At 35.3% G+C, this 72,089-nt stretch overlaps 3 protein-coding genes and 1 pseudogene across 3 annotated transcripts; 2 read left to right on the top strand and 2 right to left on the bottom strand.

Annotated features, from left to right (window-relative positions):
* Positions 1 to 12,850: 12,850 nt before the first annotated feature.
* Positions 12,851 to 15,751, bottom strand: LOC123659373 (annotated as a pseudogene).
* Positions 15,752 to 37,885: 22,134 nt separating this feature from the next.
* LOC123659372 (craniofacial development protein 2-like) lies at positions 37,886 to 38,335 on the top strand. The gene has a single exon (XM_045594589.1). It carries the CDS (start codon positions 37,886 to 37,888, stop codon positions 38,333 to 38,335), a length of 450 nt encoding a protein of 149 aa, XP_045450545.1.
* A 6,912-nt stretch (positions 38,336 to 45,247) lies between these two features.
* LOC123660025 (RNA exonuclease 1) lies at positions 45,248 to 47,800 on the bottom strand. Its single transcript, XM_045595169.1, has 2 exons — positions 47,503 to 47,800; positions 45,248 to 47,424 (listed from the first exon to the last, which is right to left on the bottom strand). Exons 1-2 carry the CDS (start codon positions 47,579 to 47,581, stop codon positions 45,740 to 45,742), a joined length of 1,764 nt encoding a protein of 587 aa, XP_045451125.1. The 5' UTR covers positions 47,582 to 47,800; the 3' UTR covers positions 45,248 to 45,739.
* A 3,628-nt stretch (positions 47,801 to 51,428) lies between these two features.
* LOC123660026 (UBA-like domain-containing protein 2) lies at positions 51,429 to 61,478 on the top strand. The gene is made up of 4 exons (XM_045595170.1): positions 51,429 to 51,684; positions 53,719 to 53,796; positions 53,868 to 54,110; positions 60,883 to 61,478. Exons 1-4 carry the CDS (start codon positions 51,577 to 51,579, stop codon positions 60,907 to 60,909), a joined length of 456 nt encoding a protein of 151 aa, XP_045451126.1. The 5' UTR covers positions 51,429 to 51,576; the 3' UTR covers positions 60,910 to 61,478.
* The last annotated feature ends 10,611 nt before the right edge of the window (positions 61,479 to 72,089 follow it).

The following is a 72,089-nucleotide window of genomic DNA, read 5'->3' as shown; positions in this document are numbered from 1 at the left end:
TCGAAGTTGTTTATTATTTATAGCAGTACTTGAAATTATTTTGCAAAAACTAGACTTGTAAAAACAGGGGAGCCTACATAAAATGATCCTATTTGAACTATTTGAGGTTCGCTGATGATATTTTTATAATTGCTAAAACTACTAAAGTTAAAGTTAAGTTGCTGTTAGAGTTAATGGAGATTTTCACAGTGAACAATATGGTTTCACTAGAGGTCGCTCTACGACAGATGCTGGTGTGGCACTTCTCAAACATATATATGACGCTTGGGAGAGATCACAAAATGCTATTGGTGTATTCTGTGACTTATCAAAGGCATTTGATTGCGTGGACCATGGGATTTTATTAAGAAAACTTGAGTATTACGGCGTTGATGGTAAAGCTCTTAATCTAATTGCTTCATATCTATTTAATAGAGCTCAACACGTATCAATAAACGGAACGAAATCTTCTGGATCTGTGCTAAAAATAGGCGTTCCACAGGGGTCGATTCTAGATTCGTTCCCTTTTAAATATATATAAATGATCTGCCATTTTATGTTAAGTATATTTGTGATATAGTGCTATTAGCAGATGACACATCTCTTATATTTAAAGTTGATAGTCAAAAAGTAAATTATGATGACGTGAACACTTCTTTGTTTCGAATTCAAGATTGGTTTAAAATAAACAACTTGGTTTTGAACGCCAAAAAAACCAAGTGCGTTGTGTTTTCGTTACCTAATGTTAGGCATCCAAATTATAATTTTATAATAAATAACAAGAGGCTTATCGTCGATGATACTACAGTTTCCTTATGAATACATTTGGACTCAAAATTTCAGTGGAATTCCCATTTTCTTGAATGGTAGACTCAGCTCCGCAGCATTCGCAGTTAGAAAAGTACCACAACTGACCGACGTTGTAACTGCACGCTTAATATATTTTAGCAATTTCCATAATGCTATGTCTTACGGCATGTTACTGTGGGGTAATACTATAGATATTGACACTGTATTTAGCTTGCAAAAAGGGCAATTCGTGGCATTTACGATCTTGGAGCTTAAGTCTCCCTACGGGATGTTTTTCAAAAGATAGACATATTAACAATTGTATCACAGTATATTTATAGCAATATTATGTATATTCATCAGAATATTCATTGTTTCGAAATAAATAGTAATAATCGCATTGTAAACACGAGAAGGAATAACAAAATTGTAACTCCAAGTTTCCGACAGCGCAAAGTAAACGTCTCCTTTATGGTATTCGCATGTATAATAAAATCCCACAAACAATTTTGGAATTGTCTCAACATAAGTTAAAAGTTTTTATTAAAAAAAATAATAATAGATAAAGCTTATTATTCGGTGCAGGATTACATAGTTGATAAAGATGTGTGGACTTAGTGACGCTGTATTTTATGCAACATGTTCCTAATTTTGTATTAAAACACAGTTTATATATTATTTTTCAAAAGAGTAACTGCGGAGTTTCTTGTCTATTCTTCGCTGCGGAGTCTACGTTCCGAATCGGTGGTAACTTAATTATTACAAAAATATATTTTTTAAAGTTTTAATTTGTAAAATGACAATTCAAAAGTGCTCTTGGAGCCTATTTGAATAAAGCTGTTTTTAATTTTGAATTTGCAAAAGACTTAGAGTAATGATGAGATCCTGGACTGCGAAAACTCCAAAATCGGCCTAGAAATACGAGTAAATCTAATAAAAACTAAGATATTAACCAACAGTTGCGAACGCCCGATAGTGATAAAGGATAACAATAATACATCTACTTGGAGAAGAAAATCTCATTTAAAACGTCAAGTAACGAAGAAGAAGTAACAAGAAGAATCTGCGTAGATTAGACTTGGAAGAAATTCTGGGCACTAAGAGAAATCGTTAAAGGGAACTACAGCTTACAGATGAAAAGGATAATATTTGATACATGCCTATCACCCTGCCTGTTGTATGGTTGCCAAAACTAGATATTTATATGTATAAAATAACAAAAAAAAAAAATCAAATGCAGACAAACAGCAATGCAAGGGAGCATGTTGAAAATTAGAAGAATACAGAATATTAAAACTCACCGATCCTTCCATGGCTTAAGTGGAGATGGGCCGAACACCTCTCACGATACTTAGACAAAGGATGGACCATTGAAGCCACGCGATGGAAAGAACCAATGGGAAAAGAAATGTTGGCCGACAATTAAGACGGTGGGCTGATGATATAACACACGTCACAGGAAACGACTGGGTAAATTCAGGCAAGGGCAGGAAGTTATGGAAAGGAATGGAGGAGGCCTTTACCCAAACAGGGGTCCTTATCCTATAAATAATACTAAAATTTATTATAAGTAACCTTTCTTTAACCAAAGCAACAGCATACTAACACAAATTATAAAATTTTGAAAGTGTGATTTGAAATAAATAGCTTTAAGTATTATTATTATTATTCATCAATTTTGTTTCAGAAATTTGTAGTTAGGAAAAGTCAACTCTCAACAATTCGAATTTGAAGGAAACTTTTAACTAATGATAAAAGTTCGTAGTAAGAGTAACGATAAAGTTACGTACTTATGTACTCATATAAGAAAGTATACTTCGTTGGCTAACTAACTTCACATTGCTAACTTCTTCTGTGTTGCCTAGCTAACTTCAGGTTGTCGATTTTTTTTTGTAACGGCGTGCGCGCGCATCGGTAAAATTTACTCCCATCATTTTTCCCTAACGCGCCAAAAGAAATGTCACTTCAAAGATCCGAATTACTACAAGTACCTAGTAGGTATTTATTGAAATGTTAAAATGTAACATTTATTGACTTACATTTACATATTTCTCCAAAGTTTCGGTTACTCTATTGTTCCCCCAAATCGACATCGATGCATACTAATTGCGAAACTACAAATCGCATGGGCGTAGATAGAGATTTGTGTGTACTGTAATTTGTGTCGTTGTAACAAGATTGAGCATATCCATATTATTTCGATTTGTCGAATTGTTGGGTAAAAATTTTCGAATTACTGCGGAAGCTAGTATAGTGTGCTCTATAATTTTATTTATATATTTTTAAGTTAATTGGGGGGGGGGTGTAAAAATCACAAAATATCACAACGTACGTAAACATGGAGAATAAGTAAAGAAATACATAAATGGCATTATAGCGTGAACAAATTAGCATGTTACATGTTAGCGATGTACAAATAGTTTACCTTATCAGCATGAGTTATACAAGCATGCTTTATGTGACGACTTAAGATTATCTAGAGTGGAGGCTCCCAAACTTTTTATTCGTTTCTTTTTTGCTTTACAATTTATAAAAATTAAGTAGGAAAAAAATATGATAATTATAGAAACATAAACGAGTACAATAAACAAAAGCATAGGTAAAACACAAAAAAAAAATAGCTAAAAGAAAGAAAAGGCCAACTAACCGCTTTTTATTAAATGCATATGCATGTATATACGGTACATACACCACAAAAGTATATTGTACAATTTTTGTCCGTCTATCTGTCTGTCTGTTTGTTCCAGCTAATCTGTGAAACGGCTGGACCGATTTTGACGAGATTTTCACAGGATAGATGATATAGTAAGGAGTAATTTAGGCTACTTTTATTTTAGAAATTTTTTATTTTATAACTCTGCGAAGTGAATAATAACTTTTTTGTCACAATATAAATAAATATAAGTTAGCACCTTCTTTGACTCAATATAAATAAATATAAGTTAGCACCTTCGAAACGTAGAAAAACGTTATTTGATTTTAATTTATATATTCCCGATAAGTTGTTAAGAACATGTCCGCAATTTAATAGACTTACAGGCAAATGCCACAAAGACTGGTCCTAAAGATGGCGAACTAAACTGTTCTCAGATGAATGATGCGGAATAAAATTTTCGTCGTGGCAGTTCTTAATTATTGTAGTATATCGCTAATTTTGAGTCATCACTGAAAAACTTGGAACTAAAAAAATCCAATTTGTGTCATTGTCTTTAGTTTGACTACAATTTGAAAGAAATTCTGCTTTTTGTCACAAGTTTCAAGATAATTGTGTTCTCAGGCAAACGAAGAAAAACCGACTTCAATTATATCGACAAGTAATACAACGTAGTTTTTTGTGATTTATGCAGTTAAGAAAATAAAAAGTTCATATGCGTTTATTTGCACGCTTGTGCAATGAAGACGATGAAGACTTCCAACGACTGCTTTTACACACTGAAGTAAGCTGGGTGGGATATTCAGATATACGTTCAACATTTAATTGCCTTGCATACACTTCAGGGCCTCTTTTCCCATGTAGAAGGATCAGAGCTTAATCCACTACGATGCTCCAATATGGGTTGGCGGATATATTCCCTACTATGAGAAACTTAAAAGCTTAAACTTGAAGGTTTATCTGTTTTATGAAAGGCTGAACTCAAACAAATTGCCCTGCATTTGATGGTGACTTCAAAATTAGAGCTTTCGGCCGCTTTAATTGGAGGGTCCCGGATCTTCAGGTAACAGGATCCCTCCAGCGACAGGCTGGCCTCGGTGAAAAGGAAAGATTTCTCCTCCATGGGGACTGTCCAGCTCACCTCTGAACAATCCCGACGACGCCCTGTCTAGCAGGACCGGGTTGCCATCCCAGCCCGACACGGGCACAGGGGCTTTACTGGAGACGCATTAAGTAGCGCCTCCTACGCAACCCCGTTCGTCGTCTGGGGACGGAGGTCTCACCGGCGGCCTCCACTCTTATCCGCTCATTATTCTCCATCTGGGACATTACTGTCTCGCAGAAGGAGACCATCGCCTTCCAGGACTTCGAGCATCGCGGTAATGACGATCGGCAGTGACAAGTTCCCTCCGAGGACTGTCGACAGATCGCGACGCAGCGCCGCCCATCTCGGGCACACTTCGAGGGTATGCTGGGTCGAGTCCACCGCCGCGCCACAGTCGTGATATCAGTCGTCGGCTCCCTTTGGGCCGTCCGACACAAGTATTCACCAAAGTAGCCGTGCCCGGTGAGAACCTACGTCAGACGGAAGGTAAGGGGCTTGCGCTTACGGCGCATCCACCGCTCAAGGACCGGGCGCAAGGCAGACGTTACGCGTGTGCCATACGACTGCTCCGCCAGGTTCTCCCCCCACCTCCGCATTAGTGCTTCTTGCCCCATCCGGCGCACCCTTAGGATCCCGTCCAACGTGGGGTTCTCACCGAGAGCCCTCCTACCCGAGACGTAGGAGTAGGTCTCAGCAAGGACCTCCGCCACGAGCTCCCACGGGGGGTCACTGGCTAGAGTAGTAGCTGCAACCCACAATACCGTACGGTACCCCCGGATCACCCTCACCCGGTGCAACAAAACCAGCGCTGCGGTAACCAACCCACCTACCCAGGGCAATGGGCAAAACACAGAACTTGTGGAGGCCTATGTCCAGCAGTGGACTGCGATAGACTGATGTGTGTGTGTGTGCGTGTTTGTATGTAATCGATAGTTTAATAATTACATATTTTAATAAATCCAACAAAAGAAAATGTACCTACTATTTTTTGGAACGAAGTTCCTTACGGCAGGCTTGACATTTGGCTGGGCGAACGAACTGAAAAAAATGTGATACTAAAACCGTAAGAAAAATATATAACGGAAGTGACGTAATAACTTAACTTTTTTTAAGTTATTTGAATGTAATTTTATACTGTCGACAAAAATAAATAAAGCCATATGTTTTTTATTTCACTTAATAGTTTGAATTATTATTATTATTATTATTTTGTTTGATTATATTTGATATTTGATTATATTTGATTGAATATTTGATTTGATATGATATTATTATTATTATTTTGTTTGATTTATTGTATTTTACGGTATTTGTTATTTTTTAAAATAGGGGAGCGAGGGGCTTGTTGTAACATTTTTCATGAAAACTAATATATCTTGAAATCTATTGATTATATTGCTACTAAATAAAGATGGATGGATGCTGTAACTCTTCCTTTACCCAATAAAGTAAAAATAATACCATAACTATTAGTCATTATTTTACAATCAATTATTTTCTAGAAGAAGTGCGGTGTTACAACTTACCTCGTGCTTGGGGCGAGTTGTAACATCTACCGGGGCAAGTAGTAACAACAAAAAAAACGACACTATTACCTGTAATCATTTATTCTTTATTTTTAACAAAATTGACACCTTTTTAAAGTAGGTATTATGTAATTCTTATCAAAAATCAACTCCAATAGACTTTTAAGTAATCAACGCTTAAAAATTAAATAATTAACTGTTTTATGTACTTAAACACTACTTATAATCATCATTGCACTTTTATATCACAGTAAGTAATTAAATTATTTATATGTAAGGTATGCTTCGTAATTATCTCTTTTTAATATCTATCTAATAAAGTATTGTACTTATATAAGAATCAACATTTGGTAGGTTTCATTATAATTAAATTTAGTCTTCATCTGAGCAACAATTAATACAAATAAAATAAATAGTGTCTCCTGTAACACATCCTACATGTGCCCACATCTTACATATGATACACTCTACCCAATCTTCTTTATTTGAATCTGTGTAAGCTTCACCACATACCAGACAATATGTATCTATAAAGAGAGACGTGACATAATCCGAAAGTCTGACTAGCTTTCCGAATACTGCATTTTTTTCTAAAACTTCAGCTGCCGCTAACTCGTACACTTCTTGGCTTTGTGTTGCCCGCTCTGACTTTCTTTTATACACCCTCACACGTACGTGTAACACGTTACATCAAACCTGGAATTTTGTTACAACTAGCCCCGGGTTTTTGTTACAACTAACCCCATGGTATGATTTTTAACATTTATCAACATAACTATTTAAATAATTTAGCAACCTTAAAAACTGTTACACATTATCAAAGATAGATAAATTTGTATGTAAATAAGATATAGAAAGTTGGTACACCTGTCCCTGTGTCCGATACCCTCGACCTCCTAGGCATAGAGTTGAATTCTAACCTCAACTTTGGCAATTACATTGAGTCCAAAGCGCAAACTGCGGCCAGAAAGCTTGGCATCTTAAATAAGGTTAAGTGATATTTCACGCCTGAACAGCTTCTTACGCTGTACAAAGCTCAAGTCCGATCGTGCATGGAATATTGCAGTCACTTGTGGGATGGCTCAGCTAAATATCAACTCGCCACACTGGACTCAGTGGAACGCAGAGTCAAGCGGCTAATCGGTAATGCCAGTTTGGTGAAATCTCTTCACACTCTGGCTCACCGAAGAAAGGTTGCCAGTCTAACGGTCTTTTACAGGTTGTACTTTGGGGAGTGTGCCCTGGAGCTGCACGAGCTCATACCCCCATCTCCTTTCTTCCATCGGACTTACAGACGTAATGCGGGCTTTCATCCCTACCTGATTGATATACCTTTCATACGTACAAAGCGCTTCGAATCATCTTTTTTAATGCGCACAGCCAAGGAATGGAATTCCCTGCCGGCGTCTGTATTTCCGAGTTCATACAACCCGAACATGTTTAAAGCACGAGTGAGCAGGCTTCTTCTGGGCGAACTCGCTCCATCTTCGACCTCGTCTGTGCTCTAGAGCTAGACTGAGGTCAAAGGTAAGCCCATAACATAATAAAAAAAAAAAAAAAATAATTAGTCGATATTAATAATGCAAACCAAAATTTTACGACAGTACAATTTCATATTACCTGGCAAAAATGATGCGCATGCACAATTTCGCTCAATGCGTCGGCTGGCGGGACACTGGCTATGGTAACATGATGCAGCGCGGTTTATAGGTTAAATCGAGTCAAAGAAATGCGTTGATAAAGTTTAAGATCCTAGTGAAAAGAGCCTGTTACTACTTACCCCTCTTACAACAAGCACCTCGCTCCCCTACTCAATTTCCTAAATACTTATATGTACAATTAAAAACCAATCAACAAAATAAAAAAAAAAGAACTAGAAAATATGTATAAAATTCAACATTTTTTTTCAAATTGTGTTGCTTCTATACTATCCGAAGGAACTTCGTTCCTACCTGGTGTCCCATGACACCACATAATCTTTTTCTTTTTACCACTCCGAATGGGGAGTTTTCTAAATAAGTGATAATTAATTGGTTTCTTGTCCTGTGAGTAGATGTCAAAAAAGTAAAGTTGGATGGAATTACTTTTTTAATTGGCCAACTTTACTTTTTTGACATCCACTCACAGAACGATTAATTAATTAATTTACCAACCAATTCTCACTTTTTTTTTCGAAAACTGTTAATTCGTTGTTGTGACTCAGCCGCAACGCCCGTAGTTAGATATAATCTTATTATTAGTAATTTTTTATCGAATTTTGGGAATATGAAACAAATTTTAAAAGTAGTCTATAAGAAAAATAACTTTGGGAACATGTAGCAATTAAAAAGTACTTAAGAGCGAATATTTTTTTAGAGTATGTATAAAATTATCTAACTGTACTAAATAACATTATTAAATAGCATTTTACGTTCTTATTCAATTGATTGTAATGTTATATAAGATATATATCTATATGTATACCTATAATATTGTTTCAGAAAATTGTCATGATACTAAAAACTTAGAAACATCTCACGAAACTAAAAAAGAAGAACTAAAAAATAACGACCGTGATGATAAGAAAAATGAAATTGTGCTTCCTATATGTGATAATTTAGATCAAAATATACAACTATCTAGAAATAATTCTTCCTTAAACGTTCCCAATCAACAAGTGGAAAACGGTATGTAATCAAAGCAATCCAAAATTGTTTGTAGTTGTGTGTTTTATTTCTTATTTTGTTATGAATGGAATGTACCCATTGCAATTTATAGCTTAAATTGTTAAAGGTGTTACACAAGTTAGCCACAGTTTATGCATACTAAGCCTTCAGTGTTTGCACGATATTCGTCAGTGTATTTCTGTGTTATTTATTTTAAGTATTTCAAAATAACATTTAATGCACTAAACTGTATTATTAATTTAAAATAAAGAATAAGTAGTGTGTAAGTATGCGTGAAGGTATGTCAAAGTTTAAAAATCCTAAAGTAGGTTGATATTTAAATTTCTACATATGTAAATATGCAAGTAACCGTCGTCATTACCATTGTGCTTTTATAAATATCCTTCATGTTGCCGTGGGACCACTTATGTCTTTTAAAGCAACGTGTTTATTGCAATATTAACGGTGTCTCGAAATTTTACTCCAAAAGTATTTTTCGTTGAATCAGAATTTCAGGATAAAAAGTAGACGAAGCTTGTTCTCTTCAGCTATTTATCACCGAATTCCATCGCTCTAGTAATTTTTTTAAATGAATGATTTTACAACTAGGAAACTATCAATTTTATGAAACTTTCACATTTATAATACTCGTGTACCAGGTATTTCTGGTATTTATATTTTATTTATCTATGGGTATGACTAAAGTTTTTTAAGTTTATACTTATTTTAAGAGAATATGAAATGGGAATATGAAAATTAGACATTATTTTTTCTTTACTAGTATCTTAGGGTATCCGATTAAAAAAAAATTATATATACGTCGAAGTAGTGTTTCTTTTTTAACCGACTTCCAAAAAAGGAGGTGGTTCTCAATTCGACTGTATGTTTTTTTTTTATGTATGTTACATCAGAACTTTTGACCGGGTAGACCGATTTCGACAAATTTTGTTTTAATCGAAAGGTGGTATGTGCCAATTGGTTCCATTTAAATTTATTTGAGATCTAACAACTACTTTTCGAGTTATATCTAATAATGCGTTTTTACTTGACGCTTTTTTCGTCGACCTACGTTGTATTATACCGCATAACTTTCTACTGGATGTACCGATTTTGCTAATTCTTTTTTGTTCGAAAGGGGATATCCCTAGTTTAGTACCATGATAAGGAAACCAGGATCTGATGATGGGATCCCAGAGAAATCGAGAGAAACTCTCGAAAATCCGCAATAACTTTTTACTGGGTATACCGATTTTGATAATTTTTAATTTAATCGAAAGCTGATGTTTATCATGTGGTCACATATAAATCTTATCGAGATTTGATGACTACTTTTTGAGTAATCTTTGATAACGCGTAGTTACTTGACTATGTTTTCGTCGATCTACGTTGTATTACTTGTCGATGTAATTGAAGTCGGTTTTTTTTCGTTTGCGAGCAAACACAATTATTTTCCTTGTATGTTTAGTTAAATGGCCTAACTAATCTTAGTTAAGTAAGCGATTATTTAGTAAATTTTCATTTTTGATGTTTTTAACACAAGTTACTTCGCTTTATATTATTTTAATTAAGTACTAGCTGTGCAAGCGACTTCGGCCGCGTGGAACTTAACAAAATAACTATCGTGTGGTTCGCAGAGTTATAAAAAAAACTAACATAAAAGTAGCCTAAGCTACTCCTTATTATATCAGCTATCTGCCAGTGAAAGTCCCGTCAAAATCGGTCCAGCCGTTTCAGAGATTAGCCGGAATAAACAGAAAGGTAGATAGACAGACAGACAAAAATTATAAAAAAATGATACGTTGGTATATGTAGCGTGTATACATACATACATATGAATTTAGTTAAAAGCGGTTATTTTAATATTACAAACAGACACTCCAGTTTTATTTATTTGTATAGATCTTTTAATAGTTACAAACAATCATCTAGTATATGTTAAATTTTTCACCAAGTTTTTTTTTCTTAATTTAATACGTTACTAAAATTTGGCTGTCAGTTAAGCTGTGTGTAATGAAAATATAGTCTTCGATATTTTCTTCATTTTGTTAAATAATAGAAAACAATAATAATAACAATAATCTATATACTTTTGGTTTCGGAGCGTTTGGAAACAATTTATATTAACTTACTATTAACTAACTTAATTTAAATAAAATAAAATGAAAGACATGTAACCGATTTGGAGGCTTTAATGTCTCTGTCTTAACTACTACAGTCTTGGGCCCAGCGGATGTCAGGGGGGGCTGACCAGACGCTGAGTTTGCGTCTCATGCTTATTCTATGAATTATTTTATATATCTTATTCTATGTACCTTAATCTATGTATCTTAGTCAATGTATAATATATAAGGCGAATGGACGAGTCGTAATTATAACTTCTCCATCCCTAAGAGGAAAATTATCGGAAGGATCGATTTGAAATTTATTCCGATAATTTTACTTAAATAATAAACATTTTGACAATTTTAGCCACATTACATAAAATATAAAAAAGAAAAGACTTATAATTACTAGAACTAATGTTACGTATTACTATCGTAAAATTTTACTGAAGTTATCGTCTTTCTTATCATTAGAACACTTTTAATCACTGCACTATGTTTAAACGAAAAGGCCACATATTTCACTCCATCTAAACTTATTCCTTTCATGTTGAGTACACTTGCACTAGATGGAGTCATATCCGTTTTTAATTGGAATCTTCTTAGCGACATTTGATTCTATTAGAGCTCGGTGGTGGAAGTGAACTTCGTGAATTTCTAGGTCACAGGGTTCATCGATAGTCATCAGGTAAGTACGAAATACAAATTGTTTACTGACCTCAGGACCACATTGCTTGGTCAACGTTGTCTGAATTGCATAGGAATTGGTCGCTGATCGACAATGAAGAGCACGGTTTTACAAGTGGTAAGTACTTTATTCCTTTCGCCAAAAGGTAAGGATATTTGGGAATTATGGCTAGTTTTGTTTTCTGATTCATGAAAAATCGGTAATGAATATATCTTAAGAAAATTATAAATATTGAATTAACAGGGTTATTAAAGTGGATCATGTAACAATGTCCTCTCGTTCAGATAAAAGCGCAGCTGCATCATCTCTTAGTCTACTCGTAAGCATTAAAAACGTAAAGATTTTGTTCCTCGTTACCTATACCGCTCAATCACGTAATGACATTTTCGTAAATAAAGATTTAACCGTCTTTTATCACCACTATATAGCGGAATTAGATCTATAATTTATTTTGGTATTAGTGATACGGTTGTGGTTGTCATGATTATAGAGTAATGAAATTATCAGAGGATGCAACTGGCTTACATATTAAATACTTTCACACGAGAAAAAAATCACACATAATAAAAAAACACACAAAATAAAATGATAATATAAATCAAATTAAAAAATGTAAACAAAGATTGTAAAATATAATTTGTAAATTTATAAAATGATATATTGTAAAATCGTCTTAGAATTTATTAGCATTTAAACTTTTAATATCAATTGAAACTTATTATATGTTTAATTATATAATAATTTAATATTATTTATTTTTTAATTCAATTGAAAATTTAATTTTATTAAATTATGTATCATAATAAACACTTACATATTATAACAATTTTTTAATTTAATTAATTATTTTTTTATTATTTTCTTAAATAAAATATCATGATACCTTAATATTATACCTAACAATTTATTAATTAAATTCATTCAATTCAATTTTAATTTCATTTTCTTAAATAAAATATCATAACACTTTAATATTATAACAATTTATTAATTTAATTTATTCAATTCAATTTTAATTTTATTTTCTTAAATAAAATATCATAACACTTTAATATTATAACAATTTAATACAATTTAATTTCTTTAAACAATTTGAAATTTAATTTCTTAAATAAAATGTCATAACACTTTAATATTATAACAATTTAATACAATTTAATTTCTTTAAACAATTTGAAATTTATTTTCTTAAATAAAATGTCATAACACTTTAATATTATAACAATTTTTATGAATTTAATTTATTTCATTCAATTTCAATTTTATTTTCTTAAAAAAATATCATAACACTAATGTTATAACAATTTATTAATTAATTTTTATTTAATTCAATTCAAAATTTAATTTTATAAAATGAAATATGTCACCCAGTCACACGTTTGACGATCCGTCTCCATTCCTCCCTGACAGCTGCTTTTTGGGAGCACACATGCAATGGAACGTCCACTGCAGCCCTCACTTGGTCCATCCATCTCATAGGTGATCTGCCGCGAGGTCTGGTTCCCTCTACTTTTCCTTGGACGACTTGACGTTCAATGAAGACATTGTCACGTCTACTCACGTGACCTAAGAAAGTGAGAATTCGAGCCTGTACGATGCAAGATAGACGCTGCTTGATACCGAGTTCTTCTAGAATGGACTTGTTGGTCAGGAATTGATTCCAGGACACTCTCAACATTTTCTCCAGCACCACATCTCGAGAACATCTATTTTCTTCTTCTCACTTTCTCGCAGGGTCCACGTCTCCGAAGCGTAGAGGAATATGGAGAATACTAGCGCTCTAACTAGCCGAGTCTTAGTGGTCTTGGTGATGTTACGATTCCTCCATATTTTTTGCAGCTTATCATAGCTGATCTTGATATCGTCATGCGTCGTTTGATTTTGTCTATACAGCCTCCGTTTTTCGAGATCAACGCTCCTAAATAGACATAAGATTGCAATCATGACTTTAGTCTTGCTGCGGTTGATCTTGAAGCCGAATTCTAGACTTATGGATTCCATCATTTGGAGAAGTTCTTCCATATGGCAGATACTAGTCGCGAATAGGGTGGTATCATCCGCATAACGTAAGTTGGAGATTTTCAAGCCTCCGATTGCTGCTCCATCTGTCCAGTTCTCAAGAGTTTGTCTCATTATCATTTCAGTGTAGATGTTGAAGAGAATCGCCGGCACTAGGATGAAAATTAGCCGAAAGCTTATCGTCTGTCCTTACAGATGCAGTACCACCCTCGTATAAACGCCGAAGCAAATGAACAAGGTATTTTGGTGTGCCCATGTCCATTAGAGTCCTCCAAAGTACAGGCCATTTGACTAAATCAAACGCCTTTAAGAAGTCTACGAAACAGATATATACCGCTTTGTTGAACTCACGAGATTTCTCAATAATTGGACGCAAAATAAGTATTTACTCCCTGGTACCCTTGCCCTTGACGAAGCCTGCTTGTTCAGGTGTAATCTCTCTTGATAAGTTAGATTTGAGGCACTCGTTAATAATGTGCAGGAGAATTTTGCTCGCATGCGGTATAAGTGCAATGAGGCGATAGTTATTGCAAATTTTTGTCGAGCCTTTTTTGTGTATTGGTATTAAGACACTGTGAGCCCATTCTTGTGGCCATGTACCTGTTTGCCACACCTTGTTACACAGTGAAAGGAAGATATAGACACCATACTCTCCGAGGCTTTGATCGTTTCTATGGGAATGGAATCCTTTCCCGTGGCTTTTCCATTCTTCAGATGTTTAATTGCCGCTATTTCATCGTTTAAGATGTTTGGCTCTTTTTCTTCATCCAATGGCTCTGTTGAATCAAAACACTGTGATTGCGGATCTTCAAACAGCGACTGATAGTATTTCATCTAGGTTTCCGATATTTCTTCTAGCTCTGTCACTGTTTCACCTTTAGAGTTCTCGCTAGCCCATGTCTTGGATGACAATGACCGTGTGAGTGCACGAATTTTTTGGTGGAAATCTCTTGACTCGTGCTTGTTAGCGTGTGCTTCAATTTCTTTGCAGATGTTCTGTAGATGAGCGTTTAGATCTCGCCTGCAAGCAGCTTGTATTTTTGCAGACTTTTCATTCAAAGTCCTCACATCAGTCCCCGTTGCCTTTATCTGTCATCTATCTTCTACAAGAGCTAGAGTATTGTCGCTCGAAGGCGCAACTAATTAAACTCTTCGCACGATCCCATTTTTGTCCGGACATTCGGTATCATGATCCATAGACAAGTAAGTAAGTAAGTAGTAAACAGTGATTTATTTCTGACTACGAGCCTTCGACGTTGAACTAAATTTCGGGCTGCTCTTAGTTTAAGCTAAATTTAAGCCATCAAAAATTAATGATCGGATCCACAATCGGCTCCTGGTAGTGTGTGAATGTGCCTAATAGATGTTTTCCACCGTGCTCTAACCAAAGTGTAATCGATCTGATTGCGATAGTTGCCACCAGGTGGTGTCCAGTGTGTCTTCGGGGGTGGTTTTGAAAGAAACTGTTAGATATCACCAAGTTGTTATCGGCTGCAAACTGTACTAGTCGTTCGCCTCTTTCGTTGCGCTGCCCTAGTCCATACTTTCCAACACAAGGACTTAACAAATGAGAGTCTGAACCTATCTTGGAGTTGAAGTCTCCCATAATAACAAGAAGCTCCCTCCGTGGAACCTTAGAGATGGCAGCCTCCAGGTCTGAGTAGAAAGACTGAATTTCCTCACTACATGCGGTGCTGGTCGAAGCATGTACCTGGATGATGTTAAAGTTTACTGGCGAAGCTTTTAGCCTGATACTTATCAGTCTATCGCTGACAGGTTCATACCCCAACACAAAATTCCTGGTACTTTTTGGAATAATAAAAGCAACTCCATTTCTACTATTGTCTACATTTCTAGAGAAGTATGTGACATTCGTCCCCGTGTGAAAGTGACCATTATCTTTCCAATGCGTCTCACTAATACCACAGATGTTTATATTGTGTCTGGATAGTTTGTCTTCCAGAATCTCGAGCTTCCCTGGTTGAAGGAAACCGCTCACATTCCATGTACCTATCTTCCGGATCTGGTGCATTTTCATGGATATTCTAGTAGCAAGATTTCCGTGGGGCGCCTGGTTTCCTACATCCGCATGGCCGGTAGCAGATTTCACACCATCTGTCCCGGACACAGTATGGCGCCGACTGAGCGAGTCGCATGGGCACTTTGATATCTTATTATTGCTGTTCATGATGACTTTCATGGGGGAATAGTGCAGTGGTTTCCCCTTGCCTTCTGCACCAGACATTTTAGAGGTCATTTAAAATCCCAAGGCCGCTGAAGCCTCTTCCGAGCGGAGTTCCGATCGGGTGTTTATGGTTATACCACCATTGCTCGGTCGCCAGAGCCTCGTTAGTTCTCAAGCAGGGGGCACCACGATACGGAGTACCGTCATCGGCTGTTCTTACAAACCACCGACGCGTGCAGGTGAGGTTGATAGTTGGGTCGGTTTAGATATTGTTTACCGTTCTCCCCCTAACCCCCCGTTCTCCCCTTACCCTCTCCAGTTCCTCCCCCCCCGTTCTCCCCTTACTCCCCCCCCTCCTATTTATTATTTTGATTGTACAATATTTTCAAGTATTTAAGATTTCATCTTTTACATTTAATCCTATTGTAATTCTTTTCAAAAAAGATCGACTTTCAAATCGATTCGAATCCTGATGAATCGATTTATAAAAAAATCGAGGTCTAAAAGATCGATTTCTAAAAAATCGACTTTTTTTCTAGTTTGTATGTTTCCAATGTTTTCAATGTAGTTTACAATGTAAATATAAATCCATTTCACGAAAAACAAGAAAGATCTGCCACGTCAAATTTACTTATATGGCGTTGCCTTTCATATGTAAGTATTTTTAATCACATTATTACTGTATACTTCTTTTAAACCTTTTTTAAACTAAAAACCACAAATGTTATCGGTCGTGTTGTTTCGGATTTGTTTACCAACAGAAGCCGCTCGCCCTTATACAATATGCTAATCAGTCGAGCGACTGATCCGAGTCTATTTCCGAGAAGTTGCTGGTTTGTTTGTAAATAGTTATCGATAAAAGCGGCAAAGGCAAAGGAGGAGAGAGATATATTCGAGATTCTAGATTTATTTATAATATAATATTGCGAGTTTAATTGTAATATAGATAGTTTTATAATAAAATTTTATTAAATTAAATATAATACAGTACTTACGAGTATTAACACATTTTACAAAATTACTTAGTGTGAACTTCGACCATAATGTTTCTTGTTTCCTAAAGATAAAAGACCATAATGTACCTTGTTTCCTAAAGATCCAAATTTAAGGCATACATGGAATTATTTTTGTAATAGCAGACTAACTTGCATGCCCACAAGAAATAGTGTCATTTGCTCAAATCATTTCAATACCTCTGAATTTAAAGTTACCAAAAAATTACCGGCACAAGCATTACTTCCTTAATGAAAAATAAAAACCCACAAAAATGTATTCTTTATTATTATAGAAAACTAAACCCTCGATACTCATCACATTTTTATACACATGTTGGCAAACTACAGTGGTATGTCAGTTTAATCGTTTACAGCCGCCAGAGGCATACGATGGCTAGGTGTGTTGTGCAACGAAGACAGAATAGCAATCTGTCTCTTTTTCTATCACACGTTACGCATTTATGTTTTAAAATATAACCAATTACAATGAAACGACACTTAATATGACCAATTACAAAGAAGCGTCACCACCGCACCACGCTACCACACACAGTGATAGAAGCGACGTACAGCGGTGTTGATGCGAACGAAAAGTTTTGATATTATCGTAATAATCTCTCACCATTGAAATTGGGCTTACTTTCCTGACCTCTATATAAGACCGTGATACTCATATACATCACGGCTATTGACTGAACATGGTGATAAATAGAGAATTACGAGTTCATTCAGCTAATTGTAAATCGTTTTATGGTTTTTACCACAAAAGAGTAAAAATTGAATGTCGATTTCCATGGGTGAAATATCGATTCACTGAATCGATTCAGCACATAGAGCAACACGGAGGGGAGTAGCCATTGCGTTTGTTACCGATACAAAATTGTCTGTCATTTTTTGCACACACATGCACACTTTATCTAATTCCCACACAAAAATAATCCTGTCAAAATAATCCTGTCACTACGAAACTCACACATACTAAATTAAAATCACACTTACATTTTTCACACACACATAGATACATTCTGTGTCATATATATTACAGTACCTATAATGACACGCCGCAACTACACTGACAAGTTGCTTACAGCCGTGGTTGTAACAACTGTCGATATGCATTATCGATAAATTCAAGTACTCGGTTAGGGAAATAAGGTTTTTAAAGTGATACAAAGGTAAGACGTTATTATAAAAATAGACTTAATTTATTATATACTACAAATCAAACATATTCATGTAAAATAAACGATTATAAAGAGTAAAGATTTGATAGTTTGTTTGTTAGCTTTGAATAGGCTTCGAAACTACTGGACCGATTCAAAAAATTATTTCACCGTTGAGAAGCTACACTATCCTTGAGCGACATAGGTTATACTATATTTTCAAAAATATTAGGGATCCTTACTAAATCTCCAATAATGTAACCCAAGGGATTAAAAAATAACCTAAAAAAATCCTTACATTGCGTGCGCTGCAAAAACTAATGATAATAGAAATATATAATGTAGTAAGACTTTGTACAACACATCATTATCTACAATAATTGTATTTGCTTGCAAAACGAAAAAAAAAACTGACTTCAGTTACATCTCCAAGTAATACAATATACGTAATATATACGCGTTATCAAAGGTTACTCAAAAAGTTGTTATCAGATCTCCATGAAATTTGAACGCGACCACTTGATAAACATCAGCTTTCTAGTAAATTAAAAAACATCAGAATCGGTCCACCCAGTCAATAGTTCTGAAGTAACATACATAATACAGTCGAATTGAGAACCTCCTCCCTTTTTGGAAGTCGGTTAAAAAGTGTCGCGACAGCATATATCTAACTATTATAATTATGTCACAATACGTTTGGTGCAACGTTGTTGTGCCAAACAATGCAAGTCTACAATAAACGATTTAATGTTAACATACATTTTAAGTCATCTGCTAGATTTAATGATTTGTTGATGACTCCGAAAGGATGGACATTGTTTATTTTTAAAGTTGATAAATGTAAGCTACATTTCACTACTATGACTAAGGTGAACCATGTCTTGATTACCTTGTACATGAGACAAAAAAAACTTACGGGACAAAAACAGTGTGGCGTTAGTGTTGGTTTGGTGCCCTCGACTAATCCTTCTATTGTTTGCCAACACTTGAAAGTATTGATATGATCTGAACAAATTACACTATTTTTTGTGGGTGTCTAGGTTAATCTGTTATTACAATTTTTTTTCCATCTATCCCTTAAATTTGGATTTTTAGAAAACCTGCCAAATTTTTATGTAAAACATTATGGTCGAAGTTCACGCTAAGTAACTCTAGTAAAATGTATTTTAATACTCATAATACGTGTATCATATTTAATTTAATGCAATTTTATTATATAACTATGTTTATTAAAAAAAGCTAGCAATATAATATTTTAAATAAATCAAAATCTCAAAAATGTCTGTCTCCTCTTTTGGCTTTGCCGTTTTTATCGATAACCATCTAGAAACAAACCGGTAACAACACTATCGCTCGGCGACAGTGACTTCTCGGAAATAGACTCCGATCAGTCGCTCGACTGATCCGCATATTGTATGAGGGCGAGCGGCCTGTGTTGGTAAATAAATCGAGTCAACACGACCGATAATATTTGTAATTTTTAAGTTTAAAAAAGGTTTAAAATAAGTATACAACTAATAATGTGATTAAAAAATACTTACGTATGAAAGGTAACGCCATGTTTTAGTAAATTTGACGTAGCAGATCTTTTTTTGCAGCAAAAAACAGAACAATATGGCATTTTTTGCAGGACGTTGATTCAATCGCGCAACTAGATTTAGTCTAGTGATCAGTGCGGCTGCAACTAGTTTTATTGTATGAATATGGAAATTTGGCCACATGGCTACTCCCCTCCGTGTTGCTCTTTGATTCAGCACAACATATTGATTAATAAAACCGATTTATTTGATCCGAAGAATCGATTCTTCGATAAATCAATTTGAGATTTCCATGCTTAGTTGTAAGTCACAACGACCAAGATAGTAAAACCAAGGAATTTGTATACTACGTACAGTAAACAAATTAATTGGTAAAACATTATATAGGAAATTCCCGGAGCTTCTTAAAGACTGATTTGTTATTGCCTAATAAATAACTTTTTTATATCGAAGGGTAAACAATAAAAAAAAAATATTTGACCAATAAATTAAGTCAATCGACCTGAAGGTACAGTTACGGTATTTTCGCGTAGCATCCTTGCTTTACCATACTACATACATACTACAAGTCATGAAATGATGGTACAAATAGTATACTACGAAATCCAACACTGTTTGTGCCGTACATGTTGTTATGCGTCCTTGCTGCACCGGTAGCACAAACCGCTTCTGTCCACCGCGAAGGGACAGGTCGGGTAAATGTGCCCGATGTCCATGCATTTATAGCAGCAAGGCCACCCCTCCGACGTGTAGGGTCGTGTCGTCCGGCTGGCTGAAGTCCCTCGACTGTCGGTCAGAGACCCCACTATTATAGGAGTGAGGAGGCGGGCAAATCATCTCCTGCTGGCCCCATTAAGTCTGCACCAGAGTGGGTCAACAGAGACGTTTTTCTCTCTGGCCCGCTCCGCGGCCTCCTTGTGCACCATTATCTCTTCGCAGAAGGAGTTGGCCGCCTGCCACGATCTCTCACTGTCGAGCATGACATTTACGACGCTCGGCGGCGAGAGATCGTGCCCGAGGACCGCTGAAAGTACGCGCAGCTGCGAGTCCCAAGCGGCGTACACCTCCAGCGTTTGGAGTGCCATATCCTCTGGCGCCTCACACTTCTAGCAGGTTGGAGTCGCCTCCCGTCTCGCGATTAGGTACAGGTACTTACCGAAGCACCCGTGTCCGCAAAGGACACCTGATGGACACTGCACCAGATGGACAGTCAGCGGCCCGAACCGCTGTCTCACCCACTTCCGTAGGACCGGCCTGAATGCGTCCACCGTCCACTGCCCGGGGACCGATGGGGCCAGGTCCTCCGTCCACCGCCACAACAGGGGTGTCCTGTGCCTGCCTCCGCATGCGTGCGGCCTCCTCCTACGTCGGGGGCTACCCCTGGGATCCCTTCGCCACCACGAAATGATAAATTTTATGTGGTAATTCCGCCTGCAATTTCCAGAGGAGATCACCGGCTAGCAAGCACGCCGCCATCTAGGACATCGTCCGGTATCGTACGTATCGTCCTCGTCACGAGGACTCGCTGCGGACGTCGCACCTGGGTTTTGTTGTCGCGACCGAGGGTGTCCGCCTAGACGGGTGCCATCCGGGGTCTGCACCTTCGCCAGCTCTAAAAGCCTAGCCCCTGTAGCGGCATGCTGGATACTTATGCCCAGGTCCTACAGGTTGATTGTATCCGCTGCACGCTGGAGAAGGTGGCTTTTCCTCAGACGAGTTGTTCTCCTGTTGGAGCTTTTTGACCTCGTCCGAGGAAGTGCGCTCCTTGAACGCTTCGACTACTGCTGTGATATAAGCCGCCGCGTCTTTTAGGGCCTTGACAAAGGTCCCCATTCGGTTCGAAGACTTTGACGCCACGTGTAAGACCAGGTCGACGTCCTTCGCCCAGGGCGTCGTTTTTGAAATACTATACTTTTGAAATATAAAAAAAAATAACAATTATTCGAAATTTCTAGATCACCGAATCCCCTTAAATAAAACCACGTGTCATTTTGTACCTATTTCCCGTCATACTATTTACTATCTATAAATGCTAATATAATATGCTGTGTGACTACGGCATTAAAGAATATAGCCACGCCCTCTCTTCCCGTGGGTGTTGTAAGAGGCGACCAAGGGATAACACAGTTCCATTACCACCTTGGAACTTAAAAAGCCGACCGATGGCGGGATAACCACCCTACCACTGGTTTTGAAATACACAAGCCGAAGACGGGCAGCAGCGTCTTCGGTGCGACAAAGCTAGCCCTGCGATCACTAACCCGCCTGCCCAGCGTGGTGACAATGGGCAAAACACATGAGTTCACGCTATTTTTGGCGTGAACTTTTGGAGGCCTATGTCAGCAGTGGACTTTGATAGGCTGAAATGATGATGATGATGATGATGATGAAATGCTAATATTGCCGGTAGTGATGCGAGTATCCCGCAAGCATTCAACAGAACAATTTAGCGGTGTATATACAACATTTGGCTGTGGTTTTTTATTTTTATTTAAATAACCAGTTAATATTTTTTATTATTATATCGGTAAAATCGGAAATTATTTTTCATATTTTATCAATATGTAATTCGTATTTAAATATGATTTCCAAACAACACGATTTACTAAAAATACCGAGCTAAGCTCGGTCACCCAGGTACTATCACATTAAAGGCTACTCATACCACCTTGGTGCGTGATGTTATATAAGTTAAGCTTATGTAAGCACGGAAATTGCGTGTTTGTTTTAAAAGGTACAACGAAATGCATTTTAGTACAAATATTCAATTGATGCATCAACTTTTATTATTCCAACATTAACATCTCGGCAACAAAAGATTAAGTTTTATTTTTATTGCCTGTAATGTGTTTTGCTTAGGCGACGACTACCGCGTCGCTGTAAATAAGGCTAATATAAATACAAGCACAAACAATTGTCCTGCCCGGAAAACAGCTACCAAATTTGAAAAACTACCCTAGCTCCCAAGTTGGACCAAATTACATATGCTTACAAAATTTGATAAAAATTAATTCAGTAGTTTCAGAGTTTATCGCCCACATACATCGTGACACGAAATTTTTATAGATTACTAAGTGACAAAATACTTTAGAAAAGGATTTTGTTTAACAGTATACTGTTGTTATATGATACTGGTAGTATGATATTTTAAGCAGTCACCATGAACAACACCAATATGTGTACTTTTATTTTAAAAATAAAAAGACATACGTAGTTCTACTGAAAAAAGCAAGTTGTGTTACTTTTGTTATTTATCTTCTGTTGTTGAGCATCTTTATCTAAAAAGTATATGTTTGGAAAAACGAGTATTAAATTTCAAATATCATCACGCACGAGTATAAACTTCTCTCTATCACCTAATCACCGATTTGCACTTGTCGTTTATTTAGGTGAACTGTATTTTAAGTCTGATCCAACATCATCAATCAAGAAGTAAGACGACTATCACTAAAACAATAATGCAGGCATTTCTAAATACATAAGGGTAAGTTAAATCTAATACTAATAGAGATTTAGTATTTCATAGCTGACGTTTAAATCTAAAGTGATTCTAAAATTATTTCAGTTTCTTAAAACTTGTATAATGTTGTGATATAGTATATTAAAAAGAAAAACTTATCTGGGTATATAATTACGTTGATAAAACAAATCATATATGTTATTTTTTATTTAAAACTATTACATTTTTTTTAGATAATAATAAAAAAAATGACGAAGAACAGCTTGAAAATCCAATGCTTATTGTCAATCAGCAGAATCAAAACGAACTTCCGTCATTAAAAGAAGTAGTAAATCAAGTAATATTAGAAAATATCTTTCAAAGTACAGAAAATATATCAACACTTGCTGTGACCGAAAGCAGTACTGATGAAAATGTAAAGGACAAAGAAAATGTACAAGACGAAGAAAATGTAACTGAATTACAAGATATATATAATAAAGAAGATTTAACAGAAAATAAGTAAGTAAGCAGTTTTAGTTGAATTCATAATATTCAACTGGCAACTTCTTAAACAACTGATAAAACTTTTTAAATTATTTTAAGGAATAATATTTTGTTTTCTATAATTGTTAGGGTACAGGAAGAAGTTTTAGAAGAAACCGTGAGTCCTAGTCAATCGGAGTCTAGTCGTGCAACTCGGTGGGAAGCTCTCGCCGACATAGCTGCAGAATTACCGGCTTCGCTTGCTGTTGATCCATTAACTGGTCAAATTTATTCTCTTGCTAAATAAATTAAATTAATAATTGAAATTTATAATTATTTTAATCTTATTTTTAAGAGCTTTATATGATTGTTTTTAACTTTTTAAGGAATTTAAATATAAATAGTACCTATTCTTAAAAGCTAAGGCTACTTTTGACATTGGTAGCTTTTGTTCTTGAAAACGAAATATTCTACAAAGATAAGCCCTACGATACACCTGACCTTACAGTATTTTCCATGTTGGTATGTATAAATGCTTTTATATCTACATAATGTCGACATTATTTACACGCAAATAAAAGAAAAGTGTAATTTGCTTTTTTTAACTGTCCCCGAGTTGGTGTTTAAATTTAAAATGTAAAGACATGCAACTACTACGAAATTACCATTGTTAATAACATTGACTTTCTGAAAATTATACCGTTAATTATTATATTTGAAAGTCAATTTAAATAACCATTACACTAATACGTTAAATATAAACAAATATAAATACATTTTTAAGCGCATAACTACTTAATTGGAGGGCATTCTCCGTATGGGTGTATAACTTATCGAACTATATGTCTCTAATACATTAAAATAACAATTTCGAATGTATTTATGAACCATTTTCTAAGCTTGAACAAGAATTGAATAAATATTATTCCATACAATATGTGTATGTTTTTTTGTCATTACTCAAAAGATTAAAGAGCGGTTGATTCATTAAGCAGGTAATCATGAATTTTAAGATTTTGTTTGCATTTTAAAGTAAAATAATATGAATATTGTTTTATTATATTGAATTATTATTAGATCGCATCAGCTTATAGCAGTCAAATATATAATATCAGCCTTCCCAAACTTAAACCAAATATCGCGACTATACGGCTCATCGAAATCCTCGCCACATCGTCGTCCCAGTGAGCAAGAAGACGCCCCACAAGAGTTGGTCGAGGTTTTGTTTTTACAGTTTAATTATATCTCTTTTGGATTATACACTTTCATTTTACAAGCAATAGATATGTAGCTATATTTATGATGGAAATCACAGCAAACTGTAGTAAAACCAGAATATATGACGTCTAGAGTGAGCTATTTATTTATTTTGTTCATAAAATTGATCAAGTCAAAGATTTTACAATTGCAGCTTACAAAATTAGTACTACTGTTGAATTTATTGATTTTATTTTTGTGTTGTTAAATTAATTGGCTAGAGCACCGACACGGTCAGTCGTAGATGCAGGTTCGATCCCCGCTGGAACAGTCGATTTTTGATATGATATTTAAAAAAAATGTCTAGAATTTCCTAATGTGTGGGTAAGACAAAAATAAAATCATACAGATTAAAAATAGCATGGTGTCCTCTCCTTTCGAAGATTTTCATTGTAATATGAAACTTTGAATAGTTACGGGTTTCTGTAAAGAGCTCACTATAGACGGCGCCACAGTCGCTTAGACCGAATATAAAATCATCATATAAAAATTTCGATCTAACGAGTACATCGTTCCATAGCTTAATTGGCTAGAGCACCGACACGGTCAGTCGGAGATGCAGGTTCGATCCCCGCTGGAACGGTCGATTTTTGTGATATGATATTCAATTTTAAAAAAATGTTTAGAATTTTGATTTGGGTCGTATGATCATCTTTTAATTTAATTAATCACGAAAACTTTTTTATACATTTTTTTATATTATGTATATAAATAGGAATAAAAAAACGAGTGTGACCACACGACTGAAGTAAAACTTATGTAGCTCCATTTAACATATCTCCTTGTCAACTTCCGTTCGCCTCGCTCGATCACACCTTTCGTAACGCTCTCGTCACATATTCACCAGCTTACTCCCCAAGTCGTAAAGAAGTTATACTTAAAAAAAACTAGTGTACTTTTGATCCACACGATTGAAGAGGTTTTACTTCAATAATGCAAAATTTTGCTAAACAAAATTTATTGGATTTGGTGGTAGAACCCATGAGTTAGGAACCACAACCTCACAATTCTTAAACCTTGTCTCATCTTGTTAGAAAAATGTTTGTTATTGATATTTAAGTATGCATAATTGACTAGTTCTCTCTGGTCACATAAGAATAATATTTCTCAGGTAAGTTTATGCAAAGCGGTTACTTTGAATAAGCATAATTTAAAGAAATTTAAATTAAAAAAAATGGTTTGATTCTGCTAGCTAAAGCACATCGTCTATTTTGATATCTTTTAAAAATGTATCTTTAATTTGAATGTAACTAAAAGCTGTTATATATTATATTATATTAGCACCCTGGTGGAAATATTTGATTGAAAAAAATCTTAAAAGTCGTTTTAAATTTTTGTTCTATACATATAATAAAATGGTAGGAAAGTCAAAACTGTACATTGAATATTTTTTTTAAAGAATCTGTCTGTATGTATCTGTCTGTATGTATGTCCGGGATAAACTCAAAAAGGACTGCATGGATTTACTTCAAATTTGGCACGAATATTATTAAGAAGTCGGGTCAACATATAGGCTACATATCATCACGCTATCATCTACGGGGTACTGTGTGGCTACGGTACTAAAGAATATAGCCACCCCCTCTCTTCCCGTGGGTGTCGTAAGAGGCGATTAAAGGATAACACAGTTCCGCTACCACCTTGGAACTTAAAAAGCCGACCGGTGGCGGGATAACCATCCAACTGCTGGCTTTGAAATACACAGGCCGAAGACGGGCAGCAGCGTCTTCGGTGCGACAAAGCTAGTACTGCGGTCACCAACCCGCCTGCCCAGCGTGGTGACTATGGGCAAAACACATGAATTCACGTTATTTTTGGCGTAAACTTGTGGAGGCCTATGTCCAGCAGTGGACTGTATAGGCTGTAATGATGATCACCTACGGGGAACGAGCAGTGAACCTTTATTTCTTCAACGCATTCTGTAACAACGCGTAATCTAACGACGCATATATTTGAATGTTGTTGTTATTATGTTAAGAGCCATTTCACAAAAATCGGTAACAATCCGCGAAATTGTAATATTTTGATTGACGTCGTTAATCTCAGTGTTGGATGCAATAATGTAATTTATATTCTTGAAATATAATAGAGCAACCTTTGTTGTAGTCGATAGTCAGATCAGAATTTTGATTTATATTATGTGTATAAAATTATTAACCTTTTCATCAGCCTCCTCCCTGGATAAACGGTCGCAATGTATACGTTGAAGTCCTACTTTTCAATAACCTCTACGTTGAAACTATTTTAAAAAAATATCATAATATGTGGAATATAATTTTGTTGCGGACTATCAGAGATTTTTATTCCATTTGTATCTCTATTAAACGATAAAAAAAATTTAAAGTTACGAATATTTTCCCAATAAGTACAATTTTAAAAGCGATATTTTTCTTAGAAAACTAAGAAATTTTAACGAACTATCTTCATCAAAGTAAACTTACATCATTAAGGAATACAAAAAAAAAAAAAAAATTAAAATATGTAATCATTTTTAATACATTTTATATTAAAGAATAAAAAGATAGTATATATTATTACCACGCATCAAGCCTAGTAAATCAGTAGAGCGCTAGCGCTCTCAGAGGTAAGGTCCACGCCAAATTCTGCGCAGCTGTCTCTTTCGTTCACACGCGCCAAGCGCCTGTTGTTATAGCGGATAAACCGCATTTGATACTTTCATAATAAAATAAACATATTACGAAAATAATTGTAAAATAATATAATGATAATTTCTGTAAACAAATGTATAATTTAATTTTCTTTTCTCACATTACCAATACAAATAGGCATTTCAATCTGTTTGTCTTGTTATTTAATGATAATAATAATAATAATAATAATAAATACTCTTTACACACGTACACGACAAAGAAATGTTACAAAAAGGGATACATACGAAGAAAGATGTACAAAGGCGGTCTTATCGCTAAGAGCGATTTCTTCCAGACAACCTTTGGGCATAGGACATAGCGAAGAAAAAGAGAAGCGGTAGGGAAGTGTACAGATAGTTGATAAAGAATTGGCATGGAGTTTACAAGCTATATGATATAAAAATAAGTAAATATACTACATATAATACATATAGTATATACACATAATCTATCTATCTTCTATATATATATAATATAATATAATATATAATCTATAATATATATAAACGCGAAAGGTCACTCATCACGAAAGCTCCGAAACTATAACACCTACAAACTTGAAATTTGGGAAATAGGCTCTTTATAGGACGTAAACATCCGCTAAGAACGAATTTTACGAAACTCGACCAGTAAGGGGGTAAAACGGGGGTTGCAAGTTTGTATGAAAGTTCTATGTTTTTGAAGTAAGAGACTTGAAATTTAAAATGTATGCTCTATAGATGGTGAGAAGGTGTCCAAATACTGTATCTTTAGAAATCAACCCCCTTTGGGGTTAAAACGGGGGATGGTAGGTTGACCCACTCATCACGAAATCTCCGAAACTATAACACCTACAAACTTGGAATTTGGCATGTAGGTTCCTTATAGAGCGTAGACATCCGCTAAGAATGGATTTTATGAAATTCGACCCTTAAGAGGAAAGGGTACCGAAGAGACTTTTCAAGAATAGGTATTTGAATAAAATGTTTCTGTCGCGCTGCATGCCGCTACCGTGCCCCGCGCCATCTCCGCTCCGTTTTTTCTATGTGTGACTGTCGTGTTGTTAGTGTGCGTGCGCAGGCTATTCAGCTATTAAGAGCCATTTCACAATTTTACGCTCTGCAAGTTTAGGTAAATTTGGTCGCATCGCGCGAGTAGTACGAGCCGCGCGATCTTTGTGCTAGTAAGTATAGTGTGACAACCAAAAGACCATCTTGATCATTTTCTAATGTATAATTATATATATATTATATTAATAACTATGGTATGAAATGTTTTTTAGATAATTAATTTGTTAAAAATTTCAAGTATGTTATATAACAACAGTCAATAAATTTAAAATAAAAATAAAAAATCAATTTTATGAAACAAATTTTTTTAAATTGATTTAGTTTTTTCAGTTTATGAATGAATATAATATTTTGGATATGTATAAAATTACATTTTATGACATCGACACCGACAAACATATTAATTAAGAAATAACAAGACAAACAGATTGAAATGCCTATTTGTATTGATAATGTGAGAAAAGAAAATTAAATTATACATTTGTTTACAGAAATTATCATTATATTATTTTACAGTCATTTAGGTAATATGTTTATTTTATTTATATTTTATTACGAAAGTATCAAATGCGGTTTATCCGCTATAACAACAGGCGCTGGGCGCGTGTGAGCGAAAGAGACAGCTGCGCAATTTGGCGTGGACCTTACCTCTAAGAGCGCTAGCGTTCGACTGATTTACTGGGCTTGATGCGTGGTAATATATACTATCTTTTTATTATTTAATATAAAATGTATTAAAAATGATTACATCTTTTAATTATTATTTTTGTATTCCTTAATGATGTAAGTTAACTTTGATGAAGATAGTTCGTTAAAATTTCTTAGTTTTCTAAGAGAAATATCGCTTTTAAAATTGTACTTATTTGGAAAATATTCGTAACTTTAGTTTTTTTTATTGGTTAATTGAGATACAAATGGACTAAAAATCTATGATAGTGTGCAACAAAATTATATTCCACATATTATGATATATTTTTAAAATGGTTTCAACGTAAAGGATATTGAAAAGTAGGACTTCAAAGTATACATTGCGACCGTTTACCTAGGGAGGAGGCTGATGAAAAGGTTAATAATTTTATACACATAATATAAATCTAAATTCTGATCCGACTATGGACTACAACAAAGGTTGCTTTATTATATTTCAAGAATATAAATTACATTATTGCATCCAACACTGAGATTAACGACGTCAAAATGTTACAATTTCGCGGATTGTTACCGATTTTTGTGAAATGGCTCTTAATATTGTATCGTTTAGTATTCGCATCTTTCGTTTGTGATTGACTACGAGTACATATAGCGCATAGTGCTATTTTTCTGAATTTGGCTTGTTTTATTGAATTTGTTCTGCATGGTATTGCTGTGACTCAGCTTACTATTATTGAATTTCGTAAACTACTTATTATTATGTTTTATTATTTTGACTTGGATACTCTTTGGGACTTATACATGTCTATATTTTTGTGAGTAATTATATAAATACTTAGGTACTTTATTTATGAATTAGGTATGTAATTACATGTTGAGGTGTGTGTAAGAATGGTAATGAAATATATACATAATTATAGTGTATACATGTAGTATATAGTATAAGTGTAAGAATAATATATATATTATGTAATGTAGTACATACATAGTATAAAACGTTTGTCTTAGTACCTATATAATTTGTAATGTCTCATGTTTGTCGCAGTTATTAATACATAGGTATGGGTTATATGTATAAATTAACATATAATTGCGGCGATATAAGAATGGTTAAAAATAATATTATAATTAAAAAAAAAAACAAGAAAAGCCGCCTGCGTGAAGAACAACTATTAGAAAGTCAATTGAAAAGGCTGGAACAACATAAAAATTTAATAATTACACAAAGATAGCTAAATAAATCACACCAATTTCACACATTATGTATTGTACACTTACAAAAATCTTGAAGGCGACTTTTTCAATTATTTGTTTTTTTAGTTAGGCAAATTACGTAATCGATTGAATTTTTTTAAAGAGTGGTTGATTAACATGATATAACATAACAATACACTTTATTGTACACCAACAGAAAATAATAATACGTGTCAGATTGATTTTTAACAAATTCCAAAAAAGGAGGAGGTTCTTAATTCGACTGTATTTTTCTTTTTTTTTGTATATATGTTACTCCAGAACTTTAGACTGGGTGGACCAAGTTCGACTTGTACACAAAGGAAAAAAAGCCGACTTCAATTACATCGACATGTAATACAACAAAGGTAGACGAAAATATAGTCAAGTAAATACGCGTTATTAAAGATTACTCAAAAAGTTGTTATCAGATCTCGATGAAATTTAAATATGACTACACGATAAACATCAGCTTTCGATTAAATTAAAAATCATCAAAATCGGTACACCCAGTAAAAAGTTATGCGGTATAATACAACGTAGGTCGACGAAAATAGTCAAGTAAAAACGTATTATTTATGTAACTCGAAAAGTTGTTGTTAGATCTCAAATAAACTTAAGTGAGACCAAATGACACACACCACCTTTCGATTAAAAAAAAATTGTTGAAATCGGTCCACTCAGTCAAAATTTCTGAAGTAACATACATAAAAAATACAGTTAAATTGAGAGCTTCCTCCTTTTTTGGAAGTCGGTTAAAAATAAAAACCGATTGTACACGTCTATAAATTCCTAAGTCGACAAGCTTGAACAGTGAAAGATTTAGTATAAAAGAAAGAGGAGTGAGAGGGAAATTCAAGAAGTAAGCTTTCCTCAGAACGAAGACTGCGTTCATTGGCATCACTAAGAAATTTAAATCTTCGTTTTAGATAAGCAGGTACAACAGGGTTAAAAAGAATAAAGTAAGTTGAGAATATACGTATTCCCGCAGTAGGGAATTTGGTGCCACTCAGGGCCACTCAAGGCGTAACTACTGCCGTATCAGTCGTATCAATGATACGGGGCCCCCTATTTACAGGGGGGAGGATTAGGATATGATGGAGCTGGCATGTCTGTGTAGACAAAAGTCCCTAATAAAAATTAAAAATTAAAAATTAAAAAAAAAACAGGGCCCCTAAGGTGTGTAAGCAAAAATTAGTAAAATGTTATCCACAATGTCACTTAATCTTGTGTTTCCTGGAAAAAAGAATAAAAAAACTGTCATACATACCTACCTATAGAGTTTTCACTACAGAAATGACTGAAGTCTGAAAAGCAAAAAGCAATCCCCTTTTATCCGAGTCAAGCGTGCGCCCAATTGTTGATAAAATTCTTTATCTTTTATTTTGGGATTCAGTTAATCATTATGAACAATGAATTAATATTTTCTTATATAAGAATGGGGCACACAAGCAGACGAAGCCATCTGATTTATAACGGCTACCGTCGCCCATGGCCTTTAGAAAAAAGATGTAGACACTCGAACTCGCTTGAAAACCCCCAAATTTTAGCAAGGTAATCCACAGTTTGAATGTACGCGGTAAAAATGCGCACGAAGCTCGCAAATTGGTTGTAAACCACTGGTGGATACAATTAGCACCACTAGACTTCTTGACGTCGAAAGAATGCAGAACACAACAAACGACACTGCTCATAGTGCACATTACGCATCGCGTGGTCGCACCGAGGAATGCTCGATGGTGCTTTCCCCTCATCGTCAAGAGTTGAATTCGACGCAAAAAGAGTGCAAAGAATTTTCGCTTACTTTTTCGCATAATGTGCCACAGAGCCTTCAGGTTCGAGCAATGATGGAAGTGTAGACTAAAAATAGTTACCTTCGACAGCTTTTGTAAGAGACAAAAAGCACGGGTTCCATTTGGAAAGCCCAATAGTCTCTCGCCAATTCTGCTAGTGTTTGAACTTTGCCCTAGCGATTTACTACCTGTAAGACCTGGAGGCAGCGTTGAATCTCTTCTTCAGGCTATGCGCCTGTGAATCCCCCGCATATAGATGTGGGAGATACATAGGAATTCACTAATAGTATTAGCGTTACAGGCTGAAGCGAACGATCCCCCGCATCTATTGCTGCAGGTCAAGGCTAATAACTCTCCAGCTTGGAACTACAAGCTCTTTAAATTAGTTTAAAATCCGAAATTCAAAACATTCATTCCATTAAAGAACTCGTGGAATTATTACTGATAAAATTCAATAGCCTTGCATCCAGTTTTCCGAAGATATTAACTTGATGTTTTTCAAAACTAAAACTGATAAAAAAATACCTAAGGATTTCGATGAAACAGGAATAGCTACAGCAGACTACACTCACTATTGTCTATTCTAGGAGGAAGTAATAACTTATAATCAATAAATATTTATTTTAATTCAATGCAAGCATTTTTTTGTGAGAAATCTTTACCCATCATTTGCCTGCCCCCCTCACTAATTTTGATACAGGGCCCCAAGGTTCCCGGGATTCCAAGGAATGCTACGCCAGTGGTGCCACTTGAGTTTTTTTACGCAATTCAGAAATATGATTCTATTTACGAAGTCCAAATACGAATCGCATAGGTACATAGATTCGACCAAATTTAATAATCTGCTCCTCAGTAATGTCAAGAAAACAACTAAGCAATTTTTTACCGATGAAAAATAGCAGAGGAGGTTCTAAAGTCGCCACGTACCTATATTCATTTATGTTTGACCATGCATAACTTTTTACAGAGTATTCCGAAATTGATAAAAAAAATATATTGGAAAGAGTAAACCCCGAAGCTGTTTTTCACCTAGGAGGCGAGGAAGAAGCGCGGCTCGCAGCTTGCTTGGCATAGGCATGGGAAAGAGCAGAGTCCTAATTTTTTAAACTTTCTTATTGTATTTTTTATTAGTATTACGGTAATAATAATCATAATATACTTTTTTGAAATCCTTGTATTGAGCCCTTTAATTTGATACCAAAAACAAACAACACAGTTATTTACCATAATTATCATTGTTATTTGTTAGCGAAACCCTTCGTTAGCCCAGGTTTGCAAAGTGTTACAATAAAAAACGCATATACAAATACGGTTTTATTGTAGTTATGAAAAGAGAAATTATTTAATTTCGTTAATACGAATTTTAGAAAATATCGACTAAAAATTACATCACTAGTGTATCGATATAATTATCGACTATGAGGCATCACTTCGCTGGCGTATATACGTATTGCTTTGACCCTTTCCTCCCCCAGACATATCCCCCAAAAAGCAAGAAATGGACAACTGCAGCTCAGACCGTTTTAGGTAGATAATTTTTGACCAAAACAGTGTTTCGTAGTCGACTGTTTTCTCCTCAAAACATGGCAATTTTTTTTTAATTTTTTTTTTAGAAAATAAAAGAAGACTCCAGATATGCCCCTAAGTTCTCATTTTTTTGAAAATATGCATATATTTTTTTTAATGAGTGTCTGAAAATGTACAAAAAATTATGCAAAATTTCGAGTTTTTGAAGTCTCCCAATTCCTATGATAATAAGAATATGAAAAAAATCAAAACATAGGGGCATGGTCATGGCAGCAAAGAGTTCTATGTCACAAAAATATTTGATCTAGTGTCATTATCCAGGGAGAAAACAGTCGACTACGTTTGTATGGAGAAAGAGCCGGTACCCTTTCCTCTTAAGGGGGTAAAACGGGGGTTGGAAGTTTGTGTGAAAGTCCCATGTTTTTGAAGTAAGAGACTTGAAATTTAAAATGTATGCTCTATAGATGGTGAGAAGGTGTGTAAATGTTTCTCTATCAACTCCTTTTTGGGATTAAAACGGGGGATCATAGGTTGACTCACTGATCATGAAATCTCCGAAACTATAACATCTACAAACTTGAATTTTAGCAAGTAGGCTCCTTATAGGGCGTAAATTACGCTAAGAGTGGATTTTACGAAACTCGACCCCTATGGGGGTAAAACGGGGGTTGGAAGTTTGCATGAAAGTCCTATGTTTTTGAAGTAAGAGACTTGAAATTTCAAATGTATACTCTATAGAAGGTGTGAAGGTGTAGGTGTTCAAATAATGTATCTTAGAAATCAACTCCTTTTTGGGGTTAAAATGGGGCATGGTATGTTAACGCATTCATCACGAAATCTCCGAAACTATAACAGCTACAAACTTGAAATTTGGCAGGTAGGTTTCTTATAGAGCTGAGACATCCGCTAAGAACGGATTTTACGAAATTCGACCCCTAAAGGGATAAAACGGGGGTTGGAAGTTTGTATGAAAGTCCTATGTTTTTGAAGTAAGAAACTTGAAATTTAAAATGTATGCTCTATAGATGGTGACGAAGTGTCCAAATAATGTATCATAATCTATATATATGTAAGAGAAAGGTCACTGACTCATAAACCGCTGGATGGTTCCATCCATCCAGGATGGAGACAGAGGTGAATTTTGGCAGGGAGGTAGATTACAGTTGGTAGACGTCCGCTAAGAACGGATTTTGCGATATTCCACCGCTAAGGGGGTGTAATGGGGGTTTATAGTTTGTATGAAACATATACAGCACCTATGTTCGCCTGATAGGTTATTTATACTGCAGCCTAAAAATAAAACTAAAAATGTGGTGTATAGAGAGGTTTTATAATGTTTTTATTAAATTATACTAAATTGTGCCTTTTAAAAAGTTACTCAGTGTGATAATCGTTTCAAGTGACTTAAATAAAAAAATAATTTGCGTTAAACAGTTAGTGTATTATAAAACAAAGTCTCCAAAAGTGTTTGTGATCGATTCCCTCAAAATCTACTGAACGGGTTTTCATGCGGTTTCACCAATGAAGGGCTTCAAGCGGAAGGTTTACAGAACGGCTAAGCCGATTTTGATAAGAGTTTCACTGGAAGTTTGCCGGGAAAACTCTGTGACACACTGATTTCAACGCGGGCGAAGCCGCGGGCACAGCTAGTACATATATATATATACACACACATAATTATACATTTATATAAACACTACATATACATTACTTCATACATACACCATATATACTACATACACAAATACTACATAATATATTGCGAAGATGATATTTAACAGTTATTTAGGGACAAAAAATGAGCCTTTAGGTATTTTTTAAAACAGAATAGAAATTGAGCTTGCCTAATAGAAAGAGGAAGATTGTTCCAAAGTTGTACAGCTTTAACAGAGAAGGAGTTTGAATAAAAGAAAAAGTATGGGAAGGAGTTTTGAGTATTAAGGTTGAAGATGACCTAAGTGAACGCTCATGAGTGTCACAGAGAAACTCGAAGCGATTTTTTAGGTAAAGAGGAGTATCTGGATGGAAAAGCACACAATAAAGCAAAGAGAGGATGTGAGTATTCCTGCGAGAGCAGATAGGCAACCACTTGAGTTGATTACGAAAATCGGATACATGGTCATATTTGCGAAGACCAAATATGAACCGTATGCAGAGATTCTGGAGGCGCTCAAGCTTATTTAGCTGCTCCTCCTTAAGATCTAGGTAACAAATATCAGCATAGTCAAGAATTGGTAGTAGGAGTGACTGTGCTAACGCAATTTTGGTAGGCATAGGAAGGAAGTATTGAAGCCGGCGGAGGGATCCGATAGCTTAGTCCGATAGTTGATTAATGTTTGTCGGTGTCGATGCCATAAAATGCTATTTTAGTCATATCTTAAATATTAGATTCATTCGTAAACTGAGAAAACTAAATCAATTAAAAAAAAAATTGTTTCATAAAATTGATTTTTTATTTTTATTTTAATTTTATTGACTGTTGTTATATAACATACTTGAAATTTTTAACAAATTAATTATGTAAAAAAGATTTTATACCATAGTTATTAATCTTTATTATACATTAGAAAAAGATCAAGATGGTCTTTTGGGTCTTTTGGTTGTCACACTATACTTACTAGCACAAAGATCGCGCGGCTCGTACGACTCGCGCGATGCGACCAAATTTACCATAACTTGCAGAGCGTAAAACTGTGAAATGGCTCTTAATAATCGCCGGGCGTTTGAACCCATCACAATTTTTGCGGTTCCAAACGATTCCTAACCGCGCGGTTCCCGCGTGTCTGAACTAGCGCTAAATAAGATTTATTGATGATTTATCAAAAACAAATGAATGAGGAAATTTAACAATTTTTTTTTTATATCACTAGGTCGGCAAACAAGCGTACGGCTCACCTGATGGTAAGCGATTACCGTAGCTTATAGACACCTGCAACACCAGAAGCATCGCAAGCGCATTGCCGAGCCAATCTCACCCCCCCCCCCCCGGAGCTCTGGTCACCTTACTCACCAACAGGAACAGAATACTGTATTATTTAGCTGTGATCTTCTGTAAGGTCGAGGTACTTCCCCAGTCGGGCTGCTCCATGTTTTGAGCAGGGAATTCCTGCAGTGCCCTACCTCAGTTATATATTTTCTACGTTACTTATTAATATCAGTTATCACCAATATATCGCACCTTCGGTGGAACAAGGGCTCAACTCCACTTTTTGTAATTTTACAGGAGAGCCATTTTAAAGTTTTTTTTACATTCCGAGTCGTATTATTCGTCTTTGTACTGCTTCAAAGTGTTTGTTCTTTGCATGAAATACGACCCATTTATTTGTGAATATGGCCATGTACTTTGCAAGTGTCAAATATTTTTTGTTAATTGCTATTAATATTTTTTTCAAAATAAGGTGTACATTTATGCCTTTGTTCCACCAACATTTAAATCGTTTTGTAATTATGACCATATTTATCGTTCGTGTTTTAAAGATTTTGAAAAATAGAAACTAGTTTATTGCAAAAAATGTTTTATTATATAATTAAACATATTTTTTAGGAACTTCTGTTGAAAAACTTAAAAAACTCTAGCGAAACTGTTTGGAATTTGCCTTTAAAATTAGCGTTAATATTAACGTTATAAAATCTTTGTCCATAGTAATCAGTCCGTTTTTACTTTACTCTAACAAATCAAACTCACTTACTCACTAACTCCACTTGAACAAATCAAATCTAACAAACATAAAACTACAATCTTCATAGTTATTGTTGTACAGACCACTTTGGCATTTTACAGTAAATCTTTAACAAAAAAAAAAAACGATAAAAAAGAAAACGTATCTAAGAAACTAAAATAATAATAGCAACGATGCTTTCATAGAAAACAAATGAATCACGTAGCACTAGATCTATCCCTTAAAGAGGTATCTGTAATTTCACCCCATCTCATCCCGTGGGTATCGTAAGAGGCGATAGAGGGAAAACCACTAGAGGGTGGGCAGCAGCGCCTTCTAAGCACAGCCTGGCAAGCGTGGCGATTACGCCAAATCCCCCTAAATGGCAGACACGACAAAAAATTGTCCCCCAGTCCCCGGCGGCCCCGCTAGTCCTGGCTACGGTGGAGGCCACGGTAACGGCGGGGCAGGAGGCTATAATCTCCGGCAGAAGCCAGGCCACCACACCCAATGACGACACTTGGCCCTGACAACATATAACGCTAGGACGCTGCGGACCGACGCGAAGCTCATTGAGAGTATTCGCTAAAGGTCATACAGGTTTACGCACCGACCTGGACACATCCATATGACGAAGTGGAAGCTATGTATGATGAAATCTCTACATCCATAAATAGCTCTAAATGCCACTACACTGCTGTGATGGGGGACTTCAATGCGAAGCTAAGCAGACGATGCGGTGATGAGTTGTGAATGGGGCAATTTGGATACGAGCAACGGAACTCCCTGGGCTGGCTACTGGCTGACTTCATGGAGAAGGAGGGACTCTTTATAATGAACTCCTTCTTCAGGAAGCCAGAACGGTGCAAATGGACCTGGTTGAGTCCCGACGGCACCGTCAGGAACGAGATAGACTTTATCATGTCGACGAAAAAGCACATATTTAATGATGTCTCAGTGATCAATGCTGTGAAAACAGGAAGTGATCACCGACTTGTTCGAGGCACATTGAATATCGATGTCAAGCTTGAGAAGGGTCGGCTGATAGGGTCTGCGCTCCAACCTGTGCCTGCTCAGATTCAAAACCCCGAGAGCTTTCAACCCGAACTCCAAAATCGCTTTGACCTGTCGCCTGGCCGACTGCGTAAATGTGGACGAGCTCAACGACGGGCTGGTGGAAATCGCCCGTGCGGTGGGGTCTAAGTTCTTCAAGACCCGCTGCCAAAAAAATAAAGAACCAAAGCAGGACCGATCGTCGTCGAAAGCATTAGGGGAGGCTTATGTTCAGCAGTGGGCGTCCATGAGCTGGTATGATGATGATGATGATGATTTTTTTATTTTGGTGGTCTTCAACGAAGGTGGCTTGGATGCTATCATTTTGAGGCACATACATTTCTTCGATATTCTGAATGTCTTTGTCATCATTTAACATCATCAAAATTTTTCGACTTCGAATAAAGCTTCAGAGTTTAAACAGCAAGACCATTTTAAAATTAAAAAAATAATATATTTGTCACAGTGTAATCAACTACTCAGAGTTAGAAAGGAATTCGGAATGAGAAAGTATGAATTGTTTTTATGCCTATTTTATAAAACATGTATTGGAATAACAACACCACATTTGTTCATAACACTATAAAATAATAAAAATGTTGGAAGTACAAAGTCACAAATGTTGCAATGGCTTTGTCTCTCCAAACATTTGCTCACGAAAAAGGCATAAGTGAGCTAAATATGACTTTGTCTCTCCAGGAATATCAAATATCAAAAGGCATATTTACCTTCGCGGCTTTGGCGCTCCAAGATAAAAACATTGCGCGCGGGGGCAACGGCGCAACTGACCAATGAGATGATGTCGCGCCAAAACGCTCACCAATTCGATCCAAAATGACAAAGACACTTTTGCCGTGTAGCGACTTTTAAAGTGAATCCAATGGAGTTTTTGTCCCACTAGATACTAGTGTTTTTTGGGCATTTCTGCATATTTAACTCATTTTACGATTTTTTGTAAGATGCGCCCTTGTTCCACCGAAGGTGCGATATATTGGTGGCGAATTTCCCTACGAAAGTTTTCATTATTCACTCTTTCCTATCATATATACGGGAATACGGGAAAATGTGCTAAATCTACAATGAAACATGGGCTATTAGTCCATTAATAAATACGCCGATAAGGGGGCGTTCAAGTATTACGTAACGCAAATTTTGAAGATTTTTGACCCCCCCCCTCCCCCCATGTAACGCGCCGTAACGTTTTCCTGTACCCCCCCTCCCCCCCTATAAACGTTACGTAACACCATACTGACCATTTTTATCCAAATGTCACAACTTTTTTGAACAAACTATCGGAAAGTCGCTAAATTACTTTTGTTATTGTTCTAATCGCGTTTGCGGTAGTAATTAATGAATAAAACATTAGATTTCTAATTCGCAATAGATGCGTATTTTATTTATTCATATATTTATTTAATAAATAATCTCACATAATTTAATAAACATTTACTTAAGTTTCAAATATATTAAATTGGCTAAAAGTCCTAATAAACTTTTTTCTTAAGATTCGTGAAATAAAATATTTAATCACACCGTTTTTCTGACTTTTTAATTTTTTAGTTTCATCCACCAATGTACTTCTCATGCATTTTTCTATTTTAGCTTTTTTTTTTAACTTATAATCTCTTTCAATAAAATATCATGTTTAATTTAAACCTTGGCAATGCAATTAGAAACAGAAACTGAACTGAAATTTAATAGTATTCTTAAAAAAAAACAAAAAAAGTCGTCTATATTATTTTAATAAGCAGGTACTTTATGTAAAAAAAAAAACTAATCAATTGGAATTATTGCTCCTCTGTCCACGGGTTTGCCAGCCACTCAGACTCTTTCATTACTGGTATCCGGAGAGAAGACAAAGAGGGTTCGGGAATTATTAAGCCACTTGCATCAACTTCGTCTTCGTTGAGCCAATCGGCATCCTCAGACGACGTTTCACAGCAGCGCACAATGCAGAGAAACTCATTTGCCCTTCTGGCAGCAAGTCGCTGTGGCCGTATTCTACTTTCACGACGGTCTTGGGCAGTCTTGCCATGCACGTAACGACTGTGTAGTTGCACACTCTTGTGGGATGTGAAATAGATCCCACAGGTTGCACATATTCTGTTCTTGAGTTCGGATTGTACTGATGGGCAATAGAAATCAAATGGCATCTGCTGAAACCCTTCTAGAGGAGGCGACAGATCAACGGACAACCTCACAAGAAGTGGTGAAAACTTGCATGATCCTTTGTCCAGCTGAGTGGGTACCACGAGCTTGCTTGGAGTTTGAAGGATTGGACAGGGTGGCGGCAGGAAATCGAGAAAAATAGATTTCAATGCACTCCTCGAGCGGGAACAGCAGGATTCATCTGTGCATTTAATCACTTGCAAGAAATATTGCGATTCACGGACGTGAGCGCTATACCACGCCAGATTGGTTTCGGCTGGATCCTGCAAGCTATCTTCGGGCTTTTTATATTCCGCCGAAACATCGTAATTTTCATTTCACTCCAGATCTTAGCAAGTGTCTCGCCAGCGTGCTGAAAATTGCGTTTTTCTAAATCATCATCAACAGTAATTCCTTTGTTGTCGAGGTGAGAACCAAAATGTTCATGCGGCAGGATGACGCCTGACAGTCGTTTGCTGAGAGGGGCCATGCGTCGCTCAACTCGGTTGTATGCGCTCCGCCCAGGAGCATTAGTCGCTATGAACAGAGCGTCAAGGTTGTATTTTTTGAAGTGTTCAATGGCAAAGTTCTTGACTTTCCGATAACGCGGGTTTTCGTCCGGCCCACCATCTACAAAGATGATAATCACTGGCTTCACTGTGTTCGATTCTGTCATCATTAAGGGTTTAAATGCAGGCACTGATAAAAGTGTTTCGAAATCATAGGCATGGGAGTTCGCTGTGGAGGATGCGTGTTTCCCACTCCTTATGGATATGTGTGTCGGCCCGCTGTAACCAACAGCTTCTTCCTTGCCGAAACCGTCAGGATCCACGTTGACGCCGGCGTATACAGAAGGAATAAGTTTGTGGCGCTCTGCCACGACCCAGTCATGGTCGGGTAAAAGTACTCTGTATTCCATGTGCATTAAAAGTGGACTTTGACTTTTCACTGCCGGTAAACCTATTGGTACACGGGCCTTATCGTCTTGAGAGAGAACAAATACTTGCTGCGGCCCCAGAAGCGAGGCGAGTGATTCCAAGGACCTAATTGTAGCAGTACAGAATTCCCAATCCTCATGCTTTTTGTGCATCTCGGTCTGTGGTCTTGCTAACTTCACGGGTACGGTGCGTACGTGCCTCCTTCCCTCTTGAGTGTTAGAAACGTGTGGAAGTAAGTGAAGATATGTGCCGCTTCGAGAAATTTGGAATCCCATCAACAACAGCCTCTCATGCAGATCGGATAGAGTGTGACAACACCTAATCATCTCTGTTCTGCGGCGCTCATCAGCAGCGCTGCCATGGATAGCAATGTTAATTATAGTCTCCAGGAGAGCAGGTTGCGAGTCAACCAAAGGGGGCTGCCCAGGGCCAGATCGAGGTTTTACTGCATCATTTTTTTCTTTCTGACGTTCAACTTTTTCAAGTTTTTCTTTGGCTCTGAATTTTTTTGCACGGTTGGCATTATCTCTTTTTTTCTTTAAGCATTTTTCATCTCCTTTTAATTCTTTACGTAGTTTTTTTATTTCTTCTTCAACACTATCCTTGGCTATGCCAGTGTCTCTTGCTTCGGTAAGAAGATTTATTTTTTGTTGAAGAAGGCCAATTTTCTTCATAAGAGTTTCTTGAGCCGGTTTTTTAGTTATATCCGGAACAATCGAAGTATCACTTTGCTCATCATCGCTCATCTTTCGTTTGAAGGCAGTGCTCTCTCTTTCAGCAACTCCGACAGTCAATTCCTTATGAGATGAAGACGCGGATGAAGCTTCAGAATCCAAATTCTATAATCGAAATAAAAATAAATTAAGAATAGGTGTTATTAAGACATGCGATATAGAACATATTATACACATTATATACAAGCAACATTGAAATCTCAAAATAAAAGGCTTCTCCATACTAAAGCGCCGCGATCAGCTGAGATCAGTTTGTATGGAGAAGTAAATTTTTTTTTGAGATTTTAATGTTCACCTCCTCAAAAGATTACACGCTCATCTAATAATAATCATGTGACTTTGCATAAAAATAACTTTTTGCTAACATCTTGTATATCGCTGGCCCCGGGCAATAAAGCGGTATACGTCGGTTACACCCTTTTTAATGTTATTTAATTTTTGGCTTCTCTGAGTATCAATCTATCACTCTTATTTTTTTCAGTTTTTTTTTATTAATATTTCGTTAGAATAAATGACAATAACCGTTTTATTGCACGGATAATTCTCTTACGACTAAGCTACGTATTATTGCATTACTCTAAGAAAAATAAAACAAAAAACCGGTGAACATCATTACAGTAATTGTTAATGATCTTGCAATTAAACTAGTATCATCTATGAATTGTATTATCCATTTTTTTAATTATTTCATTAAAAAATTATACGATTTGTTTTTAAAAAAATATTTTTAAAAGCTTAAATTGGTAAAAAAAATAGCTTTCATTTGACATATTGAACGTCTGTTTTGGATCACTGTACACTGCACTATAAACAAATTAGCTTCTTTTATTTCTCCTGTAAAATTTGATTTTTGATATTACCGCTTTATTGCCCGGGGACAGCGATATGTATACAGGTTGAATCTGGAATCATGTAATTCGTAATCATGTAAATTTGCATAAAAATAACTTTTTGCTGTTTAATAATAATGTTTGGTGCAATTACTAATCATAACAAACATCTAAGTTTATCACATAAATATTTTCCCCTAGCAGGATTTGAACCCGCGACCCTCAGGGACGCAGTTAACCCAATAAAACGCGTCATGACAATTATAAAGTACACAAAAACAAAGTTTTAGTTTCTGATACAATATGCCGTCGTACTTGCAACAGCAAACTAGGATTCCCTGTACTACATTTACTCAGAATAATAATATTTATACCCCATATCTCATTTAAATAAACATCCAGACCGAGACAAACTGTACTGAATAATTGTGTTTGCTCGCAAACGAAAAAAAACCGACTTCAATTACATCGACGAGTAATACAACGTAGATCGACGAAAAAATAGTCAAGTAACTACGTGTTATCAAAGATTACTCAAAAAGTAGTTATCAGATCTCAATAAAATTTATATGTGACCACATGACAAACATCAGCTTTCGATTAAATTAAAAATTATTAAAATCGGTAAACCCAGTAAAAAGTTATTGCGGATTTTCAAGAGTTTCCCTCGATTTCTCTGGGATCCCATCATCAGATCCTGGTTTCCTTATCATGGTACTAAACTAGGGATATCTCCTTTCTAACAAAAAAAGAATTATCAAAATCGGTACATCCAGTAGAAAATTATGCGGTATAATATAACGTAGGTCGACGAAAAAAGCGTCAAGTAAAAACGCATTATTAGATATAACTCGAAAAGTAGTTGTTAAATCTCAAATAAATTTAAATGGGACCAATTGACACACACCACCTTTCGATTAAAAGAAAATTTGTCGAAATCAGTCCACACGGGCAAAAGTTCTGATGTAACATACATAAAAAAAAAACATACAGTCGAATTGAGAACCACCTCCTTTTTTGGAAGTCGGTTAAAAAGTGTACACACGAACCTGTTCTTGTTGAAGAGTACGCGAAATCGCTGGGACATTTAGCTTTGTTGACAAAAGTGTTGCTGGCGTGCTTGATGATTTCATAGGTAACTAAAAATAAATAATGATTATGACCAGTCCTTTTAAGAAGATCTAGGTTATGTAAATGTTATTTCTATTATAATATAATGTAATAACATTTTAGCAGTGAACTAACCTGTGTAAAATAACTAAGCATTGTTGCTTTCTTCTTCGTGGCCTTCAACTTGAACTCTTGTATAACATCATTTATATGTTCTATAAACTTTTCCTTATTTTTCAGTTTTTCTTTAGCCGTTTTCCAAATTTCGTTAGCATTTTTTTGACAAAGTTGCGCTGACAAGTCAGCATGAGAGCCTTTATAGGCCAAAAATAGCTGATGATACAAATCTCCTTCTTTCGAGGACATTACCGTATAATAATCTCACTTTAACAACTCGGTCACTGACTAGAGCAAAGTGCTTCTGCGTAAACCCTAACGGATACTGACATCAAAAACAAAATAAAAATGACGTAACAATTCTGTGAGGGATTCCCCGTGAGTTGACAACTTGGGAGAGCAAAATAAAAATGTCGTACAATACAATCGGGGGATTCCCCGTAAACCATAAACGAAAAGGATTGCCAGCTTGGGAGATTTTAATACCCTAGTTTTTTTTTTTATTTATTTAAATAAAATACAGTGTTACGTAACGCGTTGTTCAAACCCCCCTCCCGCCCCTGTAACGCATCGTAACGTTTTATAAGACCCCCCCCTCCCCCCAAATTGCGTTACGTAATACTTGAACGCCCCCTAACCTGTTACGCAATCTAGCGAGAAACTGTAAAAATATTTGATATAAAATAAACAATTCTTATTATTATTACAAAAGTTCTAAGATTTGAATGTCGTTGCAAGTAAACTTTTGACTTGATCATAATATTGTATTTAATCAAAATCAATTGAGGATGATACGCCTCCTTATAACTTGAGATTTTAGAATATCGGTTTTTTAGATATACTTACACATCCATTGAAAGTTAGGGTACATGACTATACACTATGTAATGATCCACATTGATAGATGAAGCATAAGTGAACTCCTTTTTCTATATTCTCTTTTCCTATCTCAGTTTTCCCCTATCCTCTATGTTGTTCTCCTTTCTGAAGTTACCAACACGAAACCATAAACGAAGAATTCATTTGAATTGAGTTTCTAAATAATACACAATATTGTTCATAAAACTTTAGAGACTACGACTTAAAATTCTATTCTCGTTTAAGTATTTAGCTGGTAATTATTTAAAAGTTACCAAGTAAACAATTTCTTTTTCTTAGCGTTCACATAAAATATAACAAATAAGATATTATTACATTATTTTTTATTTATACTTACAATTATTGGGTCATCTGGAAGCTTAATTTCATTAGATAGGAGTCTGATAAGATGTATTTTCTTTTGTAGCAAGTCTGTTTTTTTCATAAGATTGTGAAATTACAGTTTAAAAATAGTAGTTTAATTATTAGGCACTATCATACAATATTAACATATGTTAAATTGTTTTTGTGAGCCCTATAAGATGTTAAATTACATATACATATCGAATATATGGCCTATATTTTCCTTATTATGTATGTAAATGTATTTCATATTAAGATATAAAGATATGTGCACAAGGTACACTTTTTAAATTTATAGGAGCAGTAAGATTTTTTCCATTCCTTATATTAAAATTATTTTTATTACAATTTCCACACAAATTACATTGTTTCCAGATATTATTCTCTTACCTATTATTTTATACATGGGTATAAATTAAAAAGAAAATATATATAATCTTAAACTATTTAAGATAACTATTTAATGATTGTAGCACCTTTTACGTTCATCATAGCAACGCCATTATCATCTGTTGAACCACCAAAAACAATGACACACAAAGCAGATTCTTGTAAACTACTCCAAACCCCCTCAATCCACTCATCAATTTTGTTTATCATTTGAGTATCATCTGAAGACTGGTCCAGTTTTATATGACCCATGACTAAATGATAATCATCAACAGATTTTTTAACTGTATCTATAACATTTTCGACTGTATCTACCGTTATTAGTTTGACCTTTTTTGATTTATTCTTTTTGAACTGATTGCATAGGCTTTCTTTGGCTTGTTTTAAATATGTATGGTAATCTCCAGTTATATTATCACAGCCAACTACTAAGGATGTCTTTTTCTGTTCAATAACATGGTTGAATATAGAACAAGCATACTGTTGTTGGGTGGCCACTTTTAAAATATTTTGTTTAAATGTTTGCCTCTTCAGGTGAACAGCATCTCCAAATTCTACATTTCTGCTAAGCTTCAACTGGACTAACTTTAAACAAGCTAGAGAATCCTCTACAGAACAATGACCACCCCTCTGATTTTGAATATCTTCATTCAGAAATTCTCTTGCAAGTGCTTTAAGTTTAGGTTTTTTAGACCTTTCCCCATTTAAATTGTAAATTAAGCTTGTGTCTATTATGTAAGGATGCATCATTTTTAATGCATGTAAATCTGTATTTAAAGATTGGCCAACTAGAATGGCATCAGGAGGTAATAATTCTCTTAATTCTGTTTGTACATCTTCTAGCCTTTTAGTAACATTTTCTAATATTGATTTTGTTATTCCAGAATACCTTGTTACATAATCAGTGATACTATTGTAAGGTTTCACAAGTGATTCATAAACTACCTCATGCTTTTCGTTCACCACAGAGATACGAGTTAGCTCAGAGCCGACTCTAGTAATGCACATTTCACAGTCTAGGCCAAACATTGGAGATGTCGCTGTCACTGGAGAATACTCATCTTTAGACATAACATAATCTGCATATAATTTCCTTAACTTTCCATTTAAAGGAACTGGATAATTTTCTTCGATTAATTGCCAAGCAGATAGTATAAGTTGTGTTCTTGAAAATTTTTCCTCAAGAGAAATGTTTTCAAAATTTTCAGATACTCCATTTCTTACAGGAAAAATGGCTCTCATCATTATCATTAAGTCTTTCCTTACTTCCAAAGCTAAGTTCATACTTCCATATTGTTGTATTATGGTTTCTTTTTCAGATTCTGATAGTGGTACTAATGCAAGCTCTCTGACTAATGATCCATTGTAAACTGATGGTGTAACTATTTCTACAACTAAATTAAATATTTTTTTAGTCTTGAGCATAGTCTCTCGATATTTTTCCCAATGTTTAATTGATAAACCTTCAAGTATAATACATGTTGTTTGACTTACATTGTTACATTTGTCTATCACATACCAGCGTGGAGGTTGTATTAAATTAATATTTCCTAATAATGAATGTAGAAGTAAATATTGTACATCAGTAAGCAACAAAGGTACACGATTATCTGTAGGTACAGTTAAAGCTGCATTTTCACCACTATTTTTCAAACGGATACTAGCAACGGGCTTCTTTCGTATTCTAGTTTCTTTTTTTTGAGATAAAGGGGGCAATTCTGATTTTTGTTTGCCTGTTGTTTCCGTTTCACCTGTAAAATTTATTAGTATATATAAAGTAAATTATTTCATTTAAATACAACGCTTGTTATCATGGTAGTTTAACTTACAGTCATTGTATGTTCGACGTTTCTTAGTCACTGGTTCGCCTGAATTAATATTCATATTTGTTTCAGGTCTATGATCCATGTTTTTATACTGTATAAAAATGTTTTACTATCCTAAACTCCTAACCACATTGCCATTGCAACACGAACCAATTACCAAAGCACGACTTTAAAACCTATTCTGTAGGTATTGTATGTCGGTATTCATATTTTATTTGTCAAATTGATATTGCTCTGTGGTTGATATCTTGACATTAGGTTCATGAAGTTGGCACCCAGAATTATGAATTTATAATTTATGATAATTTAGTTTTACTTAATCGTTTGCGCGTTAAAATTTATGAAAAAAAGGATCAATAACATTTTTTGCGCATGTCCTCGTTTTTGAGAAAAATAAAAATAAAAATTGGGTGCTACAACTTAAATGCCCCCGCAGCCGCATGGATTGGAGTAAAACGTTAATTCAATATGGATTCGCGTAGTGGAACGCACTGATTATTTCCCGATAAAAAATATTAAAATATTAATAATTTATAATTGAGTTATTATAGCTCATTAATTCTTTCGGGTGCCATCTGCGCGTGTCATGCGCATTCGATATGTATAAATAAAAATATTCAATACTGCCATTTATAAGCAAAAAGTGGATTTCATTTTTGGGTGCTGGCGTTGTAGCACCCAATTTTAATTTTGATTTTTCTCAAAAACGAGGATACGCGCAAACAAATGTTATTGATCCTTTTTTTCATAAATTTTAACGCGCAAACGATTAAGTAAAACTAAATTAACATAAATTATAAATTCATAATTCTGGGTGCCAACTTCATGAACCTCTTGACATTTGATGCACGGCTTGGTTACAAGACTTATTTCCAAAATTAGCAAAGTAAAATACCGGTAAACAATTGCGTTAATTTTTTTCGATATCTGTTATACCGTTACAATTGTTAACGTTAATTATTAACGTAACGGAATTATTAGTTATTAACGTAATGGAAAGGTTTCTTAACTATAAGTTCTACCAGTAAATAGAATTATAGCGACTGGTGGTCGCCCAGAGGTCGAAATTGGACCATAATTAAAAATTTAAATTAAAGAAAACCAAAAAATCATGAAAATAAAGAACCTTTTTTATTTTTCAATTTGACTACAAATTTTGACAGTTAACAAAACACTATATTTAGCAGGTAGACTCCTTATAGGACGTAGACATCCGCTAAGAACGGATTTTACGAAACTCGACCCCTAAGGGGCTAAAACGAGGGTTGGAAGTTTAAATGAAAGTCCTATGTTTTTGAAGTAAGAGACTTGAAATTTAAAATGTATGCTCTATAGATGGGGAAAAGGTGTCCAATGTATCTTTAGAAAACAACTCCCTTTTGGGGTTAAAACAGGGGGTGGTAGGTTGACTCACTCATCACTAAATCTCCGAAACTATAACAGATACAAACTTGTAATTTGGCAGGTAGGCTCCTTATAAGGCGTAGACATCTGTTAAAAACTGATTATACGAAACTCGACCCCTAAGGGGATAAAACGGAGGTTGGAAGTTTGTATGAAAGTCCTATGTTTTTGAAGTAAGAGACTTGAAATTTAAAATGTATGCTCTATAGACGGTGAGGAGGTGTTCAAATAATGCATAGTAATCTATATATATAAAAGAGAAAGGTCACTGACTCACAAATCACGAGAACTCAAAAATCGCTGGATGGTCCATCCATCCAGGATGGACAAAGATGAAATTTGGCAGGGAGGTAGATTATAGTTAGCAGACGTCCGCTAAGAACGGAATTTACGATATTCCACCGCTAAGGGGGTTTAATTGGGGTTGATAGTTTGTATGTAACATAAACAGCCTGAAAATAAAACTACAAATGTGGTGTATAGAGAGGTTTTATAAAAATAACTATTAAATTATACTAAATTGTACCTTTTAAAAAGTTACTCAGTTTGATAAGCATTTCAAGTGACTGAAATAAAAAAAAAATGCGTTAAACATCTTAATAGTAATGCATATCTTCATAACCACGCGGACGTAGTCGCGGGCAACAGTTAGTGTATTACAAAACACAGTCCCTAAAAGTGTATGTGATCGATTCGCTCAAAATCTACTGAACGGATTTTCATGCGGTTTAACCATTGGAGAGAGGGCTCCACCATTGGCAAGAGGAAGGTTTACGGAACGGCTAAGCCGATTTTGATGAGAGTTTCACTGGAAGTTTGTCGGAAAAGCTTTGTGACACACTAATTTCAACGCGGGCGAAGCCGCGGGCACTGCTAGTAATTTATATAATGTACGCAAATTACAACGCTTCAGCCTGTAATATCCCACTACTGGGCTACTACTACTACTAGGCCTCTTTCCTCATGTAGGAGAAGGATCAGAGCTTAATCCACCACGCTGCTCCAATGCGGGTTGGCGGATATATTCCCTACTATGAGTAACAATCGCTATCAGGTGTACATGATAACAACCGGGACCTACGGCTTAACGTGCTCTCCGAGGCACGGTGGGGAGACCCACAAGAACTGCACAAACACCCAGACCACGGCAAGCAGATGTATGGCCAATACAAATGTTTGTCATGTGCGGGGATCGAACCCGCATCCGCCAGCGCAACAGGTACAATCCATGGCTGTAACCGTTGCGCCAACGCGGCGTCGCAGATTACTATATTAGAAGTGGAGTGGATTATATTTTTATAACTTTATATTTTTACATTAACTTTGTATTTTAAGTTTCTAAACACATATTTATACTTTTATAATTTACTAAAAGTCACACTACAACTCAGACCCCTTGTTTGTATTTCAGTTAGTATTACTAAAATTTTGAATAAGGATATTATATTTTTGTTATATTGTGAAACGGTGTCATAATAACATATATCATGCTGTGAGAATTTGACAAATAGTATTCATTATTTTATAATAGTATTCATTATTTTATATGTATTGGTTTTGAACATTGTGTATTACATTTTATGAAGCATTCGAATAACAATATATCAATAGGATTTTACTGTAAATTAGTTTATAAACTGGCCAAAAATAAGGCATTAGAGATATTTTTTATCAATAGGTACTATTAGTCGTTAAAAATTGTATGAACTTTGTTTTAAATAAATTTGTTTTGTGTTTTCTTATTTTTGAAGTCCTGTTTCGTTCATGGTTAAAAATAATGGTCCTCAAATTTGCCTCAAAATTATATAATTTTGAGGCAAATTTGAGGCATAATACCTAATCTAAAATATAAAGAAACTTAAAATTAGTCACTTAGTATAGTTATCGGTCTAACTTTGTAAATGTGAAATAACGTAATTGTATTATGAAACTTGGAATAGTTACGAGTTGTGTAAGGAACTCACTTTAGACAGCGCCGCGGTCGCTTAGAATCGAATATAAAATCATTATATCAAAAATTTCGATCTAACGGGTACATCTTTCCATAGCACATTTTCTAAAGCACGCACAACGGTCAATCGGAGATGCGGGTTCGATCCCCGCTGGAACGGAATGTCAAAAAAATTCTGCAACGTTGCCATTTGTTTGTTTTTCTGTTCATAAAAATTATAAGCTATTAACGAAGTATCTAACTATACTTAATATTATAGTCGTCTAAATTGCTTTCGAACTACTTGCATTGTACATTGACCACCTTTTCACTGTTAGAGAATAGAGTGAGCTATCCTCAAAATGATCACATATGTTTATCTGTTATTTTGTTCTATTATATTTAGGGTATTTTTTCGCTCTTTTTATTGCTTAAAACCGAATAGTACATATGTACCGTACTCATAATTAGGCTGTGTGATTAATAACTGTGTTGCTTTTAATGAAAAAAAAAAAACAAGGACATCCGCGATCCGCCATACTAAATCTAAATACTAAAAATAATGACGATGGGTATTATGTAAACTCATGTTTTCTCTTTCACTCTCACTGTGTTTGTATCTCACTAGCGCCACAATAATATTACGTTCGTATTCATAACGTGAATAAACATTCATTTGCTTTGGTACACTCACTTTTTCTTGCTGATCCGGTGAATTTTTACTGTATCAGAAGAATATAATAATGGATTCTTTGCGTGAACAAGTTATGATTAATCAATTTGTACTTGCGGCTGGATGTGCACGAGAACAAGCTAAGCAGCTACTTCAGGCTGCACATTGGCAATTTGAGGTAAATTTATAAAATACATGTAAACAAACACTATAATCATGAAATGGCTGCTACGAGTCATATTTTGTTGCAACCACGTCTCTTTATTTTAATAGTAGATGAGTCAAATACGTAAACCAAAATATTTTAACTCATGGAGTAATTTGCTTTAGTGGGACAATTGTACGATCATTTACCTTGATCTTATCTAGAACATATAGGTAGGCAGGTACATTGATAGTAATGACAAAATAAGCTGGTTTGTAAATAAATTGACAATAACATTGATGACACATACAACTTTACTTAATTTTATTTACTAAATGGAAAACAATATAAGTATACATTTACTTTTTACAATTTCGCATTACCTATCATGTCATTCTATCATCTTCTAACCAGCAACGTTTCAAATAATGTTCATATTAAATATTGAAGTTATTCACCTTTGCAGTATTCTTATAGTTAAAGTATTCAAATTGGAAATTTTTTAACAAACTTTTTTATTTATGTTTACATTATTTTTTTACTCAGTACATACAATAAAATGTGTGTTTACTTGTTCTAATGTTGTAATACAACAAGATGTCTTAAGCAGATTATGTTGTTTAAAAATTGTTAATTGTTTATTTATTTAATTTCTGTGATATCATTTCAGCAACATAACATAATAAGTAAAGTTATTTGATAAATATTCAAAAGATAATACATTAAAAAATACACACATTTTTTATTTACATTTAGTAATATATATATTATTTTGATTCATGTCTATATAGTATTTTTTGTGTGAGTCATTTAATTATAAACATATCACTTACCCACTTTAATTCTTCACTTTGATTTTTATATGACCCATGATAAAGAATAAACAAATTAAGAGATAACAGATTGTTCTTACACAGTAGGCAGATATAAAACATATAATTATTCTACTGTTTGACAAATGTCACCTCTCTTCAAAACATATAATTATGAATTATTTAATGTTACATCTAGTTTCACTACAAAAAAAAAGCTACTTGTACACTAAGTGAGGTATAAATTATGAATGTTGATATACAAGATTAAAAAATTAATAACAATAAAAGATTATAAATAATGATATCTCATAAATAACGAGTTACTTTTGTCATAAATACGTTACATATATTGTATATATTGTTACGTGTTAGGGTTCGAAGGATTTGGAGAGAAAGACCTGCTGACTCTTTTCAAGACTTTATTCACTAGCACTAGGTCCAACACAAAGCACTAGGTTCAATCACTAAGCACTAACGATGTCCTCAGTCGTAGCCAATGTCGTAGGTTTCGCTGGTACCACTCTTGATCACTAGTTTTCACTCTTGAAGTCGCCTCGAAGATCGCTCAAACTGAACTGCACTCGTTCGCCTCGCTACGGCTATTTATATCGGCCGAGACGAGGCCCAGACCATTCTGGAAAGTTCGCGCATGTACCCGGTTTTCGAGACTATACTTCTATATAGTTCCACAGTTGCTCCTCTAACGCCATCTAGTATTGAGTAGAGAGTTTCATGCGGTCTCTGTCTTTGCGTGGTTTCAATGGTTGCCGCTAGATGACGCTAGTTTCTTTGTGTGTCCTTAACAATATACTTTTAAATATATATTTTTCTGAAGCTTACAATTAAATAAAAAGAAAGATTAAACAATAATCTCAGAAAACATAGACAATTCGACACAGGAGAAAATCCTACTGATGGTCATTGTGTGACATGTGTGTGTGTGTCAGTGTGAAATGTTTATTAAAATTAATAAGATAAATATCTCTTTAGTATCCTATGTATGTAAATCTTTTTTAAAAATAAAGAACAAAAAATAATTAAAAAGAATAAAAAATTAAGATTAATAATTAAAATTAGTAAATATTACTAGAAGCATTAAATTTAAAACTTGTACATACCAAATATATACCAGAGTCTGCACTTTATTGAATCCTATAACTTTGCTTTAATGTATAACAAAGCATAAATTTATTTAATAATGTGTGATATATGTAATTGCATCATAATTCTGTAGAAACATATTAATTTACAGACGGCTCTGTCAATATTCTTTCAAGAAGTTGCAATCCCTTCTGGAGCAAATGGTATAGCTGCACAACATTACCATCAGGTATATGAATTTAGAAGTTCAAATTTTAGACAGTAAAGTTTAGTTTGTTTTATTAATTTTTTACATTACAGCAACTAATGACACCATGTAACACTCCTGCAACACCACCAAACTTCCCTGATGCGCTGGCAGCATTTTCAAGGTTATCAACGACAGGAAGTCCAAGTAATGCAGGTGGAGGAGGAGTGAGTGGAATGGCACCACCCGTATCCCCTTTAGCCACACATCCACCAGCATCGCAAATGCAGATGAATGCTTTTGCTAATACATCAAATCCGCAGACTAGTTTTGCACCTTTGTCCTGCTCAACTTCAGTAAGTATTGCTGAATTTTTTAAGTATACCCCATATTTTTGGAAGTGTCTTATTTAGTCAACAAACCCTGTCAATATGTAATTCACAATTTTTCCGCATTTATCACTCACTTTCAAACACATTAGTTTACGGACAATTGTAAAACTCCATTTACTATTTATTTCACTAAAAACAAATAACAATTTATCATTTAAACACAAAAACTATTAAAATACGAATATCGAGAGTACAGATAATTAATCTTTTTTAATATCTCATTTCAATATCTTTTTTTAAGGCAAATAGGGATGTAGTCATTATATTTTAGAGGTAAATGAGTGTAAGTGAATGAACAAAATGTGTGATAAAATAGGTTGTGCTTTTTACCTGTATTTAAAATTTTCACAAACTATAATTTGTTAATAAGTTGTTAAAACAATGATACCATAAAGTGATTTGTTACTAAGTTGTTATATTATATTGTTTTCTTTTTTTTCTTTTTTTTTGTTAAGGTCAAAAAATGCTTACAAAATATTACAAATGTCAATCTTTTCTATAAAGTGTTTAATGTAAAGATTTTGTTTTATATTATGAATATCATTTTCAGCCTGATCATTTTGTAATGCCATTCCATATAATATAAAACTATAGCACTGGCATTAAAGTTTATTGTAGTTCAGGAAAATTTTGTGGGATTGGATGAAACTAAGAATTACCCAATGAGAGCTTCGTGAAAAACAATGGTACAATCCTTTTGTTTAGATGTTACAGTGTGCCACCGGAGCAAGGTTTTTTAATCATAGTAACTACAAATGTTGTGACAATACTAATGAACCGTGTTTTTTTCTAGACACGGCCCTATTGTATTGTAAATTTTATTTGTGACGTCTTTTTTGCTGACCATTCACATAAGGGAAATATAGATTTGTTGTCTTATAAAAAATGCTCCATTGATAATTTTTTTTGTACTTCTTCTTCTTGTATAATGGCTTCTGTGAGGATGTGCCAATGTCAGAGTGAGTCTATGATTTTATGTTTAGGGTAAATGCTCTGCTAAGAATATTGGTGTCATGAGAGTACAAGTGTTAAATATTTATACGGTATTAAAGTGGCAGACTTTCACTGTTGAATTACCTAAAACAAACACAAACACAAATTGTTAATTTATTAGATGGACATCACATTAGAATTTAATGTTGTTAGTTCATATATACAAACATATAATCAATCAATAAAAGGGGTATGTACATATGATAAAATAGATTTGAAATTACAAGGACGGGGAATAGATGGAGGAAGTAGGTCATAGAGAGAAGAATAATTCTTTGGGAAACAGAAAAAGATATGCTCTGGGGTACCTTCGTCGATCCCACATTCACAAAGTGAGTTGTCCCTGATCCTGATCCTTGCAAGAAATACAGGAGTACATGAGTGTGCAAGTCTAAGGCGACATACACTACCGTCCAAAAGTTTGGAAGCACACCTGATTTCAAACAAAACAAAAGATTGCCGACTCCCTGCGGTAAATAATAGCAATAAAATAAAGTTTTATGACCTTTTGTGATTTTTTAACACAAAACAAAAGGACTACTAGTGCATATTCCTTGAGTTTTAACAAATTCCTGGATTTTGACGAAACACGTGTTTTATTACTTCATCCGCCGGGGACTTTCTTTCATGCATTGATGCGGTTTTATTGAAAATATTTTGTAGTTTATATCTTTTTTGGACCTTATTTAGTCACACTTGAGCATTAGAACGCGAAGGTTGTGATATTAACATCGTCTGTATTCAAAAGATTTCGACTACTTCCTTGACCGTCTTTTTTTTTTATTGAAAATGGCAAAACGCAAGCAAATCACACTTGAACAGCGAAGCGCTATTTGTACTCTGCGTGAGGAAGGCTACAGTGAACGCCAAATCGCAAAAAAACTCGGAATTTCTTGTAAAGGTGTCCACTACACCCTCGCTAGAAAAAAAGAAACTGGCAAAAATGAAGATAGAAAAAGGTCTGGTAGGCCCAAATCCACTACAAGTCAAGAGGATAACTTCATCAGAGTTCTTTCTAAACGGAATCGTCGCTTAACTGCACCACAAATTACCGCATCTCTGAATGAAACGCGAGGAACACCCGTGTCAATAACAACAGTTAAAAGACGACTACTGTCTGCGGGGCTAAGAGGTTGTGTTGCAGTTAAAAAACCAAAACTAACAATTCGGCATAAGAAAAACAGACTAGAATGGGCAAAGGAACATAAAAACTGGACAATAAACCAATGGAAAAAAGTTCTTTGGAGTGACGAATCGAAGTTTCAGATTTTCGGGTCCAATAGACGTGTTTTTGTGCGCCGATCTAAAGGAGAGAGAGCTTCAGAAGCTTGTACAGTGCCTACTATCAAACATGGTGGTGGTAATGTCATGGTTTGGGGGTGTTTCGGCAACAATAAACCCGGAAGTCTTGTGAGGATAACCGAAAAACTAAACAAGGAACGCTATTTGAAAATTCTTAAGGATTTCGCCATACCCGGTGGACTGAATCTTATTGGTCCTGGGTTCGTTTTTCAGCAAGATAACGACCCGAAACATTCGTCCAAACTGTGCCAGAACTTTTTAAGGAAGAAAAAAGATGTGAAAATCATGCAGTGGCCGTCTCAATCACCTGACCTTTCTCCCATTGAACTTGTTTGGGATGAACTAGATAGAAGGGTGAAAAATCAATCTCCTACGAGCTCAGAACATTTGTGGCAACTATTACAGAGCGAATGGAAGAAGTTAGATGAACAGTATTTTATGAAATTAATTAGTAGGATGCCTAGAATATGCGAGAAGGTAATTAAAGAGAGGGGTGGACACTTCGATGAAGCTAAAATTTAATTTAATTTTTATATTACTTATTTAATTTCATTGTTGTAGAAGTGTGTTTTGTCTATTTTTTTAATTCTGTATCAATAAAAAAAATTTAAGATGGCTTACTTTTATTTTATTTGATTTTATCTTGTTGCTTCCAAACTTTTGGACGGTAGTGTATTGTTGAACAGACAAATTTGCAAGCTTGACGGTATTGGAAAAACCAAGGTCTTGGAGGGATGGAGGCTTGAATTTCAGCATAATACCTGCCACAGGATCTGCTTGACTGAGACCAAAGGTTATTCCATTTAGTCATCATGTGAGACTTTGCAAATGGGATGAGATCCTGGCAATGTACTCTAAATTGACTAAGGATACCAGATATTGTGGCTTCTTTAGCAAAAGCATCTGCACTTTCAGTACCTAAAATCCCACTATGTCCAGGAATCCATGCAAGCACAACCCGAATGTTCTGTGAGTGGCATTTAAAAAGTAACTGTCTTATTTTCAGGATGTAAGAAAATTTGTTTTTTGACCGAAATGGGTTTGACACAATAGCTTTAAGAACACTTCTCGAGTCTGACAGTATAATGGACTTATCTAAATGATGTGATTCTATAAAAGAAAGTGCTTCTAAAATAGCTATTGATTCCCCTGTAAAAACTGAAGACATGGCAGGTAATTTAAAGTTTAAAATCACATTTACTTTAGGGATCAAGACGGACACACAAACACAGCTATGAACATAAAATTTTGATGCATCTGTAAAAATAAGTATCCAGTCCTTAAACTGTTCGTTTATTATTTGATTAAATTGAATGTTAGCAATAGGTGAGCCTTTTTCAATAGAAAAGTTAAGGATAATGTGAGGTGGGAATATAAGGGATTCAAAAGGAGTATCAAAAAGGGGATTAAGTCGGCATTGATAGATAGGGCAAGGGAGACTAGTCAGTTTTTGGTAACTAATTAAGAGGCATGGGGGATCTTTGTACAACCAATAATTAGAGGAAGAGAAGAGTTGGAAAAGAGTATGGAGTTTACTAATAAGTGGGTGATAGTGGGATTGAAAGACTTTAAAAAGGAATCTATCAGATAGGTATTGTCTTCGAAGATGAAGAGGAGGGTCAACACATTCGACTTGGAGAGCATTAACTGGGGAGGATCGCATGGCGCCTATAATGATTCTTAGTGATTTGGACTGGATCTTGTCTAATGACAGGGTTCTAAGAGAAAAGATCCATAGTCTAAATGACTACGGACAAGGGAATTATAAAGTAGCTTCTGCGAATAAGGATGTGAGCCCCACCATACTCCTAAAAGGGACCGTAACATATTAATGTTCTTTTGACATTTCTGGTTTATGTGATTAATGTGATGTATACCGGTCATCTTTGAGTCCAGATAAACACCCAAGAATCTTACACTATCTTTAACCGGGAAAATTTGTTGGTTACTAGTTATATTAATGTCAGAAACAAGTGGAACGAGAGAAAACCACTACAGTACTTTTGTCAATAGATATAGACAACCCATGATTACCTAACCAATCATTCAAATAGGCAATGGCAGAGTTAAGTCGAGTAGTGCATTCATTTATGTCTTTGGAGGAAATATATAGTGATAGGTCATCTGCATATTGAAGGACATTGCAAAAACGAAAAAGGATAAAGGAGAGGACTCAAAACAGAGCCTTGAGGGAGTCCTTTCCACACCATTCTTGGAGGGAAAGAAGAATGTCTTGTAGATTTCATAATAGAGCGGGAAGAAAAATAGTTGTAGATAAAATTTGTCATCCTCACAGGGATATTTAGATTTAGCATTTTCTACCTGAGCACCGGAAGAAGATCATTATCATATGCAGATACCACATCAAGAAATACTCCCACAACTGTTTCTTTTTTAGAGAATGCAATGCGTAAGTCTGTCATGAAGATCCCAAGGCTGTCCATAGTACTAAAGCCTTTTCGAAAACCAAATTGAGTTTTGGAAAGGACTCCTCCACTTTCCATAATCCATTCCAATCGGTTTTTAATAAGGTGTTCAAGGATCTTAGCGATAGTGGATGATAATGCTATTGGTCTATAGCCATATGGGTCTGTACTAAGTTTTCCCGGTTTCAAGATAGTCAAAACTATTTGGCTTAGCCATTCATTTGGAGGAACTTTCGATTGATATATATAATTTAAAATATCTAGGCAAAATTTTTGAGTAGCTGGACCACTCTTAACAACAAAAGAATAAGGAATACCATCCTTACCAGGAGAGGAGTCTGTTATGGACTGCAAAACCAGTTGAAATTCCTCCATAGAATAGGGGACATCGAAATGATTTGATGGGATATGATTTGAGGTTATGTATGTTATACACTCTTCCAATGAAGTTGCCGATAGAGGTTCCAACTTTTGCGAGAAGGCATTGATCCAAGTAGATGTGTCATTGGACTGATGGTTATCACTAGCAGAAAGTGTTCCTCTATATCTCCTAATGTTTTTCCAAACAATAGAAGGGTGAGAGGCAGGGGATAAACTTTCGCAAAAGTGGTACCAGCCACTCTTTTTCTTTTCAGAGAGCAGTATTCACTTCAGCTGCCACTCTTTTATAATTTAAATAATTATCTAGACTTATAGAAAGAGAGTATTGTCGCTCTGCATCTTTGCGACGCTTACATGCATTTGAGCAATCAGCATCCCACCAAGGAGGGGATGTCCTTTTAAAAATGCCAGAGCCTTTTAAAGGAATTACCTTTTCAGCACTTTCCAAGAGTGCATTTTTAAAATAATTATATACTAGGTGGACGTTATTTGATTTGACAGGAGGGATATGACTGACTTTATTATCCGTAACTACTGCAAACTGTGACCAATCTGCTTTGGCCACATTAAATTTCAATCTAGGGGGAATAGGGATAACAGTAGGTCTAGAAGAGAATGATAGTGATATAACAATTGGAAAATGATCGCTGCCAAAAGAATGAGGGAGAATGGTCCACGAGAATAGGGAAGAAAGGGATGCAGAGCAGAATGATAAGTCTACAGCACTATTCGGGTTTTGTAGAGGGGAGACTCTGGCGAGTGGGGGACCCGTCATTTAACATAACAAGGTTATAATCATCTAAGATATCTAAAAATATAGGGACAAATAATCACAATAATGGGAACCCCAAGATGTGTGATGAATGTTAAAATCGCCTAACACAACAATAGGGGGAGAAATAGAGGAGAGGACAGATGAGAATTCACACAGGACGTTAATATTGGGTTCAGGTATATACACAGAGAAGAAAGTAATGTTTAAAATGCGGACAGCCACAATATTGATTAAGTCACTGTGTGAGGGAATGGAAACGGAAGAATATATACAGTTCCTGGAGACCAGTATGGCTACTCCAGCTTTGCCATCAGTCCTGTCGTCCCGAGGCATGTATAGCCCGGGAATCTAAAATGAGAACCAGGTCTTAACAAAAAAAAAACTACTTACAACGTACACTTAACAGTAAACAACACAAATGAATATATAAATAATTCAATTCAAGTGGGAATTGCCAAAAAACAAAAAACAAAATCACTAAACACTCGCAAACGCTTGTAACTGACACTTACTAGCACAGAGCATCCATTTTTTTTGTACCTCTACTAATTCTTAAAAATATTTGATATATTATCAGGTTTTAAAATAATTTGAGGAATATGGTATTGTTAAATATTTGAAGATAAAATGGATTTTATTTTCATCTGTCGTTTATTAATAGTGTTTTTTTACTCTTCGTGTCATTTTACTATATGCGTTTTGAAGGGAAACCAGAAATGTCATTTTACTATACTACACTTTGTCTGTGGTCGGAAGTACGCCATATTTGTATACTAAATAAGACACTTCCAAAAAATGAACTTTACTTCATTTAATATATAAGGTTATATATATTTATTTTTTCTTTATTTTTTTTTAGATTTGCAGAGAACATATGCCAAGATAAGCTGTGTAATTAGGTTAGGATCATGTATAATTTATTTTTATAATGGTGCGCAATGTGAGCTGTGGATTTGTGAATATTATTTCTAATGCCCCTCTGTAGCTTAAGTTTGCTGGACAATATATTGGGGTGTTATAGTCAATCATGTTAAACATAAAATATTCTCACTGTTCATATAGTGGTTTATAAAACAAGATGCACTATAGAATAATATATAACAGTTTTTGATACCTGTAGAAATCTTTTACTGTGATTATAAAATTTGGTATCATGACTATGTAGTGGTAAAATAATTATTAATTATGACTGTATGATAATGATGAAAGATAAAATTATTGTTGTTTTTTTTTCATATAATATTATATACTTTTCTATACACTATTTTACTGTAAGCTAATATCATTTTTTGAATTAAAAAAAAATGTATTATATCCTGCAATATTATACAGCTTCGTAAAAGACAATATTAAGGAAATAATTAAAGTGATTAAATAAGACAAATGTTCACTGTAATTTTTTGCAATAAGTTGCAAGTTCTTGTAATTAAAAATAAATAAGTAAAATCATTAAAATATGTTTCTTCTATTTATTATTACCTACCTTAAAAAAGTATAATGCATAGACCTTGATGTACTCATTTATTGTTGTCTTTTATTGTTATGAGCTTTAGTTGTTCATATAAGCAACTAAGTACAGTAGAGTTTACAAAACCAGGGCGGCTATTCTCCTATTACCATTATTTTATCATTGGTAGATCATTCAACTCGAATTGGCTCACTATAACCTTTTTTATGCTAACCAAGTTTGTTCTAAAATAATGCATTATTTGCGAAGATGTTTTTATAAACACGATATTAATCCTTAACTAAATAAATACGTTATTCATCACAAGTATTTAATTTAAAACATAATAGCCTTTTACATAATTCGATTTCAATGAGTATCTCAGGAGATATCGCAGTTTTAAAATAACATCTGTAACGTTATACGTACATTATTTATGCTAGTAATTAAAATATGCTTAAATTTAATATTTAAATACGTGAAATGATTTTTCTTTAAAAAAAAAAACATTAGTTTATTATAATTAAATGAAATTAAAATCTACAGTAATTTATGATACACTATTTTATCATAAATTATTTTTTTTCTACAAACAAATTATATAAATTCATCAACCGGCATTTATATATTCGCGCGGGCAACATTTTATCTTTTTTCAAAAATTCAAATGAATCTTTTGTCTCGGATATAAAAACGGCAGTACTGGTCGCCGCCGCGTCATTCATTTTTGGAAATTTGTCTCAAGAAATAGTTAACGCACATCACCTGTTTTATTACGGTCTCTATACGGTGGCTAATATTATATATATTTAAGCCGTAACCGTACTTTATAAAATTGTGTGATCCTTGCTTAGCGTTGTCTCGATTTAACAAATATTATAGTGTCAGTGTTTATCGCCCCCAAACTGGGGTTCAACGTTTGGGTCACCAAGTTCGACGATTGGGTCACCGATTTCGACGTTTGGCTCACCAATTACGACGTTCAAACCAATTTCGACGTTTCCACCTAACCCCGACGACGAGAGTGCACTCCGCCGGGTCTTGAACTACCCGTTCCTGCCGCCCCCGGTCGAAAGCGGAATCCTGCCACGCGACTCCCGGGAATATCACCTGCACGGCGAACCAGGAGAGTACCTGAGCCGAACTGCATTTGGAGCTTGTGTGAATTGGGTGCTCGACCCCGCCCATATACGTATATTTTTTATTTTCTACCTCACCGGGTTAATTAATCTAATAAATTTTTTTTGTTCATGGTACCCTGGTTTTATTTACTTCCTTAAGAGACCAGGGGAACCGTGACACTGGCGCCCTAAAACGTGGTTAAATTCACACAAGTTCTTTTTGTTTTTCGGTTTTTTTGTAGTTAGTTTGTGTTGTGGCTTATTTTTGTAAAACGTTTTATTTGTTTTTGGTTTTTTAATTGCTACTGAAGTGTACTAAATATTATAATATTTCTAAACTATTGTACTCATTGTTCTCGTTAACAATTTATTTTCTCCAAATTTTTTTTTCTCTACCCACATTTTATGTTAATAAAAATTTAATATTGTAGGAGCTGACGCGCAATTAAATTTATTATTTATAATTGTTGTTAGTTTATTTTTAGTGATTAAATTTTATTGGAAGTACACATCAGTAGCCACCTTTCACTTTTTACTTTTTATTTTTTTTATTTTTTGCTGCTAACTTTTTTTATTTTTTTTATTTTGCTTTTACTAATATCAGTCTTTAAATAAAAAAAAACCAACGTTGATTAAAGTATATATTGTAACAGATCGGAGAACAGTTACATTATTTTTTTTATTTGTTGATTTTTGCTTTTTTCTTGCTTTTTACCACTTGCCCATTTAGTTATTTGTATTGTCACAATGCTACCTGTTAAATACCTTTCACTCCAAAAATCGGAGCTCGAATATGAGGTTCGGATTCGTGGTGCTACCGCGGCATCTTCTGTTGAGGAGCTACGCAAGCAGATTGTAAAATTATCGTCAGAATACACGGCCGAACACATATTGGAGTCTCCTTTAGATATTCGACAGGATCTTAAAGGTTGCTTAGAAGTTCTCACGAAGATTCAAACTAACCTAGATGTATCAGACCCTAGTGAACCTTCTCTAATGAGAACTCAAAATATGTTAAATCACCTTCACAATCGTTTAGCGAGGTTAACGCCTAGCAAGGATACGAAAGATGAGTACGATGAAATTTTTAAGGGTTACAAATTTTTATCAAAACGGCTCGCGTCTCTTCAAGTGAATAGACCAACCCCTGGACCATCTAACTCGGGCCCTAGTTTCTCCTCGACCTTAGCACCGGAAGTGCAAAACTTAATCTCGGTGACGTGTGATCGTACTGCAGTTGATTTAAATAAATTAAAATTTAATGGTAAAACTTGTGTGCGCTCATTCATACAGCGGGTTGATGAGTTTATTGTTGCACGGGATATAATTCCTTCAAAAATATTAGCTTTTGCTACGGAAATCTTTCAGGATGACGCTCTTCACTGGTACCGTTCGGTAAAAGACAAAGTCTCATCTTGGTCTGAGCTCTCTTCTAAGCTCAAGGAAGATTTTGATCAAGCGGATTACGACTACCGTCTAAAGGCAGAAATTCGTTCGCGCACTCAAGGGGAACGCGAGAACATAACCATTTATCTCTCGATTATGAGTGGAATGTTCTCCCGTCTTTCTAAGCCTTTTACCGAGGCAGAGCAGCTAGAGATCCTGCTTCATAATATAAGGCCTTGTTATGCCAGCACATTAGCCGCATCAGTGACTCAGAATGATACCATAGATGCCTTACGCGCGCTTTGTCGTAATTACGAGATTGTTCATTCCCGACTTTTACAATTTCATGAACCTCCTGGTGTGAGTTCTGAAACCGTTGCACCCGAATTTGCGTACTTTAAGGGGGGAAATAAAGATCCTAATAGAATTGTCATAGATGCAAATAAACAAAAGTTTTCATATAGAAATAATTATAATAAAACTCAATTTTCAAAAAATCATAATTTTAATCAACAAAATAATACCAAAAATCAACAGCAAAACTTTATACACTCTGTTCAAACAAATAAACATCAACCATATTGCTCTAGGTGTCGCAGTAACTCACATCATATCCGACAATGTAAAGCAAGTCGCGACGTATTTTGTTTTAAATGCGGATTGAAGGATGTAAAGACACCTGAGTGTCCAGTGTGTAACAAAAGTAATAATTCAAAAAACTAAATGAGCAGAATTGTAGAAATTTCAATAGGGAAGACTGGCAAACTTGGCTTTCATTTATTAGAACATTTACTTCTACTTATAGAATATCTACAATTCTGCACACGAAACCTACAAATGACCCTAGACCTTATGTAAATATTAAAATTCACAATGTTGACGCTTGTGGTCTTCTTGATTCTGGTGCCGCCGTGACAATTTTAGGTAACAATTCCCATTTACATTTTGTTGATTGCACTTTGCTACAGGATGACAATATATCAATGGTAGCTGCTGGCGGACAATCACTGAAGAGTATCGGTTACATGTATTTACCCGTTACTTTCGAAGGCCAATTACATGTAATTAAGGCATATGTGGTCCCTGAAGTGGAAACACCTATTATATTGGGTATTGACTTTTGGCGTATCTTCCAAATCTGTCCCAAATATCTAGGTAGTATCACAATGTCTAATAGTTCATTAGCTGAAGTGAAATTTAATAAATCACAAACTTTCATTAATTCATACGACCAATTAGTAGCATCGCAAAAGTCAATAGCAGACAATATTATAGCTCAGTTTAAATCTATATCTATAGAGGAGAAAGGTCTAGGTAGAACAAATTTGATAACCCATAGAATAGACACTGGAGATGCTCAGCCCATAAGGCAGCGTTATTATAGAATGTCTCCAGAAAAACAGCGCATTTTATTAGAGCAGGTCGATGAAATGTTAGCGCTTGATGTGATTGAGCCTTGTGAGAGTGCGTGGTCTTCTCCAGTACTTATTGTGACTAAAAAAAATGGACAGCCCAGGTTTTGTCTCGATAGTAGGAAGCTCAACGCTGTAACGAAGAAAGATGCCTATAATTTGCCCTATGTCTCAGAGATTCTTGATAACTTACGCGACGCAAAGTATCTTTCGAGTGTAGACCTTTCTAAAGCTTTTTGGCAGATTCCAATAGAACCAAAGGATCGCGATAAGACTGCTTTTTATGTACCAGGCAGAGGCAGCTTACGGTTTAAAACCACTGCTTTTGGACTGACAAATGCACCAGCAACTCAGCAGCGATTAGTAGACTTACTTTTCGGTGACATGGAAGGGAATACATTTGCGTATTTGGACGATATTATAATTATAAGTTCGACCTTCGAAGAACACGTGTCTCGTTTGTTGCGTGTCTTAAAGAAATTAAAACAGGCTAATCTGACCGTAAATATATGTAACGTTATACGTACATTATTTATGCTAGTAATTAAAATATGCTTAAATTTAATATTTAAATACGTGAAATGATTTTTCTTTAAAAAAAAAAAACATTAGTTTATTATAATTAAATGAAATTAAAATCTACAGTAATTTATGATACACTATTTTATCATAAATTATTTTTTTTCTACAAACAAATTATATAAATTCATCAACCGGCATTTATATATTCGCGCGGGCAACATTTTATCTTTTTTCAAAAATTCAAATGAATCTTTTGTCTCGGATATAAAAACGGCAGTACTGGTCGCCGCCGCGTCATTCATTTTTGGAAATTTGTCTCAAGAAATAGTTAACGCACATCACCTGTTTTATTACGGTCTCTATACGGTGGCTAATATATATATTTAAGCCGTAACCGTACTTTATAAAATTGTGTGATCCTTGCTTAGCGTTGTCTCGATTTAACAAATATTATAGTGTCAGTGTTTATCGCCCCCAAACTGGGGTTCAACGTTTGGGTCACCAAGTTCGACGATTGGGTCACCGATTTCGACGTTTGGCTCACCAATTACGACGTTCAAACCAATTTCGACGTTTCCACCTAACCCCGACGACGAGAGTGCACTCCGCCGGGTCTTGAACTACCCGTTCCTGCCGCCCCCGGTCGAAAGCGGAATCCTGCCACGCGACTCCCGGGAATATCACCTGCACGGCGAACCAGGAGAGTACCTGAGCCGAACTGCATTTGGAGCTTGTGTGAATTGGGTGCTCGACCCCGCCCATATACGTATATTTTTTATTTTCTACCTCACCGGGTTAATTAATCTAATAAATTTTTTTTGTTCATGGTACCCTGGTTTTATTTACTTCCTTAAGAGACCAGGGGAACCGTGACACATCAACAAAATAATGATCAACGCGACGAAGTTGCGCGCAGAAGCTATACCTAATAATAAAAAAAATATGTGGTGTTATGAGACACTAGGTAGGAACGAAATTCTTTCGGAAAGTATAGAAGCAACAATTTAAAAATAATGTTGAATTTTATATATATTTTCTAGTTCTTAATTTTTTTTTAGTTTTGTTGATTGGTTTTTAATTAAGTAAGTACATAAAAGTATTTAGGAAATTTAGTATTATAGAAAATAACACATACCTTAAAATAAAAAAAAATCAAACAAAATAATAATAATAATAATTCAAACTATTAAGTGAAATAAAAAAACATGTGTCTTTATTTATTTTTGTCGACAGTATAAAATTACATAAATAATTTTAAAAAAGTTTACTAGTAATATTTTAGTCTTGCAAACGTCACATACAGTCGTGTGACTGATATTACGTCACTTCCGTTATATATTTTTCTTACGGTTTTAGTATCACATTTTTTTTAAGTTCAATCGCCCAGCCAAATGTCAAGCCTGCCGCAAGGAACTTCGTTCCAAAGTTAGACACAGGTGTTTGGAATTACTTAAAGAATACAGGTTATTACTAGTTCCAGTATACGAACAAATTTCTTTGGGCACGCGTGGTGCCTGCTTTACATAAAAAAATTGTGTGCACCGTCAAACCCTTTGATTTGACAAGTCGCAGAGCCACGATATTATCTATTTCGAAATGTCGAGGTGTATTTAGGACCAAATCCCATTGATTGCACATGTCTTGAAATGCACGTTTTGCATGCCACACTGCGACACATTCTCTGACGATTCGTTCTTTTCATTTTCGTAGTTCCTATTATTATTATAATCATCACGCAGACGACGTCGCGGGCAGCATCTATTTTCTTCATAAATAAAATAATACTCTGGAGATGGACACGGGCTGAAAGTCTCTTGATTTTGTGTTAATTTGTGTTAAGTCTTTTCCACGAGCATTACGTATTATAATTGTGTTTGCAGGCAAACGGAGATAAACCAACTTCAATTATATCGACAAGTAGTACAACGTAAGTAGACGAAAAAATACTTGAGTAAATACGCACTATCAAAGATTACTCCAAAAGTTGTAATCAGATCTCGATGAAATTTAAATGTGACCACATGATAAGCATCGGCTTTCGATTAAATTAAAAATCATCAAAATCGGTACCAGTAATGTTTATCAAATCAGGTAAATTTTATTTAACCGACACAAATCGGTGTTTATAAAAGTGTCAGGTATCTTATTTTAACAATGTGGATAGCTATAAAAAATGACTTCTACGAGTGTTAGCATTATTTTAATCAAACAGGTACATTTTTAAATAAAAAAATAAATAAAAATAAAAATCATTTATTTCGACCTTAAAGATCATATTTGTTAGTAACATATATAAGAAAAACACTAGTCTAATGTTAGTAAACTTAAAACTACCTTAATCTATATCTTATATCTAATACAGCCCTGATTTGTCAGCACGTGAACCATACGGCAGTGGTTCAGGTACTGACAATCCAGTCTGTCAGCAAATGCCCTCAGGATGCCACCGGGACTATCCCTAACCCTGCGCACCAGGGATGTGCACCGCTTGCGCATGGTCGAGTGAAAACAATCAACATGCGCATCAGCGAACACACCCGACGCACTGCAGCATCGAGGCAGTCCCATCAGCATCCTGAAAGCATTATTGTACTGAACGCGCAGAGCATTGTACTGTTTCTGCGTAAAATCGATCCACAGGCTGCTTGTGTAAAATGAAGTACAGTAAGCTCTAAAGAGCGTTACTTTAACCGGGGTGGAACAACGAACAAACCTGCGAGCTATCATGTTCGCCCTAACCGACAATGCTCTGCGCTCTCTCTCGATATCAGCATCGTCTTTCAAGTCAAAGGTTACCACATGACCAAGATATTTAAATTGCGACACCCTCTTTAACGGCGTACCATATAATTTAATGGGTGGTACAATTGATGGTAATGCTTTTCCTTTGGCCTGAAAGACCATACATTCGCTTTTTTTCACATTATAAATAAGGCCGTGACTGTGAGCATAGTTTTCACATATGCTCAACAGTTTCGCTAAGCAACAAACAGAAGCACTCAGCAACACCATGTCGTCAGCGTAACTGATGTTGCTAAGACATACTCCGTCAATGTGACAACCGACATGTATGCCACTGAGCTCCTCTATGAGGGCATTGACATATAAGTTGAAGAGCTTAGGGGAGGTTAGGCCTCCCTGTCTAACTCCGCACTCCAACCTATATGGCTGCGAATAAGATTCGGACCATCGCACAACATTGACCTGGTTACGGTACCAATATTTGAAGATTCTGGTTGCTTCTTCAGGCAGTCCAGTATTTTTCAATTTCTGCCATAGGATATCGTAACTTACCAGGTCAAAAGCCTTACTAAGGTCGAGAAAACAGGCATATACAGATGTACGTCTAACCGAATAGTACTTAACAGTCTGCTTCAGACATAGTATGGCCGACTCAGTTGATAAACCTGGCCTGAAACCAAACTGATTATCATGTAAGCTTATATATTTATCAAGGTGGACGCTAAGCAAACTGTCAAGAACCTTCGCAACAACCGTGGCTAGTGAGATAGGCCTGTAATTGGATTTATCAGACACATCCCCCGTTCTGTTCTTCACAATTGGCACCACCACAGTTCTCATCAGCGCTGAAGGCAAGTACGAGTGTGCCATGCACAAGTTATAAAACATGGCAAGCACTCCGGGCAGATGAGGACCCGCATATCTTAAATGTTCAATACTCAGACCGTCATGGCCAGGAGACCTGCCACGGGACATAGAGGCTATAGCATTATTGACATCCATTGCTGTAAATCGGATTTCAATCTCCTGATCACCCGTACAATCATCTCTTCCAAGCTGTGATGGTCCCAACGGTGACGTCACCGCAAAATGGTCTTTGAACATGTCCGCTATAATACTATGGTCATTAATACCCTCAACGCTCACTGGTAAGCCAGGTCTACCATTTAATTTATTGGTAGATTTCCAAAAGTTCTTAAAGTCATTGTTCGAATGCTGCGTAGCCGCAATGTCCATTTTAATTTGCTCGCTGTGGTTTTGACACCAGCGTAAGCGTGACTTAAATACATTGCGACTACGCCGCATTTCCTCATATACTTCTCCACTATCTGGTTTACCCCACCAAACCCACATTAAAAATTTAGATCTGGCCTCCCCGTGAGCATCGCGCACATATCTGTTCCACCCAACCACCGGCCGCCTCTCGCCACGCAATCTTACAGTGTTGGATTCCGTTGCGGCTACCGTCAAAATATCTATAATTTCGCCATATAATTTATCGATAAGTAAAGTGTGATCGGTAGACTCGCAAGTAAAATCACTACAAGAACGAAAATCTTCGGGGAAATCGATTGATCTCAATTTTTCATGACTTTATGATTTTTTTTATTTATATTTGTACTTTAATTAGCTCTCCTGCAAAGTTTACTGAATGTCGCTTAGTAAAGGTTGCCTTTCAAGCGTCGATATAATTTTTGTCTTTACAGGCCATAAAGAAATTCCTTTCATAATTGTATCAAAAGACCATTCATACAGACCTAGCGATAAATCTGAAAGCGCGTTGGCCTTATTTATTGCTGAACACTGTTCTATATTAAGTGTAGACCATTTAGGTGAACTATGCAAAATGTGTTTTAAAGACTCCAAAGATTCACAGGAGCTAAAATTGCATCGAACTAAATGTACGGAAATAATGAAAAATGTGTTGATGCCGCACGTTCGCAAGGAGCTCTTGAATGATATTGGTAACCAAAAGCTTAGTATTATAATGGACGAGTCCACAGACGTCAGTGACAGTAAACACCTTGGTCTTGTAATTAGGTATTTAGTGTCGCACAGGAGAAGATAGTAAGTTCATTCCTGGAACTAGTTTCTATTGAGAGTGCAGATGCTAGGAGAATCGTTAATGCCCTAGTATCATGCTTAGAGAGTTATAAATTAAATATTAAACAAATGATTGGAATTGGAACTGATAATGCATCTGTTATGACAGGCATTAATAACGGGGTTCATGCAATCTTAAAAAGAAAATATGGTATAAAAAAAATTGATACTGGTACGATGTGTTTGCCACTCGGTGCAGTTAGCAGTGACCCATGCATCCGAAAATATTCTGCCAAGAAATATTGAGTTTTTGGTTAGAGAAATTTATAAATTGTTTTCTGCGTCTCCTAAGCGGCGAGATGAATACACAAAAATATATGAACTTATTAACTGGGGCGAAATTTCGTTAAAAATCACCAAGGTGTGCGATACACGTTAGATTTTTATAGAGCCAGCGATTACAAAAATTGTGGCACAGTGGGAAGAATTAAAATTACATTTTAATTTGGTAAAAATCAAAGACAATTGTTACTCGGCTGAGCTTATTTACAACATGCTCGAAGACAAAATAAATTATTTATATTTTGTGTTTCTTAAAAGCGTTTTAAATGATGTTCAAATAGCGATTAAATCATTTGAAAGCGAGGACTCTGATCCATTAAAACTTCTCAATACACTCAAAACAACTGATAGAATCAGTGAGCAAGAGAATTTGAATACCAAGACCTGTAAGCAGGAACTTATTAGATCCAATAACTGACAGCGACATCAACCCCAGGCCTTATCTTGCCTACATGTTTGAAACTGCAACATCTCAACAAAATTTAGATTCAGAAGTTTTAAACGCAATACGACAACGACGCTTCGCCTTTTCACTAAAATTACTCAATGAATTACAACAAAGACTTCCAGACAACTACAAGCAGCTAGAATCTATAGCTTTGCTAAGTCCAGAAAAGCAATTAAACCAATTAAGTCAAATACTATCATCGAGGTTGCCGAAATCTTGGGGTTTACACCGGAAATAATAGATAAAATATTGCAACAGTGGCACATTCTACATATAAATAAGTGGCATTCTCAAGAAATAGTTAAATTTTGGGTTGAAGTACAAAAATTTTGAAATTCTTCTGGTGACAACATATACCACGATATAAGTACTCTTGCTTTAACTTGCCTTTCACTACCAAATTCTAATGCAGAGGTAGAGAGGTTATTCTCTCAAATGAATTTGGTTAAAAATAAGCAAATAAATCGAATGAGTTTGATAACTCTAAACTCAATCCTCTTCACTAGAGATTCCCTCAGGAAAAGTGCTGCTATAACTGTGTTTTACCTAAAGCTGTACTGCATAAAATGGGTACCGCTGAAAAATATTCAAAATCGAAAGATT

Source organism: Melitaea cinxia, chromosome 14 (assembly GCF_905220565.1).
Source record: "Melitaea cinxia chromosome 14, ilMelCinx1.1, whole genome shotgun sequence".
Taxonomy (NCBI): domain Eukaryota; kingdom Metazoa; phylum Arthropoda; class Insecta; order Lepidoptera; family Nymphalidae; genus Melitaea; species Melitaea cinxia.
Note: the sequence above shows the minus strand (reverse complement) of the source record. Positions and strands in the feature narration are given on the sequence as shown.

Excerpts from the sequence above, each read along its gene's own strand:
- LOC123659372 (XM_045594589.1), top strand. The coding sequence starts at position 37,886 with ATGGGGCAATTTGGATACGAGCAACGGAACTCCCTGGGCTGGCTACTG.
- LOC123660025 (XM_045595169.1), bottom strand. The coding sequence starts at position 47,581 with ATGGATCATAGACCTGAAACAAATATGAATATTAATTCAGGCGAACCA. Across the intron at positions 47,425-47,502 it reads ACGTCGAACATACAATGACT|GTGAAACGGAAACAACAGGC; the intron begins GTAAGTTAAACT and ends TAAATTTTACAG.
- LOC123660026 (XM_045595170.1), top strand. The coding sequence starts at position 51,577 with ATGGATTCTTTGCGTGAACAAGTTATGATTAATCAATTTGTACTTGCG. Across the intron at positions 53,797-53,867 it reads CTGCACAACATTACCATCAG|CAACTAATGACACCATGTAA; the intron begins GTATATGAATTT and ends TTTACATTACAG. Across the intron at positions 54,111-60,882 it reads CTTTGTCCTGCTCAACTTCA|ATTTGCAGAGAACATATGCC; the intron begins GTAAGTATTGCT and ends ATTTTTTTTTAG.